A 72,089-nucleotide genomic window follows, 5' to 3' on the forward strand; every position below is an offset into this window, starting at 1 on the left:
AAGGGTGAGCCAGGTGCTGAGCAGCAAGAGATGTGTGAGCAAGCACAGGGTCTGGCCACTGTGCACAGCCAGGTGTATGGGCTGCCAGGTGTGTGGGCTGCACTAGGGAGGGCAGCTCCAGGTGCCAGCTCAGGCACCAGCTCCATATAAGGCTGTGGCTGTTACTGCAAGTGCTTCTACTGCAGGCACCAGACAATGCAGTGGCACCCAGAAGCTTGGAGACAATAGGAACTGCAGAGTCCCAAAAAGGGTGTCACAGCCCTCACTTGGGGAGCTCCTAGGTCTGTGTTCCCTAAAGGGTTGCAGCTCTTCTCTCCTTCTAGACGCCTGCAATAATGGTGAGTGGGGGGCATGTTTCAGCCCTGTTTGTGTTACAGCTCTCAGACCTCAGCAGGTCTGAGTTCTTGTCCCAAGTCCAGAAAGAATGAGGTACAGAGACAACTGGAGGGTGAGCAAGGCAGAGAGGAGCTTCACTGAGCAGCAGAACAGCTCTCAGGAGACCTGAAGTGGGTAGCTCCTTTCTGTAGGCAGGTGGTCCTGAGGAGTGCCCAGCTCTCAGGGGAGAGGAGACCCGGAGTGAGAATCTCCTATTCGCAGGCAGATCATCCTGACATCTCTCTGTGAGTCTAGCTGAGTCTGGGATTTTTATGGGTTTCAGAAGGGAGGAAGTACAGGTTGACTGTTCCACGGGTGGCCATTAGCGGGCCTGGAAAAAACACCGAAAGTTCTCACTCCAGTTGTGGACTCCACTGGGAACTGACAGACCCCAGGCCTCAGGCAGTCCCTGGCTTAAAAGTGGGGCTTCACTGATACGCCCCTTTCCACCCAGGAGCCTGTCTGCCTCCTACTGCCATCAACATGTTACCCACCGCAGCGCCCTGGCTGTTCATGCCACCGGAGGCCCGCAGGCCCCTTTCAGCCTTCCTCCCTGTGCTTGTTGCCACCCAGACTCTGAGGGGGCAGAGGCGGCGGGGGCTGGCATGTCAGGGCTGCCCTGAGTGTATGCACACCCGGCCAGGTTGCAACAGTGCCCGGGCTCCCAAAACGTTGCTCCGTCCATCCAGAAGCAGGCACCAGGAGTGGGGAGAAGCCAGGCATCTGAGCCAGCCATTTCTGAGCCTGTGGAGGAAGGGGGACTTCCCAGGGCCGCAAGAGCACAGGGATGCCTGAGTTGGTAGCCGCAGCTGGGCAGCTGCAGCTGCGCAGGAGGGTGGGACTCCCGCCCCGTCAACTCAGAACAGGGATCCGGCCTGTTCCCGGCTCCAGCCACATCTCCCTGGCTGCAGCTGGTGTCTTCACAGTGGCCGCTCCAGACAGACCACCATTGCCATCAGTTTCTCATGGCCTCCAGGCTCTGATGAAGCTTGGGACTCTCATAACCCACCTTGCTGCAGTCTGTAAGCGGCTCCTCAGTAACAGGGCACCCTTTCATGGCAGTCATCCGCCCTTATGACGTTGGTGCCCTTTTTGCGTGTGGGACCAGGATCCTGTGGAGCTGGCTCTCAGCTTACTCCTCCTTGTGCTATGTAAGTGATCCAACTGTCTGACTCTAAAAGTGACTCGTATTTTTCATTGTTGAATCAGACAGACCTTGTCTGGGTTTTGTTTTATGTTTTATATGTGGGCTTTATACTCTGAAGTCACTTTATATTTTATTTTCTCATTAACAAATATTTCTATTATATTTCCTGTAGACCAAGGACTTTACACAGTATTAATTCACTTAACACTTGGAATAACCCTATAAAGTCAGTGCTACTATCACCCCCACTTTAAAAATGAGGAAGCGGAGCACAGAGTGGTTAAGAAACTTGTTCAAGATTACACAGCCAGTGGCAAAGTCAGATGGGTTGCTTTGTAGTCAAGGCTCTTAACCACTGTGTTTTGCTGCCTTATGTTAACAGAGTCTACACTTAGGGCACTTTTCTCAAACAACACACATCAGAAGCACCTAGATTACCCATTTGAAATGCAGTTCCTGGGTTCCATCCAGACCTATCCTGTGAGAATCCTTGGTAGTGGGTCCAGAAATTTCCAGATACCTAGAGATAGAAACATCATTCTGCCACAATGAAGCAACTGGAGGATGGTCAGACAGGAGAAGACCAGGTCCCTGCAGACCCGAGGAGCCACCATTTATGCAATTTTAAAACCTTGACTCTTGTCTTTGGAGAAAAATTCAATCCTATTTGGTTAAGCCACTGCAGCTGGGTTTTACATGAAGCTGACTCTATTCCTAACAGATGCAGAGGATCTCTTTAAATATGAGTAATATATTTGCTGATAATAATTTGATTTTCTGAAGCAGCACTGAACAGAAATATAATGTAGTCCACATATGTAATTTAACATTTTCTAATAGCTACATTTTAAAATGGCAAAGAGGTAAAATTATTTTAATATATTGCATTTAACCCAATATACTGAAAGCATTGTTTCAACATGACACTAAAAATCATCAGTGGTATTTTTACATTCATTTTTTTTTTAAACTAGGTCTTCATAGTTCAGTGTGCATTGCTATGCCTTTTATTTATGGCACATCTTAATTCAGACTGGCCACATTTCAAGAGCCCCAGAGCCCCACATGGCAGCTAGCAGCTGCTGTATTGGACAGTGCAGTCCTACAGCCCCTCATCTGTGACCTGTTTTGTGCTCTGGTTCTCAAACTCAACTGCACTGGAATCATCAGGGGAGCTTAAAGGAATGCTACCTGGGTCCCATCTCAGATATTGACACATAGGAGGTCTGAGTACTACTGGGGAATTAGGACTTCTAAAAGCTCTCTAGGTGATTCTAGTTTAAGAATTATTGTTCTAGCACCTTTATTTCTTGAGCCTCATTATCAGTCTGGGAACAGTTGGATGGTGTTTTTTCAGGAGCTGCTCTTTCCAAATCAGAACTGGCAGGCTTGCACAGGGTCTAAACTCTGTCTCCATCTCTGCCTCCACCTCTCTCTCACATACACATGTATAGACACACATACACCACCAAAGCCCTAGAAGCGTAGTCCGTGTCACTCTATGTACCAGGTCAATGTAGCTGTGGTCCCAGGCTGACCAGATCATACCAAAACATCCAAAAGATGAACTCTCTTCATTCTCAAAGACTGAAGTTATCACAAAATCCTGGGACCGTGAATAAGCACGTGAAGATAGATATAATCCTCTGATTGTGGGCTGGAAAGAGTAAAACAAGCCCCTGTGGAGGTCAGAAAAGCCCAGATTCATGTGATACCTATGAGCAAGAGCCAGCCCAGCAGTCCGTAGGACCGATATCCACGAGAGAGCTGGCTGTGGACTAGGACTCTAGAAGCCAGGTACATTTCTCTGTAAAGTCCCTTTCAAATTAACCAGTAACTCCAAGTGATACTGTAATTTTTACTTTTATTTTTTGAGACAAGGTCTTGCTCTGTTGCCTAGGCTGCTGTGCAGTGGAGCAATCACAGCTCACTGCAGCCTCAACCTCCTGGGCTCCAGCTATCCTCCCACCTCAGCCCACTGAGTAGCTGGGACTACAAGTGCATGCCAACATGCCTGGCTAATTTTTAATTTTTTTTGTAGAGACAGGGTTTCTCTTTGTTGCCCAAGCTGGTCTTAAACTCCTAGCCTCAAGCAGTCCTTCTGCCTCAGCCTCCCAAGGTGCTGGGATTACAGGCATGAGCCACTGTGCCCAGCTCAGTTGGTACTATTATTGATACCCTGTGTCAGACATTGCTTCTTTAAAGAACAAATCAGCTGTTAAATACAAAACAAAACAAACTTTATTTTGGAAATAAGGTCTTAGAAGCAAATTACTCAAGTCAGATTCACTCTCCAACCCAACAGTTTTGTTTTGTTTTTATTTTTGTTTTTTTTTTGAGACCGAGTCTTGCTCTGTTGCCCAGACTGCAGTGCAGTGCAGGATCTCAGCTCACTGCAACCTTGCCTCCTGGGTTCAAGTGATTCTCCTGCCTCAGCTTCCTGAGTAGCTGGGACTGCAGGCGTGCCACCACGCCCGGCTAATTTTTGTATTTTTAGTAGAGATGGGTTTTCACCATGTTGGCCGGGATAGTCTCGATCTCTTGACCTCGTGATCTGCCTGCCTCAGTCTTCCAAAGTACTGGGATTAAAGGCATGAGCCACCGCGCCCAGCCCAACCCAATGGTTTTTTGAGTACCTATTCTGTCATTATGTTTGGTTTTTACAAAGGAAGAAAGGTAGACTTCTTGTTAGGAAGCCCAGGTACCAGATGGGGATTCAAGGTTTATTCACAAATGTTTGCTAAGTGTCTGTCCTGTGCCAGGTTCTATGCTGAGTGCTGAGAACAGAGTGATAAAGAGGACATAGTTCCTGCCCTTCTGAAGCTTAAATTATCTCTACTGGGTATAGCACTTGGCTGGAGTGTCTCTCCAGAATGCTTGCCCCGGGTAGAGGGGTATACTGCTTGCTAATATCCTCTTGTATATACAGATTCTAGCCGAGGACAGTTTTTTGTCATTACGAGTTCCTGCTGGAGGTCAGTCAGGTAATTGCTGCTGGTAGAAGTAATCTCTGCTAGCAATGATCAACAATGAAAATGTTGATTAAATGATGGGTCCTCTACCTTCTTAATCTGAAAAGTTATCTTTCTTTAATAGCATCAGTAAAGGGATAAAGAGTTATTGTGTGCCTCCAGTTAGAATGCCTAAGGACTTAAGCGATCTTTAGTGAGATTCCTGAAACTAACAAGAAAACATTAAAGGAAATAAAAAAGAGGGACACCATAAAAACTTACCGGCTTATACTCTCCAAAATTGTCAAGGCCATGAAGACAAAACCAAGAAATGGTTTCAGATTAAAGGAGACTAAAGACTAGAGACTTAACAACTAAATTCAACTAGAGATTCTGGATTGGACCAGGACCGAGACAAAATAATTTTCTTTTGCTACAAAGGACATTAATGATACAACTGATAGATTCGAGTAAGTTCTATATAGTATCATAGCAGTGTAAATTTTCTGATTTTGATAATTATATAATTTTATATGAGACTATTTTGTATGTCCTTAAGAAATAAACAACTAAGTATATGGAAGTAAAGTAGCATCATATCTGCAACTTTCAATTAATTCAGAAAAATTTTTTTTTCCGAGAAAAAAATGAATGGAAAAATGTTGACATTTAAGAAGTCTAGGTAAAAAGAGTACATAAAACTTTGTTGTACCCGGTCACTTTTCTGTAAGTTTAAAATTTTAAAAAATATGGCAGAATACTTAATGTTCATTACTCCTATAGTTAAAAACATGCACAAAAAAAAAAAAAAAAAAAAAAAAAGGCCTTTAATCCCAGCTACTTGGGAGGCTGAGGTAATTCTTCATGGTTAGTGTTTTGCTTTAAAGGCCCTTGAAAGAAAACAAACAAATCAAGCAGGGGGTGGGAATATGTTTTCTTAGTTTGAGCTGGGTTTTAGTTTTAAATTAAATTACCTGCCAGACTGTTTAATTACCTAGGGACATTACAGTTTTCAGTGTCCTATTTTTAAAAATTTGGTTTCTATTCTTTCATCTTCTTAATATTCATCAGCACATTTGTTTAGTTTCAGATGGCTCTGTAGCTCATTTTGGTACGCCAATGCTTCAGTTCCTTGTTTGCAGACCCACCTTGTCATTTCTTTCACTGTGAGCTGACTGTCTTATATGTGGGGATAAAAGTGTCTAGTCACAAAGCAGTAATCCAAACCCCTAACTGTACCCATTAAAGTTCCTCTCCTCCCTTTTGTGGTCCAGGGGATAAAGGATTTGTGGTCAGATTCATCTCTACATCTTCAAGTAGTCCACTCCTCTCTCACCCCATGGCTTCACTGGTTCCATTGGGGTTGCAGTAAGGTGGGGGCAGAAAAGGTCTCCTTTGTTTGGAACTGAAGAAAACTGGGCATTGGTCTCTTTTGACCCTGACAGGCATTTAAGCCACCTTTCAAATTAGTCCCCTACAGATTCTTTGGAGACCTGTTGCTGATTCTCTCCTGAGAGCCATCTCCACCAACTGCTGGTTGACTGGTTTCTGCCAGTCCATCCACATAGACTGCTTCAAAAGCCCAGCTCTTCTCAAGATAGCTATAGGCTGTCTTGATCCTGGCCTGCTGGGAACATGTCCACATTCTTGGTCTCCACAAATCTTGAGGGAATAGGCTATTTCTAATGGCAGTCACTTTTCCCTACTGTGCCATGAGCACAACTGGCTAGCTAGTATCTCCTGACATGACACTTCCCCAGAGCCTGGCATCACCCGCTGGGCCACATGGGTTACATTCCAGAAGAGTTTGTGAATTGCTCCCAATGGAGCACCCCCCTCCCCTCCTCTACTGGGGGGCAGATGATGGGGAGAAATGCCTGGCACTTGAAAGCTTTCTCCAAAGAAAATCTCTCATTTCCAATTATCTAGGTTCTTCAACTTTAACCCTTTATATAAAGATGCTGTAACAAGGGACCAAGGTCTCCAACGACTTTCTGGACTCCTCTGTTGCAAATCCTGAGAAAGAAAAAAAAAAAGCTAACAACTATATTTGATATATACTGTTTACATAAATAAAGATCATAAATAAATTCTGTACTTCCAATTCTGTTGTCAGTAGACTTTTCCTACAAAAAACCAATTCAGTTAAATACAGAACCTTTGAAGAATCCCAAAGGAACATGAGCAAAAGTACTGAAAATCTTAAGATTTGGCCATATGTTGGGTGTAATAGGGGAGCCTCACTGATATGGATGGAATCAGTATGGACTGAATGCAACTCATTTCCTCTAAAGCAACGGTCACCAACATTTTTGACACCAGAGACCAGTTTGGTGGAAGACAATTTTTCCATGGACAGGGGTGGGGTTTGTTTCAGGATGATTCAAGCACATTACATTTATTGCGCACTTTTCTATTATTACGTTGAAATATGTAATGAAATAATTATACAACTTAATAACTATCCACTTAAGTGGGAGCCCTGAGCTTGTTTTCCTGCAACTAGAGTCTTCTCATCTGGGGGTGATGGGAGTGACAGAGACACATCAGGTATTAGATTCTTATAAGGAGTGTGCAACCTAGATCCCTCACATGCACAGTTCACAACAGGGTTCACGCTCCTATGAAAATCTAACGTCGCTGCTGATCTGACAGGAGGTGGAGCTCAGGCAGTAATGCGAGTGATGGGCACTGGCTGTAAATACAGAGGAAGCTTTACTTGCTCACCCTCTGCTCATGGTACTATCTTTCATTAGTCATGTTTGTCTTAGCCGTCTTTTCAATTTGTGTCAATTTTTAGTCAAACTTGTAGTTCTCACTCAAGAGTTTACATACTTCTTTTCTAGTTAGTGCTTTGTGTCCATTTTAAGAGAGCTTTCCTTACACTTAATGGTCAGCAAGTTATTCACTCTATGGTTTGCTTTCACCTCAAGTTGACTTCAATATATAGCCTAAGAAAAATACAAATGGCATTCACTAAAAAAGTTGTATATATGTGTGTGCAACCTTTCCCTCAACAGAGTAAAAGTTCTGTTCCCAAACCAAACCAGTTATCAATGTGAAAATTTTCTTTTCATAAGTAACCTCTATAATTTTTTATTTGGTGGGGGGAACATGATCTACTAAGCAGATTCAAACTTTTTGTTTTACAAGTTTTTTTGGGGGGGAGGCCAAGTGAGGTGACTCACCCCTGTAATCCCAGCTCCTTGGGAGGCTGAGGTTCAAGATTAGCCTGGGCAACATAGTGAGACCTCTCTTAGGAAAAAAAAACCTTTTTGGGGGGCTTAAAATGTAATCTTGCATTTTCCCCGTCTGTGTTCTTCCCCTACAGACATGATCTGTATGGAAAACTGTGCATCATTAATAACCGTGGGAGTTTTGGCTAAGAAAATGGGTATTCCTGGGCTCCAACCTAAAAAAAAAAAATCACAATTCTTTAAACTGAGTGCTGAAAATAGGCATTTAAAACAAGGTCCATGGCCAGACGCGGTGGTTCACGCCTGTAATCCCAGGACTCTGGGAGGCTAAGGTGGGCGGATCATGAGGTCAGGAGTTCAAGACCAGCCTGGCCAACATAGTGAAACCCCGTCTGTACTAAAAATACAAAAATTAGCCAGGCATGGTGGCATGCATCTGTAGTCTCAGCTACTCAGGAGGCTGAGACAGGAGATTCGCTTGAACCTGGGAGGCAGAGGTTGTAGCGAGCAGAGATAGAGCCACTGCACTCCAGCCTGGGTGACAGCAAGATTCTGTCTCAAAAAAAAAAAAAAGCTAGAATCAATCAAGGAGATTGTGACTGCTACACGTCACATAAAATTAATGTAGTTTCACATTTTATAAAGAATCCAAGTCTATTTTCCAAGTGCCCAGTCTCAGCCACTACTTTAATACTGCACATATTTCATATTATTTCCTATAAATGACAGAATACAATTTTGCCAAATTTACTTCTTGATCTTTCCCTAGAGGAATGTGTAAGACCATCACTTGAGCATACAGCAGCAGATAGTTTTCAAAGTTTCACCCTCCGTTTAAAGTCTGACTACAAATAATCTAAGATAGCAGCTTCCAAATTGGCCTTAACTCATTTTAAAATATCCATCGAGCCATGACAAGACTGGTGACTATTTTGCAGGAAATACAAACAAATTGAGCCCCTAAAATTAAGCCACTGGACATATATTCTTACTCCCCTCAACCCCTATTCTGACTTTTAGAGCATGAACAGCTATTAACTGGAAAAACATTTATTATTCAAATTCCAAGGCTAAAAAAATCTCAGGTTGGAAATTTTCCTTCATCTATTGGGAATACTATGTATAAAATATTAAATAGTTAATACTAGTGAAGTGTTCTCATTATTCCAGAATCAACTTCTTTTAGATGACTGATGTATATTAAGTAGGCAAATGTGCAGAGTTTCAGGTTTTATTTACTTGAATGAGATCGTATCTCTTCAGTCTAATTTCCCTTAGCTATAAAGTATCATTAAATATATATATATATGAGAGACTATCTTACCTCCTTGGCTTGGGGGTCAGGAGAAATCAGTAAGTGAAGTAAAAGAGCTGTGAGGGAAGAGGGGAAGAGGATTGTTGCCCTTGATGTAGAAGGTATCTTTTCTCCTGGAAATAAAGACCCCAAGGTCTCCATTGCACTTTTATTTGAATGTAATATTTGGGACAATTATCCAAAAGGGCCAATATTTCCCAATTTAATCTGAGGTCATAATAAAACAAGCAACAAAACACGTTTGGGATTTCAGTTTCTCACCCTTATCATCAAGACTCACTGCCTCCCATCATCAATATTTATTGAGCATTTACAGTGTACTAGGCACAATAGAACATACAGAAAACATTGTCCCTGCTCTTGAGGAGCTTACATTCTAAAAGAAAAAATACACCTCTTTTAAAATGGCATTTTTGTTTGGTGTTTTCTGCAAAGTACTGAGGAAATATTTTGTAAAGTGAGCTTTGGGTATAACTTAGCCCCATCATTATTTAGAGAATAGAGGAAGAGAAAAAGGAAGGATTTTAAAGGCAGACAATGATATTCAGGATAGGTAGGGTTTTAAAGGGAGATAAACACAATCTCATCAACTAAGGAGAGATTTGCTGCAGTAAATAGGATGAGGGAAATAGTTTGTGGGATGCAAGCAAAGGAAGCAGGGTATCTTAGACATTGAGTGGAGCCAGAAAGATCATGCGGCCTTTTTCCAAGTACACGGCCACCAAGTAGGAATGGTTGGTGTCAAGACAGAAGGCTAAAAAAGGAAGGTAATCTTGTGACAAATAGAATAAAGGATCAAAGTCGAAGGCAGGCTATAAGAGTATCAAGAAATTCTTAAAAACCAAAAAGTGATTTGGAAGCACAAAACTTATAGTTAATGCTACCCGATGTCATGATGGGCCAAGAACATTGTGGCTTCCTAAGTTAGAAAATGCCATATACCAAAATCTTAAATGGAACGTATTACTTTTTTTTTTTTCCAATCAATCTCCCCCTCTCCCGGAAAAAATAGGAACTCATTTTTTTCAGGGTGGGGAGGAAGAGAGGGGATCATGGGACACAGTTGGAAACAGTAGTTATAGTAGTAGCATTTTTGTTGTTGTTTTGATAAACTTTGTTTAAACTTGGTAAAAGCCCGTTAGCTGCCAAAGGGAATAAGGAATAAATTTCAAAAAATGTACAATTTCCTTTAGAGAAGTTTCAGAACCAAAAGACTAATTTACATGAAAATCTGTAGAGAAAGTAGTTGAAAAGTCCATTCATAAAACTTTTATTCCACTTACATGAATTTAATACACATGTTCTTAACAATTATGCTTGGATTGTTCATGAAAATTTCATAAGACATTAAACAAAGCTAGCCATCATCTCAAGTTATTTCCCTGTTAACTATTTTTACAGCACATGCATGTTAGGCAAGTATCAAAAAAAAAAAAAAATCACAAAAGCAAAAAACCTAAAAAAAAGTTAAATACATGGGTTTTTGTTTTACTGCTGTGCTTGATATACACAAAGTAATGAATACCAAGCAATTCATTTTTACTGCATCTTTACTTTTACATTTGTTCTTAGGTTGCCTAAAACATTTAAATACAAATAAAATGAGTGTAGCAAAAATAATGAAAGCTAACAGCAGGTAACTTTACAAATAATGGAATGTGAACCGTTTCTGCCCTTATCCAGAGTAAAATGGGTCACAACTTTGTCTAAAGGAACACTTCTGCAGCTGTAGTCAAAGGTGTGAACATTGAGATTGAGTATTCCACAGATAGACATGGTTTAACATGTGGTATCCATGGGATATTTGTTTCTACCACAGCCTTCTAAGTGCTCCAAACCTTAAAGTACCCACAATTACTACACCTGTGACTGGAACCAATGATCCCTTTTATCCCCTACCAGGACAAACCAATATGTAGGCAGTTTTCTTTGCTTAGACATGGAAGCAGTTTTAACACTGGCCCTTGTGAAGCCACAATGTACCAAAAGTACTATGCCAAACATTTATAACTTGTATAAAAATTCCACATCCCCATATTGGCCACCTCAAGATGAGAACAGATTAATTCCCTAAATGTTAACTGGCTCTACTCCCCTAATATTAAACATAAAAACCACATGGGAAATATAGAAATTCAAATAGAAGTAACATAAACCTGTCATAAATCGTAAACAAAAAACTATTTGTGGGACAGCATGGATGACAAATGGTCTACTGTGTAAATTTTAGAATGAGGCAGACAAAAGTTGGAAGGCTGGTTAATTTTCCCCTCCTTCTCCTGCTTCAGCTTCATCTCCTTGGGTATCCGATGTCCACAACTGGTAAAAGAAGCAAAGATTTTTCAGCATGTTTCAGTGGGGTGGGGTAGGGGACAGTTTTCATACATGTGCCAAGATACCAGAATGTTTTAGTTGGAAAGCATTCTTAAAAAGACAGCAGCATCACTTAGCTTCAAGATACAAAAACATCTCAATACACAAATTTACTTTCTCTGTAACCACTGTATAAGCAGGGTAAGTACACCAGAGTTGCCTTCAAGTAATGATCAGATACAGGAAACTTTTGGTTATCCTTAGAAGGTGAGGAGAAAGTAGAAGAAATCATAAAATATTTTTTAAAAACTAAGCATCAATAGGTATCAGAACCTAAAGAGCCCCAATACAAGAGACGGACGTCCAAGGTAAGTGCAGCTATACCAGAAGCATCTAATTTGGCCCATGCTGAAGGAGCTAGGGTTGACTACCCTCCCCTGGTAGATCTTAGACTGACTCTCACTCCAAACAGAATCCTATACTCCATGAAATTCAAGGCCAAGTCTCAGATCTGATCTAAACTACCAATCAGCTTTTCTCAGCTTAGAAAAACACCTCTGTATATTTATTAGGTTGGTACAAAAGTAGCTGCAGCTCTTGCCATTACTTTAAATGGAAAAACCTGCAATTACTTTTGCACTAACTTAATATATAGACAAAAACCAGAACCAAATCTTTTAAGAGGTAAAAACGAAAGTTGTCCCATAGGTGGTAGGGTTATGGACTCTACTTATTCCAACTGCTCCAATGTTAAAAATTTTTAAGTCTTGGCCAGATGCGGTGACTCACACCTGTAATCCCAGCACTTTGGGAGGCTGAGGCAGGCACATCACCTGAGGTAGGTAGATCACCTGAGTGAGACCAGCCTGACCAACATGGAGAAACCCTGTGTCTACTAAAAAAACACAAAATTAGCTGGGCATGTTGGCACATGCCTGTAATCTCAGCTACTCAGGAGGCTGAAGCAGGAGAATCTCTTGAGCCCAGGAGGCGGAGGTCATGGTGAGCCAAGATCGCGCCATTGCACTCCAGCCTGGGCAACAAGAGCAAACTTCTGTCTCAAAAAAAAAAAAAAAAAAAGCCTTAACCACTCTGTAGTGATTTTTCAGAGGCAATTAAAAAGAATTCAAGACAAACTTAATTTTTTTTTTTGAGGTGGAGTTTCACTGTTGTTACCCAGACTGGAGTGCAATGGCGCGATCTTGGCTCACCGCAACCTCCGCCTCCTGGGTTCAAGCAATTCTCCTGCCTCAGCCTCTCGAGTAGCTGGGATTACAGGCATGCACCACCATGCCCAGTTAATTTTTGTATTTTTAGTAGAGACGGTGGTTTCACCTTGTTGACCAGGATGGTCTCAATCTCTTAACCTAGTAATCCACCCACCTCGGCCTCCCAAAGTGCTGGGATTATAGGCGTGAGCCACCGCGCCCGGCGTGACAACCTTAAATTTAGTATGATTCACACTAAAACTAATTAAAATCCACCTAATTATCATTTTTCTGTTCCTCAAATTATCCATTAGCTTCATTTATCTGCTACGCAAATGTATCTCTGGCCTGGAGACTAGTTCCAAAGTCATACAGCTAACCAAATGACCTCTTGGAAACTGTGTGTTCCTGTTAAACAAGGGGTTTTATAAATGCAAGATGAAACTGTTTCTAATGTCTCCTTCCTATTCTAACTTTCAAGGATTCTTGAATTTTCTGTATAAATGCAAAAATTTGATACAAAATATTTCTCTATTTCTAGAGTAATGTGTTGACAGTCTTGGTCAACCAAATTCAAACTGAAATATTAGTTTTGGGATAATTTCTTTTCTTGACAGATAAATAATCCAATCAACCTATAATGGTGACAGCTGACACTAACAAGGCTCAGAGAAGACACAGAAGTAGTGACAGAGTTAAAATGGAAACAAGATATGCTCTTCATGCTATACTGATAGCAAAATTCAGTTGGAAGCACATAGTAGTAGATCATGGCCTCTCACAAAGTGATGCAAACAAAACACAGTAACAAGGTCTCAGGTTAACACTTTAAAAATGTCATCACTTCAAACTAAAAAAGAAAAATCCTTAATACTAAAATTAGTTAACAATTAAAGTGCTGCTTACGTTTTATATAAAGATTCTTTCATTCTTTACTATAGCTTATTATCTTGACTCAAGTACCAGAAAAGTTTATAGATAGCCCCAAATTGTGCTAATAAATAATTTTAGGTTTAAACAAGCATACACTATTATTCAAAAAACTCTTCAAGCTTTTCAGCACTAGAATATAGAACTGGTTTATAGAAAATGGCAGTGGACTAGAATAAAGTTGGAAGAGAAACATATAAATTAAGGTTACACATTCCCCAAGAGAAATGGCCCTGAAAGTGTAACAAAAAACAGTAATACTAGATTATGATCTGCAATTCCTACCTCTTTACCTGACACACAGCAAATGCTTGATAATTTTTTCATCTAAGCCTCAAAATTTCAAATCTAATTATCTATCTGAAGGAGAAGAATGAGAAGACCTAAGGAACTACTGAGACATATAAATAAATTGCGTTGTGGACTGAATTTGAATTTCAATTCAAAAAAAAAAGAGAGAGAATTAGAATTCAGGTATTCTTTACATATTTAAACATTATTAGGGAATTCTTGTTGATGTTTTTGGGTGTGATGGTGATACTGTGTTTCTTTTTATATACATGTGCAGTATCCCAAGGACAATCATGACCCTTCATGTTAAGTCATTTTAAATCAGAAAGTAGGCAAAACAGACTTCCACTTGGATTCTGTAGATACCCAAAATTTTACAACTCAAGTTTATCTTTACAAGTATGGAGGCAACCTGATGGGCAAGAAAATAATTTTTAAAGGGATTAAAACAAACTTTGATACTAAAATTCAAATTTTAACAAGACAGGTAAACTCATCAATGTGTGTTTTTTTCAGTTCTTGGTCTAATATTTCAGATTCTGTAGTTTTCCTTCATATGGTTTTAACAGTAGCTAAGACATATTTATGTGAGCCTATGAATTATGTTGAGAAAAAATTTTAAAAAGATGTATTTAATTTTAAAAATATATATTCCTCAGAGTAAAACATAACCTCTTCAACCACATTCATCACTAATGATGCTGTTATGTACTTACTGTTAAGTTGTCTCTCAGTAATTGCATTATTAGTGTGCTGTCTTTGTATGACTCTTCACTTAATGTATCAAGTTCAGCAATGGCTTCATCAAAAGCCTATGATTTAAAAAATAGTACATTATATTTCAGTGCTCAAATAATAAAGACTGCTAAATTTCTACATAACAGGTAAAATACATACTGTCTTTGCAAGAGAGCAGGCTTTCTCTGGGGAGTTCAGAATCTCATAATAGAACACAGAGAAGTTAAGGGCCAGACCCAGTCTGATAGGATGTGTTGGTTGCATTTCCTTTTTGCTGATTTCAAAAGCTTCTTGGTATGCTTGTTGTGACTGATCCACAATCCCTGGATAAGACATACCAAAACATACTGAGACAAAGTATGTATTATATCTTCACCCTTCAAACCAAACCTTTAATATCTCATGTATCCTCTGAAATACTAACCTGTAACAGCTTAATATCTGTTAATTTAACAAGACCCTTAATTTTTCTTTTAAAGGGAGGTTTCTCCTGGTACACATTAGCCATTGCTCAATGTCAAGATACAACTTTATAATCTCATTGTTATATTTTTAAAAATTAACTAGTTTACACTTCTCCTCAGTTACACTGTGACCGCTATTTCTTCTTTCTTGAGATAGGGTCTCTGTCACTCAGGCTGGAGTGCAGTGGCACAATCAGGACTCAATGCAGCCTTGACCTCCCAGACCCAAGCGATCCTCCCACCTCAGCCTCCAGATTAGCTGGGACCAAAGGCTTGCACCACCATGCCCAGCTAATTTTCAAAACTTTTTTTGTAGAGTGAGATGTTGCTCAGATTGGTCATTATTTCTTAAAATCTTGAGAAAACATCCCTGTACACAAAATTGGCTTTTCAAAAAGCAAATATTTTAGAATACCAGTATTAGGCAGTAGATATATATTCTTAGAACACAAAAAAAGAGCACTGCTACTTTTTATTCAACACTCTAAGCAATTAAAAACAACAAGAAATTATTTACCCTTGAGAGACTCTTCCTCACTTTTATACAAGTTCAACCAACAGGTTTAAAAACAGCATACCTTTCTTGTCATCACCAGCGGCAACCTCAGCCAAATAACGGTAGTAATCTCCTTTCATTTTCAAATAGAAGACTTTGCTCTCTGCTTGTGAAGCATTGGGGATCAAGAACTTTTCCAAGAGAGACTTAGGAAGAAAAGAAACAGATACCGTAAGAATAAAATATTTATAAAACTGAAAGAACTTGCATTTCTTAAAGGACATACTACAGCCTAATTTATAAAACGGTCAATAATACAACTGTGAACGTAGTGGGCACATGAATTTGTGTTTTAAAGCAGAATGCTTCAGGCAGCAATACTTTTAAGTTTGAAGTTAATGTTGAGTTTATTATTTGAGGACAGGACAATTGAGTATCAGTCCCTGACAATGCTATCTATCTACATACTGACTTCCATGAATGTGAAGCGTGATCATTCATATTTTAGGAACATTTTCTAATGAGCTGGCAAGCTTTCCATCTGAAGTTTCATGTGGTCATGACATGAAAACAGAAAGAACCTAAGTGATGAACTTTTTGGGACTCTGGAGAAATGACTAAAGCAGAAACCAATAATGTAACAAACACTAAAGGAGTCTATGCCAGACAAAGAGGAACAAAATAAACTTCATTTACAAGAACACAATTCAATCAAGCAAACCTCAACAGATTAAAAAAAAAACTGTTCAAAAGTTTTATTTTTCCTAACTAAATTAAGACAGTGGTAGAAGTGAGACTTCCAGATCTTAAAGAGCAGACCTTTAATCTCGTTGAAGTCATTTTCAGCTAGTAAGATACATGATTACAGATCATCCCAGACAACAGATAAAATTAAAACATCCTATAAAATTCTGTCTAAAACTATTACTACAATCTGAGTCATCAGGATTTTAAAAATTACACTGTTTAAATGATTTTAAAGCAAAAAAAAATTAGATCACTGTGTTGGGGATGGGAAGAAATCTCAATAAATGTGTAATTTTTTTTCTGTTAAGGGAGAGAAAAATAATTCCAATAGAATTAGGTAAATGTTAAACCAAAAAACTGCCAACCACCCATTCTCACTACCCCACTTTCTTTAAAGTTCAAGTACAATCTGGGACTCAAGGTGAAGTCAATTTTCAACTGGGCTAAATTCCAAATAAATCCATTCTTACAAGAAAAAAGCTATCAGTTTATATAGCACCTACTTATATGCAAAATGTAATTTGAAAACTACTTTTAAACAGTAATTTTACCCATTATGTTCCAATGGTGGGTAAGTGAAGAGTTTTAACCCAACTTCTTCCCCCTAATTTTTTTTTTTTTTTTTACAACTCGAGCTACAGACAATCCAGATGAAATGGCAGTAGGGCCAAATTGCACTGTGCTGTAAGAGGTTAAAGGTGAGAAAAGTCAACCTGAAATGATGTTTCCTGTTACTATTAACTGGTATTCAAAAATACTGGCCTAAGGCCAGGCGTAGTGGCTCATGCCTATAATTCCAACACTTTGGGAGGCTTAGGCAGCAGGATCACTTGAGGTGAGGAGTTTGAGACTGGCCTTGTCAACATGGTAAAACCCTGTTGTTACTAAAAATACAAGAATTAGCAAGGCATGGTGGTGCATGCCTGTAATCCCAGCTACTTGGGAGGCTGAGGCAGGAGAATCACTTGAGCCCAGAAGGCAGAGGTTGCAGTGAGCCGAGGCTGCACCACTGCACTCCAGCCTGGATGACACAGCAAAACTCTTGTCTCAAAATAAATAAATAAATAAAACTACTGGCCTGAAATCAGAAGAGCATTTTGGTTAGGATAGCAAACTCTGTATTATACACCACATTCATACTTTCATGTTGAGAGTTCTCTAAGCTGCAAAAGTGTTTGTTGTCCCTTGAACACAATGCTTTTTAACCTCTATGGTTGCTCTGTGGAGATCTGCCTCATACAGTAGAAGATAGTTGCACTTAAAATAGTTAACTGAGTTTTTCTACTTAAAAACAATGGTCTTAAGAAACAAATAACCAGGGTTTTTTTTTAAAAGTTTCACATTGTTATACAAAATGTATTATTCATTCAACTATGGGAGATGATACAAGCATAGTGGCTTTGGGATGAGTCTGGGTTTGAATTACAGCACTATACACTGTGTGACCTACTTAATCTCAATGATTCAGTTATCTCACCTGTAAGGCAGATACCTCTAAGACTGTTGAGAAAAATACAGGTAAGCACTTAGGAGTAAGCACAATATGCTGGTGCTTCATAATCTAGCTGTAGAGACAAGACTATAATTCATTCCATTACAGTACACTTTAAAACAAGTATTGCAGGGCACGGAGGCTCACTCCTATAATCCCAACACTTTGGGAGGCAGAGGCAGGAAGATCACTTCTTGAGACCAGGAGTTTGAGACCAGCCCAGTGAATATGAGATCCCGCCTCTCAAAAAAAATTAAAAGTTAGTGAAGTGTGGTGGCATGCACCTACTGTCCCAGCTACTTGGGAGGCTGAGATGGGAGGATCATTTGAGTCCAGGAGTTTGAGGCTGCTGTGAGCCATAGCTGAATTGTACCACTGTACTCTAGGATGGGTGCTAGTGAAACTGTCTCAAAAAAAAAAAAAAAAAGAGTAACACTGCCTGATAATCACATCCTTCATTTTCAATAACTTTAACCCACTCTACGTATGTAGAAATGAAGGCCATAAACACATGCAATTACTTAAGAATGAACCAATCACAAGATGCAGAATTTTAAAGCTATACTAAAAACTGAAGTTTTTTAGGAAAGGTGTTGATAAATGCTACTAAAATTAGTAATCTATCTTTTGTAGGTAGTAACTTTGGAATCCCTACGTTTTATTTTACAATGGGGTAATATGCTGAACTAAGTAGTTCCTTGGGAATTAAAATGGCAGTTAAGCACTTCTTTCCCCAAAGATAAACACTGAATTAACCATAAAACAACAACTTTAAAGCTATTTGTTAGAACCCACAAATAACAGGAAGGCTGGGTAAACAGCAGTCAGGCTGCTTATTGGCCTAATGATAGACCAAAAGAACCAAATAAGTGGCAAATGTTTCTGGTGAGATGCTGACTGCAAGAGGTGAGAAAGGAATAAATGGCGTACTTCTTATTAAATCATCCGATGACATAAGCTAATTAAGATTTAAAAAGGCTAACACTATAGTTCTCAAAAAAGCTAACTGTGAAAGAACAGAAATGTGGCAGACGTTCTTCAAAGACAGCCTCCACCAATTCCCTGCCATCCTTGTTAATGTAATGTGTGTCATTCCTCCTCCTGTTAAGAGGTGGATTTAGTTCCTTTCTCCTTGAGTCCAGGCTGGTTTTGTTGACTTGCTTTGACCAGCAGAATGCAGAAGAGATGGCTATTCCAGTTCTGGGCCTAACCCTTTAAATGAAGCTCTAGAGGCTTCTCCTCTTGTTCTCTTGGAGCTATGAGCCAGTGTGCAAGAAGTTAAAACTACCCTGCTGAAGAGAAAGGCCAAGCCAGCCCCAACCCAATAGACATATAAGTGAAGCCATCCTGCGTATTTCAGCCCCGGATGAACTTCCAGCTGAATGCTGAGCCAACACCATGTGAAAAACGCTCCATTCAGGGTCCAACCAGGCCACAGAACCACAAGAATAAATCATTGCTTTAAGTCATTAAATGTTGAATGGTTTGTTATATGGCAAATGATACCTGAAACAAGGATACTATAATTTTAATAATCATAATAACATTATTTCAAAAGTAAACACAGATGACATTTTTGACTGAGATTGTTTTCTACAGATTATGTAATTTGATCTTTTCCTAACCCTATCTATGAGGTATAAATTACAATTATCCCCATTTTATAGAAGACAATGAGGGCCCAACTGAAATGTGTTCAAAATCACTGCCAAGTTTGTGAAGGTGCAACTTCAACTAGGCAATCTAACTTGTACTCCTGTTTCCAGTGAGATGTTGACCGTGAGAGTTGAGAAAGGCATAAATGGTGTACTTGTATTAAATCAACCAAAGACTTAAGCTGATTAAGATTTAGAAAACAAAAACCAAGACAGACTGGATTAAAGATTAAATTTAAAAGGGCTAACACTATAGCTCAAAAAAGCTAACTATAAAAGAACGTTTTCCTGGCCTCAATGGGGTGATAGGACTACTAAAAAGGATGTGATTCCACAATCAGGAATCAAAGTTATGGCGAGTATACTAGAAACTGTCAGCATAATGGAAAGAAGAGGACATGAATGGCTTCAAGAGACAAGACCAATTAAATTTAGCAAGAGGAAGACTTCTGTCCAATATGAGAAAACTTATGAGTGGTCCAATCTGGAATAGGTAACCTACTCAGACAGTGAGTTCCCTTTTTTCATAAAGGCATAACAAGAAACTAAAGAGATAACTCAGTTATTTTTTAGAGGGGATTCATAAATCAGATGTCATGTTTCTTTAAAAAAAATTTTAATTGACATACTGTGAGGGTACATGTGATTTTGATACATGAATATAATATATAATGATCAAATCAGAGTAACTGAAATATCCATCACCTTAAACATTGTTTTGTGTTTTTTTTTTTTTTGAGACGGAGTCTCACTCTGTCACCCAGGCTGGGGTACAGTGGTGCAATGTCAGCTCACTGCAACCTCTGCCTCCCGAATAGCTGGGATTACAGGCGTGTGTCACCACACCTGGCTAACTTTTGTATATTTAGTAGCGACGGGGTTTCACCATGTTAGCCAGGCTGGTTTTGAACTCCTGACCTCAGGTGACACACCTGCCTCAGCCTCCCAAAGTGCTGGGATTACAGGCATAAGCCACTGCACCCAGTCTCAAACACTGATCTTCTGTGTTGGGAGCATTAAAATTTTTCTAGCTACTTTGGTAAAATTAAGAAATATTAGCTATAATTTCCCTACTGTGCTATCAAATACTAGAATTTACTTCTACTATCTAACTGGATTTTTGTACATATGGTCTTTTTCAATTCTAAGGGAAGATACAGAGTTCACAGAATTAAGTTAAAGGTAACATAAAAGAGGCAATTAAGTATGTTGACTTCTACAACTGACCAAAAAATAATAAATGCAAGTTTTCCGGATTTGGAAGTTAGAAGATACACCAGGCGTGGTGGCTCATGCCTGTAATCCCAACACTATGGGAGTCCGGAGGAGGGCGGATCACAAAGTCAAGAGTTCAAGGCCAGCCTGGTCAACATGGTGAAACTCCATCTCTACAAGAAATACAAAAATTAGACAAGTGTGGTGGTGGGCACCTATAACACCAGCTACTGGGAGGTTGAGGCAGAGAAGTGCTTGAACGCAGGAGGCGGAGGTTGCAGTGAGCCAAAATCGCACCACTGCACTCCAACCTAGGTGACAGAATGAGACTCTGTCTCAAAAAAAAAAGAAAAAAAAAAAAAAAAAAAACCAATGTAGCAAGAATAGAAAAAATGAACAAAAGAACAAAAGAAAAAGGAAGCAGCACATACCAGAAAGCAGCAGTAACAGCAAAGCAGGGAAAAACATGGAGGTGAGCCAGGTAGAGAATGGGAGGGAGGAAAGGGCTGATAGCTATTTTCAAAATATGAAATAACTTCAGATAATATCCTGCTCAACACAGAAATCAACCTCCTAAATTTCATACACCTACAATAGTACAATGAAAGCAATGATGAAATATTTTAAGAGTCTGAAGTAAAAAGGGGAGGTAGTGGGCACACCATAATACAAGGCAGTATACTAAGTGTCACAATATCAACTGTAAAACAAGGACTAAGCTGACTGAAGGTATTCAACTTGTAAAATTTTTCAATTAGCGTAGTACATTAAGTTTTTAAACCAAATCCAAAGGATTTTCAGGTCAAACAAAACTCAGTAACATCGTACACTCAAGCAAGAAACCAAGGCTAAATGTTAATCTGTTGAATCTTTCTGAAATATAATCTCATTTCAAAATCCACAGTATTTCCTCTGTTTACTTCAAAATGTGTATGGTTTTACTTTTCCCCCTCCCATTAACTTTTTAAAAATTTTTATTTAGAGATGGGGTCTCGTTCTGTCACACTGGCTGGAATGCAGCGGCCCAATCATAGCTTGCCTGGCTCCCATTAACTTTTTTCTTTTCTTTCTTAAGACAGTTTCGCTCTTATTACCCAGGCTGGAGTGCAATGGTGCAATCTTGGCTCACTGCAACCTCTGCCTCCCAGGTTCAAGCGATTCTCCTGTCTCAGCTTCCTAAGTAGCTGGGATTACAGGTGCCCACCACTACACTCAGCTCATTTTTGGTACTTTTACCAAAAATACCAAAGAGTAAAGATGGAGTTTCACCATGTTGGCCAGGTTGGTCTTCAACTCTTGACCTCAGGTGATCCATCTGCCTCAGCCTCCCAAACCATTAACTTTTAAATATGTTTTTTTCATAACAGCCACTGTCTTTTAAAGATATCATGGCCAACATTTTAAAAAATATCCGATTAATTTGCTGAATTAAGAGTTAATGCATTCATACAGCAGTCACCCTAATATTAAGTGGGATAAAAAGTTATTTACTCAGCAGCGAGATGCCACAAGAAGCCGGTATCTCATACTCCTTGGTAAATGGCTCCTAATCCAGAGTTAAATATGTGATATGGGCTCTGAAGAGAGGACACTAATCCCTAACCTAATCAACAAGTAAATTACATGAAATTTGAGATTTTAGAGATAAAAGAGATTTTTCTCTCTACTGCACTGTGATATAATTAATTAACCTCTTAGATTGTGAAAACACTTCCAAGAGATGGGGTTCAAACAGCATTCTTCCTCCCAAGCCAGTCCGCTTACCCAGGCAGAATGTATTAACAAATTTCTAACAGACGCCTTAATCTAAAGAAAGTCTACATTCACACTGATGTTTTGTCTTTAAAATTAAGAAGTCTATAAAAATTAAGAAACCACATAAATTGATAGGTCGTCCAGTTCTGATCCCTTCTTGGGATAGACTCAACCTGTTCCAATTAATACAAATTTTTAAAAACACTCACTCCTGACTGTGGTCAAATATTTTTAATGAAAAGTTAATAAACTGAGAATCCATCTCTATTCTAGAGATATGCCTTTCTCATTGGTCTTTCAGTATGATTACCCTGAACCACCAAAACTCCTGCCTGAGCTGGTGGCAAGACTTTAAATTGGGCATTCAACACTTCTTAGAATAAGAGCTTGGTGTAATGCAAATCGTAAAAACTCTAAAACCAGGCGGACTTGGAATTCCACCTTAACCCATTAATTTTGAGAATTTACACAATAGCTAATTTTTATTTTCTCATCTATATGAAAATCTGTATCAAAAGGCTGTTATGAAGTCTAAATGAGCATATAAACAGGAAGGCACCAATCACAGCTACCAACCCAGAGTATGCACTCTACTCAATGGTTGCTCAGTTACATGTAAAAAGTATAGAGAGTCTGACATTCAAAAAACTGCTTTAGTGCTCCTGTACTCTTACATACATCATTTTGGCTTTGGTAATCTAAAATTTGTATACGTAGGAAAAATGGTGAAATAAGATGCAAAAAAACTTTCATTTAAAAACACAGGATTAAGATACATCAAAGCACAAAAGATAAAAAAAATGTTCTTTAGTACTTATTTTCTTTTTTTAAACAAGAGACGTGTTATGAGCACAAACTATGGAGACAGACTGCTTAATGTCTAAATTCAAACTCTGTCACCCTGACAAAGCTCTGAAATCTTCCTGGGCCTCAGGATTCTCATCTGTAAAAGCTGGACATTAGTAGCAGACATAATACACAAGGTTGTTTTAAGGATTAAATGAATTAATATATAGTAAGCATTTAACAGAGTCTGGGACATAGTAAGCAACCAAGAAGTGCTGCCATCCTTTTGGAAGGTAAAAGCCTAATGTGAAAGACATTAGACTTTAAGTACTGTTTGCACTGCAGTAATTGATCTTAACCCACCCAGAAACCACCTTAGTTCTGAACTCCCTCTTATATGATCTAATTTCCTTATATTTAAATATTACCTTAAATTATGTCTCTAAAAACAGGCACATTTTCTAGAAAAAAAAAAACAACCCTAAATGGTAGCAATAATTTATGGCCTAAAAATTTGTCTCAAGACCCCTTTATAGTCATAAAAAAGTGGAAAACTAATATCATGGTGGTGAATAATTATTTTCCAAAGTTCTCAATTTTGCTCCAAAGCTTCAATTTTCTTTGTCAAAAATACCATTTTCCCTTAAAATGAGAGGCTCGATTCATTTAAGATGTCAAATACCTAATGAGTAGTCACAGCTTATCAGTCTGCAGTTCTTTGAAGACAAAAGTGTTGATGAAAAAAAGAAAAGCAACTAGCTTATTTCACAATGCAAATAACTGCAAGTGCTTTTCTCAGAGATAACCATTGTACTTCCCATTTTGCCTCACAGAAGGATGTCTATTTAATGGCTATTAATAAAATAATGTTTCAGATTCAAGGACATTAAGAAAAACCAGTCTTTTTTCTTTTTAAAAGAAACAGTGAGTGCATAATGGTGAAGAAATACAATAACCACTAGTACAATATAGTACCACTGCCTTGATTAGTGGTAGTAGTTTGAGCTATTCTTGCTTTTGCACCAGTGCTAAATGTCAACACAGTAGTAAGAATCAATAATAACAGTATTTGTCATGAAAATAGTTGTGACCTGGCTGGACGCGGTGGCTCAAGCCTGTAATCCCAGAACTTTGGGAGGCTGAGGTGGGTGGAACACGAGGTCAGGAGCTTAAGACCAGCCTGGCCAAGATGGTGAAACCCCATCTCTACTAAAAATACAAAAATTAGCTGGGTGTGGTGGTGTGCACTTGTAATTTCTGCTACTAGGGAGGCTGAGGCAGGAGAATCTCTTGAACCTGGGAGGCACAGAGGTCGCAGTGAGCCAAGACCATGCCACTGCACTCCAGCCTGGGAGACAAGCAAGACTCCATCTCAAAAGAAAAAAAAAAAAAAAAGTTGTGACCTAAAAGACACCTCCCCAATGGATTCCCAATGGTCAGCATATCACTTTAAGAACTGTTAATTTAAAGTAACCTCTGCTATGTTGTACACCTTACATACATTTGTTTTTTGCCAACCATGTCTCAATAAAGCTGGAAAAATAAAAAGAATCTGTGCTAAATACCTTTCCATTTCTAGCTCTAATGCTATGTTCTCCCTAAAGCGAATTCTTTAAAGCGATTTAGCTTCATCTACATTGTCTGTACAGCTAGTGTGTAGCATAGAGCTTTTTACTTTAAGGAGTGAAAAAAGGTAAATATCCTAATTTCTGTTAATAAGGGACTAACAGACAGGTGTGGTAGCTTATACCTTTAATCACAATCACTTTGGAAAGCTGAGCTGGGAGGACTGCTGGAGGCCAGGAGTTAGTGACCAGCCTAAGCAATATAGCAAGATCTCATGTCTCTACTAAAAATAATTTAAAAATTTAGCCTAGTGTGGTAGTAGGGTAGATTTTTACGCTTATAGTCCTAGCTACTCCAAAGGCTGAGGTGGGAGGATCACTTGAGCCCAGAACGTCAAGGCTGCAGTGAGTGTACCACTGCACTCCAACCTGGGTGACAGACGGAGACCCTATCTTTAAAAAAGAAAAAGAAAAAAATAGTCTAAGTTGTTAAATACCCAAATAATAGAATACTATACAGACATTAAGAATGAGGAGGTACTGGCAGGTTGCAATGGTTCATGCCTGTGATCCCAACACTTTGGGAGGCCAAGGTGGGTGGATTACTTGAGGTCAGGAGTTCAAGACCAGCCTGACCAATGTGGTCAAACTCCATCTCTACTAAAAATACAAAAATTAGCTGTGTGTGGTAACAGGCACCTATAATCCCCACTACTTGGGAGGGTGAGGCAGGAGAATCGCTTGAACCCAGGAGGTGGAGGTTGCAGTGGCCTGAAATCGCACCATTTGCACTCCAGCCTGGGTGACAGAGCAAGACCCCACCTCAAAAAAAAAAAAGTGAGGCAGTACCTGCCAAAGTGAAGCGTAAGATATACATCAAAGTATGTATGTGAGTCCAATTTACAAAATTGAGTATATGATCCTTATTCTTTGAGGATATAATTGTTTGCTTTGTGCATAAATTCCCGGGATACACAAAAGACTTAACAGAGATTACTTCTGAGAAGGCAGGATGAGGTCCCAGCAGCTTTATTTTTTCCCTCTACGTGCTATGCTCTGCAACACCTACATTCTTATTCAGAGCAAGTACAATTAAAAATAAAGATTACTAGCCTGGCCAACGTGATGACATCCCATCTCTACTAGGAAAAAAAAAAAATACAAAAATCAGTTGGGCATGGCAGCACACAGCTAAGTCCAGCTATTCAGGAAGCTGAGGCAGAAAAACTATTTGAATGAACCCGGGAGGCAGAGGTTGCAGTGAGCCAAGATTGCGCCACTGCACTCCAGCGAGTGAGACTCCATCTCTAAATAAATAAATAAACAATTAAGGTTTTACACCTTTAACTTTTCACACACATATATATTCTTAACCGACTTATATAGGCTCTATTAAAGGCATGTTCTACACATTTTAAGCACTCAAAAATATTAAATTTCCGACTGAATAATATGCGTAACTTTAATAGCTTCATTTAAATAAAACAAATTCTAAAATGGTCTTGGAGGATATTTTACTAGCTCAACATCCTAAAAACTATTTTTCAGGGCCAGGCGCAGTGGCGCACGCCTGTAATCCCAGCACTTTGGGAGGCTGAGGTGGGCGGATCATGAAGTCAGGAGACCGAGACCATCCTAGCCAACACGGTGAAACCCCGTCTCTACTAAAAATACAAAAAAAAAAAAAAAAAAAATTAGCTGGGTGTGGTGGTGCACACCTGTGGTCCCAGCTACTTGGGATGCTGAGGCAGGAGAACTGCTTGAACCCAGGAGGCAGAGATTGCAGTGAGTTGAGATCGTACCACCACACTACAGCCTGGGTGACGGTGTGAGACTCCATCTCAAAAAACAAACAAACAAGCAAAACTATTTTTCAGAAAGTCTTCATCATCAAAAGTGTATCACCTTACTTACCAAAAAACCTGACAGAAATTATTGAGGTTGACACTATGTTCAATAATGAATATTCTGCTGTAAGAGACAAAACAATGTTCTACTTCTCTAAAAACCTAAGAAATTGCTCATTTAGTGTAACAAGTGAGTGCTGAATTAAACATACATATTTAGAAACAGGAGCAAAGGGGCAGGCTAAGTACCTCCAAATATGGATAAGCTCCAGGTTTCTATGTAATGAACACAGAGGAACCTAAGAAATACCCTGCGGAGAGAGCTGGAAGAGTGTGAGGTTGTAAGGCAGAGTAAACTTTGTTTAGAAGTCAAGAATCCTAGATTATGGTACTAATTCTGCTAACTAAGAGACATGACAGGCATTTCAAATACAAAATTATGACCAGCTTCCTCTTCACCCCAATCTTGTGTTTCACTATAGCATTAATTTAAAAATCTCCCTTCCAATGCCAGGAAATCTCCTCTAATATAATCAGTTTCCCACCCCACCACTAACTATCCCTTTATATTTCTTTAAATTCAAGATTTTTTTTTTCTTAAAAGGGAATCAGAGGATTTATAGACTAAAGGTCCTTAGACCAAACCCCAAAATTATGAGCAAGAACTCAATCATTAAGTATTTGCCCATTTACCTCAGCCTTGAAGAATGGCCACCCTGCCACTGTACACTCAAACCACTGCACTGTGTGCTTCGATTTGGGCTTGCCAACTAGAACAAGAAGGCAACTAATGAAAATAAATTTGAAAGGAAAATTACAAATTACAGAGCTGGGAACATTTTTCCCTTTTGAAGAAGCAACCTATTCAGTATGAACGGACATAGCTGTTTAAATTCAACATAATGCACCATCTAAATATACTTGGTTAAGTAACAGGACAACACCATGTGCCTCCTAATATAATACACTGAGGAGGACACCGTATCACTTCTAGGAGTTCTCACCAAAAACTCACAATCTAACTGTAATCATGAAGAGTCACCAGACAGGCCAGGCACAGTGGCTCACGCCTTGGGAGGCCAAGGCAGGCAGACCACTTGAGGTCAGGAGTTTGAGATCAGCCTGGCCAACATGGTGAAACCCCGTCTCTACTAAAAATACAAAAATTAGCCAGGTATGGTGGCAGCACCTGTAATCCCAGCTACTCAGGAGGCTGAGGAAGGAGAATCACTTGAACCTGGGAGTTAGAGATTGCAAAGTGAGCTGGGATCATGCCACTACAGTCCAGCCTGGGGGACAGAGTGAGACTTCATTTAAAAAAAAACCAAAAAAACAAAAAAAAACAGACAAATGGAAGCTAAGACACATTCTACAAAATAACCAGCCAGTACTCTTGAAAAAGTGCCAAAATCGAGACCCGCACGCCGTGCACCCAGAGCTCTCAGCACCACTCCCAGCCACGGCCTCCCGCGCGCCTCGCTTAACTCCAACATGGCAAAAATCTCCAGCCCTACAGAGACTGAGCGGTGCATCGAGTCCCTGATTGCTATTTTCCATAAGTATGCTGGAAAGGATGGTTATAACTACTCTCTCTCCAAGATGGAGTACCTAAGCTTCATGAATACAGAACTGGCTGCTTTCACAAAGAACCAGAAGGACCCCAGTGTCCTTGACCGCATGATGAAGAAACTGGACACCAACAGTGATGGGCAGCTAGATTTCTCAGAATTTCTTAATGTGATTGGTGGCCTAGCTATGGCTTGCCACGACGCCTTCCTCAAGGCTGTCCCTTCCCAGAAGCAGACCTGAGGACCCCTTAGGCCTGGCCTTCAAATCCACCCCATTTCCTTCCAGCCTTTCTGTCATCATCTCCGCAGCCCACACATTATCCCCTGAGCCCAGCACACCAACCACCTCATGCAGGCCCCACCTGCAGATAGTTAATAAAACAATGTCACTTTTTTAAAACATGAAAAAAAAGAAAAAGTGCCAAAATCATTAAAGGCAAAGACTAAAAAAACCTGATCCAGGTTAAGGGAGAGTAAGGAGACATGTAAGCAAAACGAAAAGTGTTATTCTGGATGGATTCTAGAACAGAAATAGGATATTACAGTAAAACAATTTGTTAAATTCAATTAAGATTTATAGGTTATATAATAGTTTATCATTTATTTTTATCGATTTCTTGATTTTAATAATTATACTGTGGTTATAACATTAACATTTGGACAAAATATATGAAAAACTCTTCATACTGTTTTCCAACTTCTTTCTAAATCTGAAATTATTTCAAAATGAAAAGTTAATAAATTTTAAAGAAGTCCCTTTTAATTGTCTTTATTTCTGAAAGATACCCTTTCACGTACCCTTTATTTCTGAAAGATACCCTTTCATGTACCCTTCTTACACTCATTTTTTTTTCAATTTTCCTTATGTGGCTGGTATTACTTTTTTATTTAGGAGAGAAATGGCACAAAAACAATGATACATTTGTAAACAAATATGAATGGTAGAGAGAAAGTTTTCATCTTGTCTTGAGAGTATTTCACCAACTGGTCATAATATTAAATTTAATTTGTGCAAAGATAATTAGACATTGAGTGTCATTAGCAAATAGCAAATACCCCCAGAATATTAAAGCAAAAGAAATCAACCTCTAATCAGACATTTATGAATTGAAATTTGTGAACACAGTTGGGCTAACTTTGATGTGATCTCACCAAATATGTGAGTGGGAGAAAGATCAAGCCTCTATAACCCATTCCTCTGTTTTAGATTGTACTGCCACGGTTCTCATCCACTACAACAAACAGAGAGATTGGGACAGAGATATGCCTGCTTTCATACAAAGCATACACAACACCAGAAGTTAAAAGGTTGAAGTAGCAAGTAATTGAGGCACAAGAGCCCTCAAAAGTGATTCTCATTAAGTACAGGACTCTAAAACATAGTCTAAAACAAAAACCACTGTTTTTAATGAAATTAAGTTATTTATTTTGTTATTCTGATGACTCCTCATGCCCCACCCCCACAAACCAAGTATCTTGATAGCAGAGTAAATGTCATGTTTCAATCTACAATAAGGTGATACTACATTAAGGAACTACAAATAACTAATGCTTACTGTCTGACCTCATGTAAACAGCTGAACCTCTGAGGTGTAGGCTCTTGATCTGTTAAAATAAAAAGGTCAGACTAGATGTCCCTTCAACCCTAAAATTCAATGACTCCATGAAATTTTTGTATAAACACATTTCTATAACTTATATAAAACTCTCAGCTTGTGTTATTCAACTTAAAATCTCACAAAAATATCCTACAAATGTCATTTTAATAACATCATTAATAGGAAATTTAATTCCAACTCTCCAGCATAATGTAGTTCAAATTTCTAGTCTTGTACAATTCTCTTGTGCCGAGATAATTTTCCTATAATTGTTATTCTGTACAAACACTGGGCCTTTTATAATTCCTAGATCTCTTAAAATTTTAAAAAGAAAGCATGCCAAGAAGCCATTAATCTGTCACACATTAGGGGCCCATATTTGGAAATTAGTCTTTTACTCCCCCTTGTGGCCAGAGTGGCTTCCATTCTTCTCTGATTTGCAACTTCCTCACTTACTTTCAATCAACCAATTAGAAAAGTGCTACACCAAAAATGCTAATAATCAGGTGGTGTCAAGAACTAATTTATTAAGTATTTGCAGACATTTTGACTTTAAATTCTTTTCTATGTAATGTGGCCTAAGAGAGTAAGATTTTGAGCTATGAACAGATGTTCTATGTATAAGGTCATATATAAAAAGGAACAGAGTTGCTTGTGCCCAATCACTTAACTGAATGCATTTTTCCATTAATAATAGATGGCAAATCTGCATTTTTTAATCAAAAAGAAATCTGACAAAGTATATTATCCCTGATGTTTAAGAACTGTTAAAGCCAGCCTGAAGTTTTATTATTAAATTTAATTCCTGTTAAGAGTAGCTGCTCCCTGATTTTTACCCCAAAAGATGTCTGCACTAAACAATTGCTGATAGAAATCCCCAGACTGTTCTAAAATGCTCTGTTTTTTGAAAAATCAATCTGGTGAAAGGGCTAGCAAGAAGCAGGAATAAAAACTGCTACATTAAATCAGATTCAGAGAAGTGTCTCCCTCCAGATCATGAATGCCAGCAAAATAATCCTAGAAGGAATCAGTTTTAAGAACATCTGAAAACAAATTTGAAATGTTACTCCTAAAGATCAAAAGTGAAATATTAACAAGTATCAAAAAGAACTTAATGAGCATTTTTTATTATTATTATTATTGTACTTCTAGGGTACATGTGCAGATCATGCAGGATTGTTGCATAGGTACATACATGGCAAGGTGGTTTGCTGCCTCCATCCCCCCGACCCCCGCTACCACCCCGTCACCTATATCTTGCATTTCTCCCCATGTCATCCCTTCCCAAGCTCCCCATCCCCCTAATGAGCAGTTTTAAGTGTAAACTCTTCTCCTCTCCCCTAGGATCCTGGCCTGGGCTGAAGTATCCCACAAACCAAGGTCCAATTTACCAGTATTTCCATCACAATGCTTTTTGTTGGTGGTGGTGTTTAAAACGCCTCATTTTTCATAGGACTTTTTAGCTTGTATGTATGTGCACTCTATGTATTATGGATAAACTCCGTAAGGGGACTATATTTTATCAACCCCTTTTTAAAAAACGTTAAAGACCAGCTTTTCCACGTTCAATGAATTTGCAGTACTCTTACCTCTTTATTATACGTGCACATGCCTATTTCCCTCTCCAGACTGAACAGCAGGGACTTTTACATTTATTTTTGTAATGCACAGGGCTTATAAAATAGCAAGTCATCAAACATTAAATATAAAAAATTTCAGCTTTTTAAAGTTCTCTTAAATTTAAATCCAAACTTTATAAATCAAACCACAATAAAGTGACGTCAGAGGTACAAAAGGTAAGCAGTGTATTTGCTATTTAAGACCACCACGGGGTGTATTAATTAAACAATTTCCCCAAAACATCCTAGAGGTAGATAGTATTACTCCCATTTTGAAGATGTGGAAACAGAGTCACAGAGAAATTCAGTATAACTTGCCCCAAATCACACAATGAATCCAAAATTCAAAAAGTCTGCATGGCCCGTGATAAGTTCTATCACCTCTCTTAAAGTAGGCAGTACACACTTTAGCATCCTTTACTTTTAAAGTCATTACTCTTAGAAAAAGCAGATTACTTGCTATATCTTATTTCCAAACATCTTCCAAATAGTGCTAAAGGACTCATCAAATTGTTGAACTGAGAACTTGCTTGTTCTAGGTCAGAACTACAGCTTGCCTATAATACTACCCTCAACTGTCAATTCCACAGAATCACATTTTAAATAGGTATTTTGCATAATATTTTCATCAAGTGTCTCTTGGTTGAACGTGGTCCAAGTATGTCATTCTCAACTCTGGACAATGTTTATTACGTTTTAAGGAACAAGAAAATTATGAGCTGAATGCTCAGTCTTGGATCAACAATAGGTCTTTTTGAGAAAAGTATTTGTAATTAATCACTTAGATGAGAAACATTCTGCTCACCACTGGGTTTCTTGGTAATAACACTAATTTTTAAAAACTCTAGATCTCAAAAATTGTTTGCAAGTTAGAAATTAAGTGCCACTGAAAAAACGTTTCGGGGCCAGGCATGGTGGGTCATGCCTATAAACCCAGCATTTTGAGAGGCCGAGGTGGGTGGATCACCTGAGGTCAGGAGTTCAAGATCAGCCTGGCCAACATGGCGAAACCCCATCTCCACTAAAAATAGAAAAATTAGCTGGGCATGGTGGCGGCCCCGGTAGTCCCAGCCACTTGGGAGATTGGGGAGGGAGAATCACTTATACCTGGGACGTGGAGGTTGCAGTGAGGTGAGATCTTGCCACTGGACAACAGGGAGAGACTCCTGTCTCAGAAAAAAAACAAAAAAACAATGACGACAAAAAACAAAAAATGTTTCTAACTTCCCAACTCATTAGATGACCCAAATAAAATACGAATACAACAAAAATTGGGGATTCCCTGCAAATTTAATGCAATAATCTTTCTTAGATTTTAAAGTTCAACACATGCATACAGGCCAACTCATTAAGGAAATCTTTATATTGGTCTGCTTAACTTTATGGATTAGTACTTGGCTGAAACTATCCTTATATTCTTTTACCTATTACCACTGTAAGCACATTTTTCATTTGTGAGAGAAAGGAAGGCTCACAACAAATTCTGTCAATAGAAATCCACAAGAGCTTACATGATGAAACTCTTTAAATAACCTATCCAATAAAAATAAAAGGGCGGGTGTTACACAAAATGATCCGACTGATATCAAGTCAGCTATATTCATCCACATTGCTTTGGTGCCTAAAAATCCACATTATTGGAAAATAAAAAGAATGGCAATAAAAAAAAAATTAGTGAAATCTGCCAATATGTAAAACTCTATCCTACACTACCCTACTACTTCCATCTCATTATACCTTACCAGAAAACATGAAACTAAATCAATGACAACTGCTAATGCACAGTAACTTTTACCGATACAAGTTTTTCATAATTATAGGAATTAGTGACTAGAGAACAAGGAAATTACCTGTTACATAGAAATACACATAATAAAAAAGATAGAACTGCTGATATGGTGGCCAAGCACACCATTCTTCCCACACCAAAATTTAAATTTGTGCCATCTAAATATATCAAAGCATATATTCCTTCAGTGTACTTTACAAATAAACATTTTCAAAGAGAATGAAAGAATAGAGCCAATCCTCTGATGTTGGAAGACAGATAATCAAGATGAAAATAGGTTCTAACTCAGAGAAATGAAGCAGAAACCCTCAGGCCATAAAGATGATAATTAGCAATGGTATTTATCAAGGACAGTGAGAAGACCAAACTAAAGCTAAAAGTCTCTTGCAGGGAATTTTGGCAAGGATCAAGCAAATAGATGGAATAAAATCAGCGTTTTAGAAAGATTAGAATAAGAAATATATGCAACATAGTCCAAGTGAATGACCACAAGCAGCAGTAAAAAGATGTTTATAATTCAGCTTTTGTTCATTAAAAGTACATGAAGTTATCCTTATAGTATCATTTTCTTATTTGGCAATGTGCACTTTTCTGAGTGTAATCCTGGGAACTATACAATTCAGCATCAATGTAAAAGATTGGGAACCAATGATCTGGGAAATATCAACAGCTTGTAATCTGAAAATAAAGTCAAAGATGAGCCGAACAAATGTCATGTGATTAAGTCTAGAAAAATGCTAAAATTGGACAGTTATAAAGGACAGGCAGTTTCAAAAGGAAGAGGAACTCTGGCTTTGAGTATACTGAAACTAACAGCAGTTCTAAGTCCCCTAAAACTTTGAGTAGTGTTTATTCTCAATGTAAAACTGTCAGAGTAAAGCAAAAGCTATGGAAACTAGGATGAAATCACAATACGGAACCCAGGAATTCTACCAAAAAAAATTCTAAGAGGATTATTAGAATTTCAATAAACAACATGCTAAGTTTTAAAACTTACTTGATATCAGGACATCCGTCATTTTTGCTTAAAAATTCTCTCTCTCACACACACTTCAATATAAATATGCCAAGAGTAACTTACTTTGGAATAAAAAATTTGTGAAATTAATCCAAATAATCCAATGACATTTAATTCAGTATAAAGGCAGACCTAGTTTCCCTTCCTATCAAACAGCAAATGCCTCTACCTTGCCATTTCCCTGCCTTTATTTTCACAATTTCCACTTCATATACCTCAGACTTTTTATATTTGTACAAAATACGTCACTGGGTGTGGCACTTCACGTTAAAAAAAATACTGAACTTTATTACCAAAGACACTGTCCAATTTTTTCCTTCCTGAGACCACAATGGGAATTCTTTATACTTTGAAACATACCAAAACCACAAAGACATTTAAATATACAGTATATCTTAATAAAATGGTAATAATAGATATAACACTATAGAATTCTTTGGAGAAGTCCTTATTCCAATGAGCTGCCTAGTGATTTTCATCTTAAAAACTAACTCTACAGAGCAGTTTTTAAAGCCCAAGGCATGTAATAATACATTCAAACTAAGAGAGACCCAAAAGCTGTTTGCTTTCTTATTTAATGGTAGTTCTGTGGGCTGGAGATACAAATCAGTGCCCCATAACCACACCTTAAAATTGCGCTGAGCAAATTAAAATGTAGAGCAGCAATAAAATAGAACTCAAATTAACAGAATCACTATTAAGATTACTCAACTGCAGTTGCCAACTGTTAGGTTAGACACACAATTTTACACTGCTTCCTCTCCTAGACCTCCAATAAAGTCATTCTTTGCGTATAGCAGATTTTAAATTTTAAAAATCTTTGAAAATCTGATGGCTGACATGGACCTTCCGCCCAGAAAAATATACAATTTTAAAGACTTCTTAATCTTTTTTTTAACAGTTTATTATAATTTATTTTATACAACAATTTAGGAAGTTTGCAGCTATCAGCAGTTCTAGTGCAATTTCAGGTACAATTGGGAATTCGAGAATCTCGGCGGAGCTGTTAGTGTAGTGAACCTTGTACATAAAATACATGCATACTTTTGACAGCACATGTGAAGGTATCTCTCTGAAACTGACCTCTGGTTTCATTCTCAGCAAATTGACCTGGGCCACTCAACATGGCTTTTACCATGCCTGATGTTAATGCATGTTCTCTTTTTACAATAAATTCATGGCCATCAGATGCTATCAATTTAACATACGGCATCAGGGCCTTCACAGCCCCACCATAGATAGGTTTTCTCCTCTCCATCCATTTTGTTCTTATGAAATTCTACTTTGCTTCCCCAGGAACTTTAGTAGTTTCCTGGAGCTCCATTTCCGCCCAGCCCGAGACTCACTCATCACCCCCACAGCCAACATAGCCGGGTCCTCCCGAACTGCCACAGCTCCTATTCCAGGGCTGACCTCCCACCCCCAGCTGCCTGCTCCTGTGGGTTCTGGGGCAGTCGGAAGAAACCAATCTTCTAAATCCTATTCATGGACTGTGAGTTAAGAGACCCCTGCACTACTATTACAGGCAGGCTCACACTTAAACAGAACAGAAAAGCTGAGATAAACAGGACACAGAGGTAGTCAAGGTGCTTTACCTGACTCTCATTCCCTACAACCCTGTGAGATGAGTATTCCTATTTAATTGAGCTCAGTTTTCTCAGAGGAACTAAGTGATTTCCTCAGGCCATGCATCTATTAAATGGTAAAACTAGTTTGACTCAAAATCTTGAGCTCTATTATTCACCTCGACATACTTCTTTTGAGTTTAAAATAGGCCTCCGAGACTGTATTTCCTTGGTGTTCATTTCATCATGTGTAAGTTAAAAACTACTCAATTTTTGGCTGCCATCTTTCAGGTTTAAAGAGGTACCAGTGTTGAGTCCCTCCCCAACTACCAAGAGAACTTTTGTCTAAGCAACTGGCAGGAAAGGCAGATTGCATTAGTTCACATTGCAGTTTCAAATTAACACATGGAAGAGAAGAACCCCAAGTTCTTTTACATAATGAAAAGTCCACATTGTGAAGAACATGCCAGTGACCACTTCCCATGGTAATACTCTACTAACTCATGTAAAAAGCAACACGGTCCCAGCTCTTTGCTTATTAAATGATTAAACAATTAATAAATACAGGTAACCAGAATGGGTTACCAAAGAGCTCTTCAGAAAAACTCAGAAGCTCTTCAGAAAAATTCAGAACTTTGGAGATTAGTTGTTTTTTGTAGGAAGAAAGAGTGTATTTTCATAGCTATTATAAAATAGGTGCTCAATATAAAAAAGCTGGTTATCACTAATGTCACCAGCCAATACCATTAATTCTGCAAAGGAATAACCTGCTTATTTTTCTCAAATTAAAATATATATATATATATCAAAGCTCAGAAAACGCTGAAGTAATAAAAAATTATATTAATTTTTTTATCATGTAAGATCTTAAAAATATAATTGAAACATTTTTACTAATCATTAAGTACAATGGTTTGAAAATCTTCTCTAGTAGAAACATCAGTTCTGCTACATTTTATTCTTCCACTTCACTAGAAAGGGGAAAAGGAATTTTATGCAAGATGCTGCCAGAGTCAACGTGACCTCTTTGAAAAGGATGGTAGGAAAAAGAAGCCTACTATCTGTAAATATCAAATTTTCCCAAGCAGAAAAAGAAAAAGCCAGGGAAATTTTGTAGTGCTGCTGACCTAATTCTATTCTTTTTCTCAAAAGAAGCCTTTATGCTTAACAAATATTTGAGCATCTACTACACGTTATGAGTATGCAAAGATCACTAATATTCTTAACAAAAGACTAAGGCTGGAAGCAAATGCTTGCTTAGAATTCTCTTCGAAGTCATTTGTGTAGTAAAGGAATTAAACTGTCATTCATCCAAACTTTCAAAGTGTAAATGCCATTTAACCTTTTAGAGAAGCCAGTGCTATTCTGGAGGGTAACAACATGAGTAGGAACCAGAATCAACCTCCTTAATAATCCTAACAAAAAGCAGCTATTAATATTAAGAGATTATCTTGTCATTCTCACCTACTCGTTCTACGCAAAAAAATTTTCTTGATAAGGAAACCAAAGGGAAGCATAGTTAAAACTGCTACAAGTTGGACCGAGTGCGATAGCTCACACCTGTAATCCCAGCACTTTGGGAGGCCAAGGTGGGTGGATCACCTGAGGTCAGGAGTTCGAGACCAGCCTGGCTGACATAGTGAAACCCGTCTCTACTAAAAATACAAAAAATTAGCTGGGCATGGTTGCGTGTGTCTCCTGAGGCAGGAGAATTGTTTGAACTGGAACCTGCGAGGCAGAGGTTGCAGTGAGCCAAGATCGTGCCATTGCACTCCAGTCTGGGCAACAAGTGCAAAACTGTCTCAAAAAAAAAAACAAAAACAAAAAAACCTGCAGTAAGTCTTTTCCTAGGAAAAGACAATGACAGGAACTTTTATACTTTGCATATGGAAAGCATGCACATACCTACCTGGTATTGCAAATAAGCATGTTAGTAAAAAGTAAATGTTACATTCCTTTTAGTTCCTAAAATTGACTTTTGTCTTAAGGGAAATTTTAACTTGTAACACATCCTTTGAAGCCAAAATAAAAACTTTTTGATCAGGTGTAATTGGGGAAAACACACCAGACTGAACAAAAACTGAGTTATACGTACACAGATACTAGTTAGTAAGGAGAGCAGGAAAAAACCCAATACATTTTTTATTATAGAAAAAAATCATATTTTCAAATTTTAAATATTCTTATTACCTGAGCAAAATCTCAAGATAGGCATTTGTTACCTGGCCTCAATAAAAGCATGATATTCCATTTTTCAACTTAGAGATAAATGGCTATCATTGTAAAGGTTTCAATAAGCAAAAAACAAAAAGATACCCCCAAGACAGATATCTCATGAGTTTGTGACTGGGAACTCAAATAAGCACTTAAAAAAAAAATCACTATTCTTTAAAAAGACAGTGTGAAGTAAACACCATTTGAGAAAAATACAGTTTAGGAACTAATGCTATTCCATTAGTAAATACAAGTGTAAAGAAATGATCGTATCATCACAACTTTAACAAAAACCTCAAACCCACAACCACATCAGATTACTCATTAACAGTAATTCTTCCATAAACAAGGTTCATATAGTAAGTAACACACCTGGATTTCCATACTGAGTCCCAGATTCAGTAACCTGTCCAGAAAAATCGAAATGTTGTCCCTCTTTGTGTATCAGAGCCGTGCCATACTGGTAAGGGTAACCACTTAGAAAAACCACTTTAAATATTATTCCAAAAACTGCCAGCTTGGTTGGATTTTCTACTAGTTTATCCTCAAATTTAAACTATTCTTGATCAAAAAGCGTTGTTTTTGTATGACAGATTAAAATTAACCAAAATTTAGTTTAATTCTTTTAAGTACAATGCTTCAACACAGTTAAGTACTGAATACTTAAAATACTTGATTGAAACTGGAAAGTCAAGCTTTGAGTTACCCATAACCTTTCACCATGGTTGTTGAGTATTCAAAATTTACTTTCAACAATTCAATGCAGGAAGAGGCTTCATAGTTGTGAGGTCAGTTTTCTGCATGGCTGACTCATTACATTAACATTATAGCGGCTAATCCAAAGAGTACTATTTCTACAATGAGTATCCTATTACATCTCTCTTACATAAAATATGCAAAATCCCTTTATCCATAGATGTACATTTAAGATAATCAGCTACAGAGCTACTACAAATATTCTACCAAAAACAATAATACTATTAGTGTATCTTTTCAATTAATATAAAATATAATACTAAAGTCTATTATTTTTAACAAAACAACTGTTTCATAATCATTGTTGCAATTGTTCTACATAAACATATCTATAATCGTATTAACATCTTTTTAGTCATGACACCATAAAGACTTCTAAATTTGGAACACACAATGTTAGAAGGAAGAGAAAAACCAAAGAAAAAGTTGAGAGTAATGTAACTGATACTCATAGGAACCCTACAGTATAATGAAGTCAGACTGAATGTGTAATTCTCACCAGTACATCATTGCAGATATCTCTTAGCTCCGTCTCAATTTTCTCTCTGTATTCTCGAGCCATCTGCTGTTTTTTCTCAGCACCTTCCGTCTTTTGTTCAATACTTGAGACGACCCTCCAAGATGACCTACGGGCTCCTACAACATTTTTATAAGCAACTGAGAGAAGATTCCTCTCCTCATTGGATAATTCAGCTCCTTGCTCAGTTACAGACTTCATGCAGGCTGCCATGTCATCATATCGCTCAGCCTGCTCGGCCAGTTTGGCCTTCTGAACCAGCTCATTTTTATCCATGACTGAATGTTCTGCAGGGGGGGAAAAAAGGAGTATTTTAAATTTTTCCCATCAAAATAAACAGAGTCAAAATTATACCTGTGGTAAGTGAGCCTTATTAAAACCTGAAACATAATTGCCTGTGGAAGATTGTTCACACGATTAAAATGCAGCATCACAAAAGGATAGTCAGAAAAGGGGAAAAAATTTTAGCATACTCAGCATCAGAAGTAAACTTACAGCCATTAACAACATCAGTGTAGCAAAACTAAAATTTCATTATCTCATTTCAATTCAGAAGATCCACATTTCACATAAGGTCAAAAGCACTTCCAAAAGCTGCCTTAAAAACTACTCCCCTAATCTTACTTGACCAAAGTCTCAACTCAATTCCAATACCACTAAGTGATACAAAATAAAGCAGCTTTTCTTCCTTTAGTAAATGCAACTGCTTACAGAACATCTGGATTTCTGTCATACTTCCAGAATCGTAATTCATGTCAGTTTAATGTATTTCATGTCTTTTTACTTTCATAATAAGGAGTGATTAAATTTTAGTTTTACCCTCACTCCAAATCTACTAGGTCTCTGCAACATTTGCCAGCCGATCATAGCATAACAATTTGGGGGAGGCATAGCCAAACTGCTTGTTCTCAGATATTTTTAGTGTAAAGCCAGCACAAAAGACCAACATCTAACTGACCCTAATGCCTCAACTCTTTATCGTGTTGCATGTCCACAGGCTTTAAAAATACCCACGAGTCATGGCCCTTCAACTCTTACTGTGAGTACTAAAATACATCACATTGGAAGAACTTAATTTACAAGTGTTTCCAATGTCATGGCTCCAGTTGCAATGTATTAAGTGCCGCATTTTGCTTCTAGCCGTCACCGTCACAATAATTGGATGCTATCACTCAAGCTGTCCTTTACCGTGACTACCCACCTAATTCTCTTTCCCTCGCATTTTATAGTTTCCTAGACCTTTTCAATTTACCTCAGCTACATTTTTCTGGAAAGACATCCTTTTCGAAGTTGCTAAACAGCACAAAGATACTAATCCACAGAATAAACGACTTTAGAGGAAAATATACACATGAATGAAGTGTATATTTTAAATTAGAAGGTGAACAGAAGAGCCATTATCACCCACCCACCTTGGGAGCTGACTCCCGAATATTAATTATCTTTTACCTTCCCAGGGAAATCCCACAATACTTTTTTAACCAAATGAGAGAACATGTCCTCACATTTTAAGCAAGTAACTAGCTAATTTGGATGCAAGGTACTGGCTCACACATAAACTATTTAACCTTTATGACGACATGCTTTTCCTCAGGTCTCTATATATTATTAATTTTTCCCTTAGGAACTGAGAAACGCTCTCTGGTTAATTCTGCTTCCAACGAAAAATGATTCAAAACCAGTACAAAGGATTCTCTCCCCCACCACTTGTGTACAAGAGGAAGTGGATAAGGTTTCTCACACAGTAACGATTGCTCCAAGGCCTCGCCTCTACACTGCGGGCAGGACTCACCGCACCCATTTAACCCTTACCTGACTTGAGATGTCGGTTAGGGTGAAACGAAAACGAGCAGACCCGGACTTTAAAGTGCAAATCCTCGGGTCCGCGTATCCGCAACCACCCCACTCCAGGCTCCGCCCAAGCCCGAGCCTCCGCTCAAGTCCCCGACTCTCCTCCTTTGTCATGGCGGATCTGTGTCAGGGAGCCCAACCTACTGCTGAGTGTTAATTCCCCCCCAACCGGAGCCAGGGGGAGGAGCAGCCCGCGCCCCCGCCCCCGCTCAAGTCGTAGGGGGAGCGAAGCCGCCCGACCCCGGGGCAGAGACGCCAGAGACGCCCGCAGAAGCGGAACCACTACCATCCCCGCCGCGGACACACCCCGCTCTCCCACCCAGCGCTTTCCCCGCCACCGATCAGCGCCGGTGCCCGCGTACACCATCTCTAAGGGCCCGACAGCTGCAGGTGGGGGAGGGGACGAGAGCCACACCCAGCAGAGCAGGCCACCAGCGACAGCTCTGCTCAGGCTCACCCGCCCCCAAAGCAGGATGTGCGTCCCCAAAGCGGCAGAGGGACCCTCCAGTTCTAGTCGCTCCGGCACGAGTGCCTATCGCGGGATCCCCACCCCGCTCTCTACCCCAACCTGGGCTCACAGCCCCAGTCCGCGCCTTCCCTGACGGTTCATAAGAAGCAAAGAAAGTCGGCCCCATCCCCCACCCCCGCCAAGAAAATTCAAGCCCTTCCCCCCACCGCAGAGCCCAGGAAATTCAGCTCTAGGTCCCAGGCGAGCCCCACCCCAAAACCTCACCCCGCAGTGGGCTCCCCTCCCGCCGGCGAGCGGCCTCGCCCGGGTCTACTGGCGGGCGCCGCCGGGCCGGGCCTGGGCTCCGATCCGCTCTCGGCCAGGCCCTTCCCTCCCGCCTGTGTCCCCGAGGCCCCCCGCCCCTCCCCGCCGCGCTGCCGCCTCCCGGGGTGGGGGAGGGCCGGGTCCCGCCACCGCTGCGCCCAGCGCGGAGGCTGCGCGAGGGGGAGGGAGAGCGGGGGAGGGAGAGCGGGGGAGGGGAAGGAAGGGGCGGCCGAGGGAGAGGGGAGGAGGCGGCCTCACCTGCGCCACTGCGATGCCCGCCGCCGCCGTCGCCGAGTCATTATCTCGAGCGGAAGCGAGAAGGGCAGCGAGGGAGGGAGTAGGAGCCCGCAGAAACAAGGGTGGGGACGAATCGCGGCCGGCGGCGCCCCGGCCATGCCTCGTCCACCTTCGGGAGCAGGCGACGGGGGATCCCCGGGGATCTCGCGTGTGGGCGCTCTCCCCACCCTCGGGAGCGGGACAGGGGAGCGAGCACCGATCGGGGCTGGGGCGTCGATGCGGAAACAAGGAGCGGGAGGCGGCCGCTAGCCGCCCGCCCGAGCCCAGCGGAAGAGGAGCCGCCGCCCGTGTCTGCTGAGGAGACTCCGCCTCAGCCCGGCGCCGCCACCGTGGGGCGAGCGGGGATGAGGGAACAGGATGAGGACGGCTCCCACGCGTTCGGAAGGCTGGCCTGGGACAGGAGGAGCGGGGAGCGGCGGCGGCCGGGTTCCTCACCTGTGTCCGGAGCGGGTGGTGGCGGCGGACGGACAGGGGCTCAGCAGTCTCTGGGCGGCGGCGGCAGCGGCGGCGAGGCTGAGACTCTGTCCCTGGATCTCGCTGCTCACAGGCTACAGCCGCTCCGCAGACACGGGGTTTCCTCCAATCACCAGCCCCGGCAGCAGGGGCACCACACGCACGATGACGTCAAACGCTGCTATGGCAACCGTTGATTAGTGCCCACAGCGATCGGGGCCCCGCGCAACCGCCGCTCCCCGGCGCGCGTCCTGCCCGCCCGCGCTGGAGGGCGAGCGGAGGAGCGCGCGTCCTCGCCCGCTACCGCCACTCCCCCACCCGGCTCGGCTCCCAGCTCCTCTACGCTTGTCCGGAGTGCACCTAGACGGGAAGCTGCTTTTTTTCTTTTCCTCCCCAACGCAAATCCCCCCACTCCTCGCCTTCCCCTTAGGTCCCCGACGCCCTCTCCCCTGCAGCCTCCACCGGCCCACTCTACCTCTAAGCCTGCGGGAAGGCAGCTGTCTCCCTACCCCTACCCCCACCTTAGCTTTTGCTCAGCCGATCTGCGCTTGCGCCAGTCACTCCTCTGGAAGGGGCTCCCGTTCAGCAACATCCGGGACTTTTCACATCCCCCAACCCCCTCCCCGAGGCCCGGCCCGCCCTGCCCTCCGTGCTTCGCGGTGGTCACTGTCCCAGGGCCGTCCCGGGGCAGGATGACGAGGGTGGGTCGGCGGCTGCGGCTTTGTGATCAGGACTTGCAGGGTGGGGACCCTGGGGCGAGGGCAGGGCGCGTCGCAAGGCAAGGGAGGGTTGTGTGTGGTGCGCTCTCCTCACCCGGCGGGGTCGACCAGGGGGCGCGGCCGCTCCCGGCTTTCCTTCCGCCGTCTCGGCTTTACCTGCTGGCTCGGGGGAAGCAGGACCTTTTATGGCTCGGAAACGGGAGTGAGGCATCCAGCCCCAGGAGTGTGGCTGAGTGATGGGGAGGTGTTCCAATCGGGAGCTCGGGGTCTGCGCTCGGTGACAGCGCGAGGGGACAATGGGTGGGCACCGAGATGGCGAGGTGGGCCGGGCCGGGCGGAGCCGGCGGGAGGTCAGGCCTGGAAGGAGGCGCGGCAGCTTTAGGGAAGCCAGAGTTCGGAGGGGAAAGGACAGCCTTCTTCGGCGGGCGGCTGGAGCTGGTCCTGGCAGACCTGACCCGGAGACAGGCGGTCAGGCGTGACCGCACGGGCCCGTTTTTCGTAGGCTAGGTTTTCCTACCCAAATAAAGCTTTCACGTGAAGACCTCACACTGCAGTGATTTAAGACATGACGATCATTACCTTTTTGTCTTCCAAAAGCAAGGTTTGAGGGACGTCGTAGTCCCCAGGGCCCCAGCTGGCGGTGGGAGTGGGCCACAGGCCAGGTGAAGAGCGGGGACGGAGCCCGGAAGAGGGGGAAGGAGAAGGGCGGAAATTACAGGTGCCTGAACCGGTAGGGCCTCCGCCCAGTTGACTTAAGGAAGTTCAGAAACATTGACAGTGTGATCTCTGCCCCTTCCCTCTTTAAACGTGTTCGGGCTAAGAAAAGCACTAGTGCTGGATGACCTGCAAAACCACTTGCAACAGTCATGGAAAGTGTATGGTTAGCAAAGAGAGAGCTTGGAACTCTTCATTTTACCCTTGTGTAAACTCCCCATTGATGCTTCCAGCGTATCTTTATTGAGCTGACCAAAGAGCCTCCGTTCAGCCTCAAGTTCTCTACATAATTTAGTTTCTCGGTAGTAGACACGAAGTGTGAGCCCTCACTCTTCCATTTCACTCTTTCCTACATAATACAGTGGACCACAAGGCTGGTGTACAAATTACTTTTTGCTTGACATGACAAATAGCATTTAGCTAGGATAGACCAGAAAGAGAGTTTCCAGTGACCGGTTCAATTTCAGTGGGTTTTGTGTTGTTTTTCACGAGTTCCCAAATCAGTGCAGACTCATGGTAGGTTAACTGGATGAACAAATTGGACTTTTATTTCTGAGATGTTGGAGTCAACTAGCTTTGACTCCCAAGTAAATTCTTTTAGGGCTTGACTCACTTAAAATGACTAATATTTCAAAAGCTATTTTTTTTTTACAGTTGTTTCCAGTTTTGTTGTAGGCACCAGCAATTTGACAAAGGATACTAAGTTAATTGTTTTCTAAAATGGAAATTCATGTTTCCTTAATGTCTCAAATATATGTCTATGTAGAGTATATGCCTTTTGTTTTAGAGAAGTTGAGGGGTTTCTCTGTATAAATAAATTGTGGATTTACTTTGGGAAACAGCTAAGTTAGGCTTTTGCCTCATGCTTTAATAGCAAGGCCTTTTTTTTTTTTTTTTTTTTTTTTTTTTTGAGACAGTCTCACTCTGTTGCCCAAACTGGAATGCAGTGGCCTCATCTTGGCTCACTGCAACCTCCACCTCCCCAGTTCAAGTGATTCTTCTGTCTCAGCCCTGCAAGTAGCTGGGATTACAGGCGTCCACCACTACGCCCAAATAATTTTTTGTATTTTTAGTAGAGACAGGGTTTCACTATGTTGGCCAGGCTAGTCTCGAACTCTTGATCTCGTGAGCCACCTGCCTCAGCCTCCCAAAGTTGTGGGATTATAGGTGTGAGCCACTGCGCCCGGCCGGCAAGCCATTTTTTAGTGCAGCAATAGGTGCTGTTAGGTTTTACATACTTAAGTCAACGTGTCCGCACAATAAAGATATAACAGCCGGGCGCGGTGGCTCACGCCTGTAATCCCAGCACTTTGGGAGGCCGAGGCGGGTGGATCACGAGGTCAAGAGATTGAGATCATCCTGGTCAACATGGTGAAACCCCGTCTCTACTAAAAATACAAAAAATTAGCTGGGCATAGTGGCGCGTGCCTGTAATCCCAGCTACTCGGGAGGCTGAGGCAGGAAAATTGCCTGAACCCAGGAGGCGGAGGTTGCGGTGAGCCGAGATCGCGCCATTGCACTCCAGCCTGGGTAACAAGAGCGAAACTCCGTCTCAAAAAAAAAAAAAAAAAAAAAAAAAAGATATAACAAAGCTGCAAGAAAGGAACGGGATGTTATGAAAGCCCTGAAGAAAAGGTATTTTGAGAAATAAGGAATAACCTATGACACACAGAGCTGAATAAATAGAACCTATGAACTCTGGGAAAGTTGCCGGAGATTTTCACTAACACCCTGACCTGTTTTATTTTCTTCGATGCACAACTCTTACCTCAGTCAACTTGGTTAACCTCTCTGTGCTTTTATAGCCATGGCAATAAAATACTGGCAATAAAATCACTTACCTCATTAGGTGATGCTGAGGAATAAACGAATATACACATATGTATATTTCTTACACAGAGTAACCTAGCTACTATTATTCATTTGTAAATGGATATATCTGACTGATATTTCTAGTGTTCAAAGAATTGTAAAGATGAAATGAAACCATTCTTTTTGATTTTTAGGAAACTTCAGTACCAGAAAGAAACCATATTTTTAAAGTATCTTCTAAAAGTAGAAATGCCTATTTGTGCTTCTTAGTACTAATGAGACAGGAGTGATGAGAGTGAACATTGATTCCTCTATAGGGGACTGTGATGATCTCTTCAGAGCTATACATCAATGTATAATGCTATACATTAAAATGAGAAAGAGGCCAGGCACAGTGGTTAACTCTTGTAATCCCAGCACTTTGGGAGGCTGAGGCAGGCAGACGGCTTGAGCCCAGGAGTTCGAGACCAACCTGGGCAACATGGCAAAACCCCTTCTCTACAAAAAACACAAAAAGTAGCTGCTCATGGTGGCATGTGTCTGCAGTCCCAGCTACTGGGCAAGCTGAGGTGGGATGATGATTTGAGCGGACTGTATTGATGATATGGCAGTTATATGATATTTTAAATATAATCACAATTTAGTCAGGGTATGATTTCATTTCAATATTGTGTTTTATTTGGAGAAATGCAGCATAGTGCAGAAGCTTTTGCAGCAGAACAGAGACTAAATCTTGGTTTGTCATTCAGAAGAACTGCGTGACCTTAGGTTTCTGAATTGGACATACTAATTTCCAATCCTATTAGGTTGTTGCAGTGATTTCATGAGAAAGTAAGGAAAGGGCTACCGACATGTAGTGCACCAGATCATGCGTATCTGTTGTTGAAATAATCTGCAATTACTGGCAGAGACAAGCTAGCTATTCACCAAACCCATTTTTCTCCTCTTGTTGCCACAGTTGGACTCCATTGCCCATTCTCCTTTGCAGTTACATGTGGCCATGTTACTGAGTGCTAGCTAATGGGATATGACGGCAGTCATGTGCTCCACTTGCAGGCCTGGTCCATCAAACCTCCCTGTTTGAATGTTCATTCCATCCCTGTTTTGCTGGATGAATGGAGAGGATTCCCAGACCCTAGAGGAGGGTGAGATCTTAAAATGAAGACATCCTGGGTCCCTGGAAACCTATGAAAGCCTGCCTCAATCATCTTGGAGTCTGAGGGATAACTTCTATTTTTAGGCCACTGCAATTGACATTTTTTCTGTTAAAACAGCTAGCACTGTAATATCTGTGAAAGTCACTGGCAAATCTAAAATATGGGAAAGATTTTTTTTAAAGGAAAAAATAAAAGGGGAGGAAAAATGAGAGTAAGAAGAGGGTAACTGATCTTTCAATAAAAGACAGTTGAAAGAAATACAGGCCAAGTGCAGTGGCTCATGCTTGTAATCCCAGGTCTCTGGGAGGCTGAGGCAGATGTATTGCTTGAGCCCATGAGTTGGAGACCAGCCTGGGCAACATGGTGAAACCCCATCAATACAGAAAATAGAGAATTAACTGTGTGTGTGTGTGCGCCTGTAATACCAGCTACTTGGGCGGCTGAGGCAGGAGGATTGATCACTTGAGCCTGGGAGGTCGAGGCTGTAGTGAGCTGTGATAGCATCACTGCACTCCAGCCTGGGTGACAGAGTGACATCTGGTCTCAGAAAAAGAAAAGAACAATATAAATATTCTCAACTATTCTGTTGACTTCTAGAATGATCTTAGAAAAGTAACATTTCCTCACTTAATTTTTTTTTTTAATTTGAGACGGAGTCTTGCTCTGTCTCCTAGGCTAACGTACAGTGCCATGATCTCGGCTCACTGCAACCTCCGCCTCCTGGGTTCAAGCAATTCTCCTGGGTCAGCCTCCCAGGTAGTTGGGATTACAGGAGCCCGCCACCGCACCCGGCTAATTTTTGTATTTTTAGTAGAGACAGAGTTTCACCATGTTGACCAGGCTGGTCTTGAACTCCTGACCTTGTTCCACCCTCCTCAGCCTCCCAAAGTGCTAGGATTACAGGCATGAGCCACTGCGCCTGGCCAATTCTTAATCTATTTAATAGTGTTACTATACTTTTTATTTGATATCATCTTCTATGTTAGCCTTATTTTTCTTAAAAAAAAAAAAGTGTTTTAAACCCATACCTATTAACTTTATTCCTACATCGCAGACTCTAGCCCTCTGTTCTATGGTACTTTCGCGACAGACTGCTTTTAAAAAACAGGAAAGCCACGCTGTGGGAGGATCGCTTGAGCCCAGAAGTTCTGGACTATAGCGTGCTATACTATCTGGGTGTCTGCACTATGTTTAGCATTAACATGATGACCTCCTGGGAGCAGGAGACCACCAGGTTGCCTAAGGAGGAGTGAACTTGTGCAGGTCAGAAATGGAACAGATCCAAGCTCCTATGCTAATCAGTAGTGGCATCGTGCCCATGAATAGCCACTGCACTCCAACCTGGGCAACATAGTGAGACCTTGTCTCTTTAGAAAAAAGAAAAAAGAAAGCTATGGTAACTGTGAGATCTCATTTCATACATGTCATGAAGCATTTAATGTGGACCCACTGGTCAGAGATTATGCTAGTTGTTGGTGATAAGGTTGGATAAGTCATGGACCTTCCCTAAAGGAGCTCGTAGTTTAGGGACAGGGAAACACTAAATTCAGCTACAGTACAGCACAGTGAGGTAAGGGATAATGGAAGTGAGCAAATTATACTTTAAGAAATCTGAGCTCTGAGTACAAACTGTCCATGGAGAGGTTGAAGTTTCCCTACAAAAACTCATTCATCTTACAAATTACTGATTTGTAATATTGACTGTGATGTGTTATCACCACAATCAATTTTACTGTCCTCATTGCATTTAAAATTTTGCAGTTAAATTTTTAGTTTCCTTACATCCTTACCATATAGGTTACTCTTTGATGGATACTGCATGTCTTCCACCTTAAGATCACAAACAGACATTTTCTGAAGTTTTCCTATTTTCCTATAATCATTTTCAAATACCTGCTTTTCCTTAGACTCTTCAGATAGTGTTCTATTTCCTTGTACTCCAGAATTTTTAGTAGCTGTTATGTTGTGGCAGTGATTGTTTTTCTGTTATATGTCAATAAGGGAACTTTCTTCCAGTCTCAGAGTTGGCCAACCAACAGATAAAATTTCCTCTGCTTCTCTTTACTGTTCTCTTGAAAACTGATCTAAAGTTGTAGGAGGGTGCAAGTACATACTTTCTGGCCCCAATTCTGGAATCCAGCTGACGTTTACATGTATCACCTCTTGAGTGGACACCATGACAAGATCGTCCCCTGACCCAATTGTCTAGTTGTCTGCAGTTAGGGGAATTTATGTTGTCAAGAATCAGAGGCTATCTGTGGTTCTTTAATCAGCTGTAATTATAAATGGAAAAACTACAAACTTGAACACTGTCGGCTGTCAACGTGTTTCCACATGCTCCCTTATCAGCAGCTCTTTATTCTAGAAGACTATCCATCACAGTTTTTTTCCTTTTCTTTCTTTCTTTGAGACAGAGTCTCACTCTGTCATCCAGGCTGGAGTATAGCGGCACTATCACTCACTGCTCACTGTGCTCACAGCGGTCTTGATCTCATGGGCTCAAGTGATCCTCCTGTCTCCTGTCTCCTGGATAGCTGGGACTACAGGCACACACTACCATGCCTGGCGCTAATTTTTTAATTGTTTTTTAGAGATGGAGGTCTTGCTGTGTTGCCCAGACTGGTCTCAAACTCTTGGGATCAAGTGATCCTTCCGCCTCTCAAAGTGCTGGGATTACAGCTGCGAGCCACTATGCCCAGCACATCACAGTTTTTAACCAGCCACTTACCAGTCCTTTATATTTCTGTTGTGCCTTCTCTGGGATTTGTAAATTCTGATTCAATAATAATTTGAAAACTTAAATTCTTTCCTATCGACTTTGCTTTCCTTTTTCAGAAGATAAAGTATTCATGGTAGAGTTTCTGGGTTTGGCCTCCTCTACACTGTAGTCAGTGGAAATTCCAGTCTTATTTTTCTTTTTTCATTTTTTGAGATGGAGTTTCGATCTTGTTGCCCAGACTGGAGTACAATGGCATGATCTCAGCTCACTGCAACCTCTCCCTCCCAGGTTCAAGTTATTCTCCTACCTCAGCTTCCTGAGTAGCTGGGATTACAGTCATGCACCACCATGCCTGGCTAATTTTTTTGTATTTTTAGTAGAGATGGGGTTTTTTCATGTTCGTCATGCTGGTCCCGAATTCCCAACGTCAGGTGATCGGCCCAAAGTGCTGGGATTACAAGCCTGAGCCACTGTGCCTGCCCCTCCACTCTTATTTTTCAAAACCTCATGATATTTTAATGGGAAGATGGGAAAGGTTGTAGCAAGAACCTTAGTTTGACACCTTTTTAACATCTTAACCCTTAAGTCTTCAGTCAATTATATTTTGTACTATATTATATTTTTACATTTTGTAGGCAAAAGTAAATAATTTGGTGTTAAGCATTAGGAATAGCTTTTGGAAATTACTGTTGAGATTAGTGGTACAGAAATAAAAGTGCTAGATTTTTTGTTTGTTTTTTGTTTTTGAGACAGAGTCTTGCTCTGTCGCCTAGGCTGGAGTGCAGTGGTGCACTGCAACCTCTGCCTCCTGGGTTCAAGCAATTCTCCTGCCTCAGCCTCCCGAGTAGCTGGGATTACAGGTGTGCGCCATGACACCCAGCTAATTTTTGTATTTTTAGTAGAGATGGGGTTTCGCTATTTTGGGCAGGCTGGTCTTGAACTCTTGACCTCAGGTGATCTGCCTGTCTCAGCCTCCCAAAGTGCTGGGATTACAGACGTGAGCCACCGTGCCCGGCAGTGCTGGTTAATATACTTACCAGAAATTCTGTTTCAATTCAGAAATCACTGCTGTGGAGAGGTACTCATACATTTTAAGAAAAATAAGGTTGAGACAGGTGGATCACGAGGTCAGGAGTTCAAGACCAGCCTGGCCAACATGATGAAACCCCATCTCTACTAAAAATACAAAGATTAACCATGTGTGGTGGCAGGTGCCTGTAATCCCAACTACTCGAGAGACTGAAGCAGGAGAATCACTTGAACCCAGGAGGCGGAGTTTGCAGTGAGTGCAGTGAGCCGAGACTGTGCCATTGCACTGCAGCCTGGGCAACAGAGCAAGACTCTATCTCATAAATAAATAAGAAAAGGTACAGGTATTATGTGTCTGTTCAACCAGTGAAGCTTGCCACCACGTGACAACGCCCTGAGGCAGGTAGAGGCGGGGCAGCTCACAGTTTCAAAAGTGCGCTTATTTACAGTTCAAAAGTAATGAGTCCACAATTCAAAAAGCCATCACTGCTGGAAAAGGTCAGAAGAATTTGTCCCTTTCTAGCCTATTTTCAGTCTTGAGTACTCAAGAATAAGCACAGTGAACAGTGGAATTCATTAAGGGTTTAAAATACAGTAAGGATAGGTCGGGCACGGTGGCTCACACCTGTAATCGCAGCACTTTGGGAGGCCGAGGTGCGCAGAAGGTCAAGAGATGGAGACCATCCTGACCAACATGGTGAAAACCCATCTCCACTAAAAATACAAAAATTAGCTGGTCATGGTGGCGTGACGCCTGTGGTCCCAGCTACTGGGGAAGCTGAGGCAGGAAAATTGCTTGAACCCGGGAGGCCACGGTTGCAGAGAGCTGAGATCGAGCCACTGCACTGCAGCCTGGCGACAGAGTGAGACTCCGTTTCAAACAACAACAACAAAAACAGTAAGGATGCATATATATCAGAAGAAAAAAATTGTTCCCCACCCTCCAACCCACAGCAAAACAGGCATCTGGAAAAGGAATAAGGGCAATGTGAATTTTTGACAGTTTTCTTGGGGCCTGATACATAATTTTTCCTGGACCTAAGAGCAGAATTTCTGTATTCTAGCTTCCTTGGTTCTTATTTGGGACAATTGCTTTCAACTTGAAACTGTTAGTGTTTTTTGTTTGTTTGTTTTTTAAATCAATATGGAGTTACCCAGCCTGGTCTGGAACTACTGGCCTCAAGTGATTCTTTACTCTTGGCCTCCCGTAGTGCTGGGATTACAGGCATGAGCCACGTTCCCTGGCCTAAAACTGTTTTTTAGAAGGACTCACCACACTTTCTTAGCCATGAAATCCTCAGGAATCCCTGAAATATTTTAATATTCCAGTGACTGATAAGAAACATAACCCAAACTCACTCTGTAAGAAATGAGGTGGTTATTCTGGCTGAATCAGATCCATGTTTTTGGCATGATTAATTTTCACAGTTAATGCCTCACTTATTTGTTAAACATGGATTTTTTTCAGTCAGGCTAATACATTTGGTAGATTTCAGGCTTGGAAAATTAAAAACTGAATAAATAAAAACCATAAGCTCATCCTAATTGATAACTAACAGGAGAAGAACAGGATACATGTGTTGAACTTTCTTTAAACAAAGCACTATTTGTCAAAAGCTCTAAGCAACCTACAAGGTGAGGTCCCCTTTCTTTTGTGACTTTCCTGTCACAGCAGTAGCACCTAGCAATAGCTTATGCATGTAAGCAGCATACATAAGTTAAAATATATCAGTAGGCAGCATCTGTAGATATGAGAAAGTAGGGAATGGACATAGTGTGAAGGTCAAGCTTTAGAAAGAACAGTTAACCCCGAGCTGCTGACAAAGAAGGTTTGATTGTTTTATTACAGTTATTTGAGAGTCAGAGGTCAGGGAGAAGTAGCTGTTGGACTTGACCTGAGAATAAATGGAATACCAAATCCAGGGAAAGCACCTAATAATACCTACTGGAAAGAAGCAGAATAGCGAGCACATTTCATGATGAGGTCTTGGTTATGACCTTCTGTTCTTTGCTGAAACATCTCATGGGGCTTTCTAGAAGAACCAATAAATAATATCAGGACCTGGGGATGCAGGAATGTGAGTAAAATGTTTGATGACACCTTGGAATATTATGTCTTTTAAAAAAACAACACCATCGTTGGATTTGGGTTCAAACCACATACATTGTTTCATTCACATGGTCTTTGAATAGATGCTTATTGAATAGCTGCTTAAATGCCAGATATTACAGGTACTGAGTTTGAAAAGATGGAAGCAAAAGAAGAGACTTCTGGGCTAACTTAGAGTCACATTTGGGGTGAGGGGACAAGTATACAGTCATCCCTCAGTATCCATGGGTATTAGTTTCAGGGCTCTTCTGGGATACTAAATTCCATGAATACTTACATCCCCTGTGTAAAATGGTGTAGTATTTGTAAATAACCTATTCATATCTTCCCATATATTTTAAATCATCTCCATATTATTGATAGTAATGAATACAATATAAATACTATGTAAACAGTTGTTATACTGTATTGTTTAGGGAATAAGGACAAGAAAGAAGTCTGTCCATATTCAGTACAGATGCAATTTTGTTTCTGAATATTTTTGATTCTTTTTTTTTTTTTTTTTTTTGAGACAGAGTTTCGCTCTTGTTACCCAGGCTGGAGTGCAATGGTGCGATCTTGGCTCACCGCAACCTCTGCCTCCTGGGTTCAGGCAATTCTCCTGCCTCAGCCTCCTGAGTAGCTGGGATTACAGGCGTGCGCCACCATTCCCAGCTAATTTTTTTTTTTGTATTTTTAGTAGAGATGGGGTTTCACCATATTTTTGATTCTTGATTGGTTGAATCTGTGGATACAGAACTGGTAGATATAGAAGGCCAACTTTATTAGCCACCTCTTTATACGTTAATTGGTAAAGATTGGTTGAATGGAAGAATAATCAGTAAGTAAACTGATTTTTTTTTAAAGAAGAAAACAGCATTTTGGAAATTATTAATACTGCTACATATGAAAAGAACATGAATAAATGAAATTCACGAATAAACACATTCTAAATATTTAAACCCAGAAATCTCCAAGTATTTAAACTCAAGAAGTATTTATTTCTCTCAAAAAAAAAAATGTTTAAGACTATTTAAGTCCAGTAGTAAGAAGAGAGAAAGAGTTTGATCTGTAACTGACTGTGAACAATCAATTGAGATAAATCACTAACTTCAGAGCAGCCAAGGAAATATTTCTTATTAAGAAAAACTAAATAAATTTTTTTTCCTTTTTTTTTTTCTTTTTTCAGTTAGGGTCTCACTTTGTTGCCCAGGCTGGAGTGCAGTGGCACGATCACTGCTCACTGCAACCTCAACCTCCTGAGCTCAGGTGATCCTCCCACCTCAGCCTATCAGGTAGCTGGGACTGCATGCATGTGCCAGTATATTTTCTTTATGTTCATTTCTCTACAGAGGACCCTGGATAGATTTGCTTAGGAATGAAATAAGATAAGGTATAAAAGGAGACTTGCATAATCAATTATTTTATACTGAAAATAAGTGAGACATTATTTTCTTTTGAAGTATTTACATGATTCAGGGCACAGACTCAAGACATACATTTTAAAAGGGTTGTTAAAATTTAAATATTGACCAGACATGGTGGTTCACGCCTGTAAACCCAACACTTTGGAGGGTGTGGCGGGATGACTGCTTGAGCCCAGGAGTTCAAGACCAGCCTGGGCAACATAGGGAGAACTCATCTCTACTAAAAATTAAAAAAATTAGCCAGGCATGGTGGCACATGCCTGTAGTCCTAGCTACTTGGTAGGCTGAATTGGGAGGAGTGCTTGAGCTCCGGAGATTAAGCCTGCAGTGACCTATGATCTCACCACTGTACTCCAGACTGGGTGACAGAGCAAGACCCTGTCTTAAAACAAAATAAAATAAAATTCAAATATCACTTTCAAGTGTATTTCTGAAAAAATCCAAATAACCAAAAGTTATATATAATAATAAAACCTAGTATTAATATCAAAATTTTATCTCTTGCTGCACAGATTGTTTTTACGGAAGTTTAAAATTATAGATCAATATAAGGGTTTTTTTTTCCCTTTCTCTTCTTTTTTCCACTATGAAGTGTCTGTAGCATGTGGTATTTTTTATTTCTATTGATAACGAAGGGTTTTTTTCCCTCCACAATGTCCTTGTCTTAATAATATGTCACCTAGTACAGTTTCTTGCAAAAATAAAGTATTTATGTTTATTACATGAATGATGAATCAATTAGTGAGCACTGAGTATTTTAGACTTTTTTAGAAAAGTCATATTTCTTATTCAGAGTTTACACTGAGAAACTTTGAAGAAGAAAATATAAATATGGCCTGTGGAAGAGTCTACAAGTTTTTTTTCCAATATATTTTCTTCTTATTATTAATAGAATTTCTGATACTCAGCTGGGCACATAGCTACCTAAAATGAAGACCATATTTCTCAGCCTCCTGCATGGCTAGGTGGCAATGCAATTAAGTGATGACCAAAGAGATGGTAAGGAGATGTTCCATGTGAAACTTCCAGGAAGTGTCCTTAAAGAGAAGTAAAGCACCCTGCTTTGTCCCTTCCCCTTCCTGCTGGCCAGAATGTGGACATGATAAAGAGCCTGGACAGCCAACCGGGGCCGAAGCAGCACAGGAAGGAGAGCAGAGCAGCAAAGTTGAAGAAGTCTGGGGCTCTCACCACTTGGAAATGCTGGCTTAGCCCTAAACGGTTGATCTCTGCATAGTTATTGTTAATGAATAGAACCTAACGTAGTTAAGCTCTAGCTTACTTGGGATTTCTGTCATTGGCAGTCAAACCTAATCTTAACCAATAGTGGCCAAAGTAGCTCTAAAATTGTTACTTAATTTGTATACTTTTGGGGGATTCTGTGACTCTAGGGCATCTCCTAAGTCATCTGGTATAACGCATCTTTTTTCAGTAGGCCAATGTATTAGTCCATTTTCACATTACTATAAGGAAATACCCCTGACCTGGTAATTTATAAAGGAAAGAGGTTTGATTGACTTATGGTTCCATATGGCTGGGGAGGCCTAAGGAAACTTACAATCATGGTGGAAGGGGAAGCAGGCACCTTCTTCACAAGGCAGCAGGAGATAAAGAAGTGCTGCTAAGGAGGGACTTCCAAACACTTATAAAACCATGAGATCTCATGAGAACTTCCTCACTATCATGGGAACAGCATGAGGGAAACCGCCACCATGATCCAATCGCCTCCCTCCCTGGACATGTGGGGATTACAATTCAAGATGAGATCTGGGTGGGAACACAGAGTAAAACCGTATCAGCATGCTACTGTTTTGCATGGCTAACTGCTAAAGTGATACGTCACCAAATTGTATCATAGTTATTGAGTACACCTATTATGTACAGTAATTCCCATGTCTTGTTTTCTGAATTTATTAAAATAAGAATTATGTTTATGCGAGTTGCTTTGTACTTTAGTTTTTTAAAAATTTATTCCATATATATATGTGTGTGTGTATATATATGTGTGTGTGTGTGTATATATACGTGTGCGTGTGAGTCTCGCTCTGTCACCCAGGCCTGGAGTGCAATGGTGTGCTCTCGGCTCACCGCAACCTCCACCTCCCGGGTTCAAGTGATCCTCCTGCTTCAGCCTCCTGAGTAGCTGGGATTACAGGCTTGCAGCACCATGCCCAGCTAATTCTTGTATTTTTAGTAGAGACGTGGTTTCACCATGTTTATCAGGCTGGTCTTGAACTCTTGACCTTGTGATCTGCCTGCCTATACCTCCCAAAGTGCTGGGATTACAGGTGTGAGCCACTGCACCCAGCCTATTCCTGATATTTATATTTCAGATCTACACCTGCAGATGCTTTGTACTTCGGAAAAATATGAAAATTATTTAATGAACGGTACATAAGGATTAAGGAACTTACATTTTGCTTTATGTATTAGATATGTTTAATTTTTTTTCTAATTGTATTTATTGAAACAGTTTATATATAAGAAAATTCACTAATTTTAAGTGTACAATATGAATTTTGACAAAACTCACTTATGTTACCTAGATGCCTAACTATCACCAGAATCATGATAGGAAACATCCCATCATTCCAAAAAAATTTCCTTATGGCCTTTTGCATTCAAATGCCTCTCCTTACCCCCAGTCACTGTCAATGACTGTTAATAGTTTTGCTTTTTCTATATAAATGGAATTTCATATAAATTAAATCATAAGGCCAGACACAGTGGCTCTAGCCTGTAATCTCAGGACATTGGGCGGCCAAGGTGGGTGGATCACCTGAGGTCGGGAGTTTGAGACCAGCCTGACCAGTACAATGAAACCCTGTCTCTACTAAAAATACAAAAATTAGCCGGGTGTTGTGGCACACGCCTGTAATCCCAGCTACTCTGGAGGCTGAGGCAGAAGAATCACTTGAATGTGGGCGGTGGAGGTTGCAGTGAGCCGAGATCGCCCCACTGCACTCCAGCCTGGGCAACAGAGCAAGACTCCCTCTCAAAAAAATAAAAAACAATTAAATCATACAGTATGTAGTATTCTGTATGATTTTTCAAAATCAAGTTTCTTATAAAGTTAAACATACAGTTACCATATAATCCCTCAATCTCACTCCTAGGTTTTTACCCAAGAGAAATAAAAACATGTGTCTACACAATAGCTGGCATGAATGTTCATAGCAGTTTTATTCATAATAACCCAAAGCTAGAAACAACCAGATGTTCAAGAATGGGTGAAGGTATAAACACATTGTAGTATAGCCATACAATGATATACTACAGTATGTCTCACTATTTTCACTTAGCACAATAATATAGAGAAATCCCACATACACTCTTCCCAGTTTACACCAATGGCAAGGTCTTGCAAAACTATAGTATAAAATCACAGTTAGTATATTGACATTGATACTAAGTCAATTGACCTTGACACTTAAGATACAAAATATTTCCATTATCATGGGGATTTCTCATATTGCCCTTTTAAAGCTACAGCCCTTCCTTCCCACCCCTATTCACTCTATAATCCCTGGTAACCACTAATCTGTTTTCCATTCCTATGATTTTGTCATTTTAAGACTGTTATATGGGGCTGGGCCCGGTGGCTCACACCTGTAATCCCAGCACTTTGGGAGGCCAAGGCGGCCGGATCACCTAAGGTCAGGAGTCTGAGACCAGCCTGGCCAACATGGTAAAACCCCGACTATTAAAAATAATAATAATAATAAATAATTTTTTTCTTTAAATGTTAAATGAATGGAATCACAGTATGTTGCCTTTTGGGATTGGCTTTTTTCACTCTGAGCAATTCTGCAGAGATTCATCCAGGTTTCTGCAAGTATCAGTAGTTGGTTCCTTTGTATTCTGAATAGTATTTCAGGGCATGGATATATCTAAGTCTATTTAACCATTCACCGGTTGAAGGACACTGGAGTCATTTCCAGGTATGGGCTATTACAAATAAAGCTGCTATAAACTTTTTTTTTTTTTTTTTGGTGTGTGAACATAGGTTTTGTGTGAACATAGGTTTTATTTCTTTGGGATAAATGTCCAAGAGTAAAATTGATGGGTTATATAGTAATTAGGTGTTTTGTTTGTTTATAGAGTTTTGCTCCTGTCACCCAGGCTGGAGTGCAATGGCTCGATCTTGGCTCACCACAACCTCTGCCTCATGGGTTCAAGCGATTCTCCTGCCTCAGCCTCCCAAGTAGCTGTAATTACACGCATGCGCCACCACGCCCAGCTAATTTTTGTATTTTTAATAGAGACAAGGTTTCACAATGTTGACCAGGCTAATATGGAACTTCTGGCCTCAAGTGATCCGCCTGCCTCAGCCTCCCAAATTGCTGGGATTACAGGGGTGAGCCATGGCGTCTGGCCTATGATACTTAGTTTTGTAAGAATTTGTCAAACTGTTTTCCAGAGTGGCTGTATCATTTTACATCCTCACCAGCAATGTATGAGCGATCCAGTTTCTCTGCATCCTCACCAGCGTTACATTTTGTCATTATTTTTATTTTAGCCAATCTGATAGTTGTGAAGTGATAGCTCATTGTGGTTTTAATTTGCATTTCCTGCTGGTTAACGATGTTAAATATCTTTTCAGTGCTTATTCACCATCTGCTAATCTTGCCTGGTGAAATGTCTGTTTGCATCTTTTTGTCCATTTTTCTAACTGCATTTTTTTTAAAGTGTTGAGTTTTGAGAATCCTTTGTATATTATAGATACTAAATCTTTGTCAGATATATATTTTGCAAATATTTTATTCCAGCCTCTAGCTTGTCATTTTATCATCTTCACAGGGTCTTGAACACAGCAAAAGTTTTTAATTTTGATTAAATCCAATTTGTCAGTCTTCCATTTTGTGAATTGCGCTTTTGGTATCAAGTCTAAGAACTCTTTGTCTGCCCCTACATCCTAAAGATTTTTCTCTCATGTGTCTTTTAAGTTTTGTAGTTTTACATTTAAGTTTGCGATTCATTTTGAGTAAATTTTTATGTAAGGTGTGAGACTTAGGTCAGGGTTCATTTTTGTTTTCTTTTTCTTTCTTCTTTTTTTTTTGCTTATAGGCATCCAATTGCTCTAGCACCATTTGTTGAAAAAGCAATCCTTCCTTTATTGAATTGCCTTTGCACCTTTGTCAGAAGTAAGTGGGGCAAGGTGAGCAAGGTGGGGCTCGTCTAAGTCCCAGCTACTCAAGAGGCTGAGATGGGAGGAGTTTGCTTGAGCCCAGGAGTTTGAGGATGTATTTTGCTATTATTCTGACTGTGAATAGCCATTGTACTCTAGCCTGGGCAATATAGCAAGATCCTATTGCTAAAAAGAAAATAAACTAAAAAATTAAGACCAAAAAAACTCTGAAAAGGCTCTGGTTGAAATTAAAAAAAAAATCAATGGGACATATTAGTGTTGGTCTATTTAATTAATTCTTTTTTGTTACTGTAGTATTCCATTGTATGGCTATACCACAATGTGTTTATACCTTCACCCATTCTTGAACATCTGGTTGTTTCTAGCTTTGGGTTATTATGAATAAAACTGCTGTGAACATTCATGCCAACTATTGTGTAGACACGTGTTTTTATTTCTCTTGGGTAAAAACCTAGGAGAGAGATTGAGGGATTATATGGATTATATGGTAACTTTATAAGAAACCTGATAAGAAACTGCCAAACTGGTTGTTTTGCATTCTTATCAGCAGTAACTAAGGGTTGCAGTTTTTCTACAACTTTGTCAACACTTTTTATTGGCAGACTCATTCTAGCCACTAGTGGGTGTGTCCTATTATCTCATTTTGATTTTAAAATGCATTTTCCTAATGACTAATGATATATTGGGCATTTCTTCATGTTCTTACTTGCCATTTGCATATCTTCTCATCTTTTCCTCATTTTTCATTGGGTTCTTTTTCTCATTAGTTGTGTGTTTTTAAAATACCAAGTAAGTATTTTGAGGGAGCTTATCTCAAAGGAAACCTGAAGTGGTTTTTCCCAGCCTCAAGGAATCTTAGGTCTTTAAGAAAATAAAAGTTGCTCCTCATTTTTAAAAAAGAGGGAGAGAGAATAACTCTCCTAATTTATTTGGTGTATCTATTTAAATGTCCGTGTACAGCACTAAGTTGTTTAAAGAAGATATATGACAAAGTAGCTAAAAAAACGTAGGTGGACATGGCAGCTCACACCTGTAATCCCAGCACTTTGGGAAGTTGAGGTGGATGGATTGCTTGAACCCAGGAGTTTAAGACCAGCCTTGGCAACATGGTGAGACCCCACCTCAAAAATAAATAAATAAAGCAAAATTATTGTTATTCATCATTTGGTGAATTAAAATGAACGCAATATTTTGAGGATTCATTTTGCTGATCCAATGTGAATGACAACTCTTTCAAGCCAGCATGTTACCATTTTATTGAATAACTCTTCTTAGTAACTTTTCTGACCTCTCTCAAAGGTAATAATTCATTTCTCTACCTTTGAAAGCCTTTGTGTATCTTGTGGTATGCCTCCTCTAGAAATGGCGGGAAGTGCCACAAATCCAGAGAGATAGTAGCCCTAGAGAGGGATGGAGAGCCATGGAGTCCTCCACTTGCGTGTCATTCAATCAAGTAGGTGCCTAAGGACCAGGCTCTCCAAGTCACTCCAAGACCCATGTAGCCAACCGATGAGTACAAGTTAATCGTGCTGTGAAAGGTGTTAAAATCCTACTGAAACAGAAGGTAGTTCCTCTTCTCTCACCATTGTAAATCAACCATTAAAGCACATTTTGGCTGTGTGTGGTGGCTTATATCCATAATCCCAGAACTTTGGGAGGCCAAGGCAGGAGGATCACTTGAGCTCAGGAGTTTGAGACCAGCCCAGGAAAGAGAGCAAGTCTCTTTCTCTACAAAATATTTAAAAATTAGCTGTGCATGGTGGTGTACACCTGTAGTCCCAGATACTCGGGAGGCTTAAGTGTGAGGATCACATGAGCCCATGAGTTAGAGGATGCAGTGAGCCATAATTGTGCCACTGCACTCCAGCCTGGGCAACAGAGTGAGACCAAAACATCAGTTTTATTTATAGCTTAATGTGACTGAATCACAACTCTTTTTTTTTTTTTTTTTTTTTTTTTTTTTTTGAGATGGAGTCTCACTCTGTCACTAGACTGGAGTGCAGTGGTATGATCTTGGCTCATTCAACCTCTGTGTCCTGAGTTCAAGTGATTCTCCTGCTTCAATCTCCCGAGTAGCTGGGACTACAGGTGCGTGCCATCACACCCAGCTTATTTTTGTATTTTCAGTAGAGATGGGGTTTCACCATGTTGTCCAGGATGGTCACAATCCCTTGACCTTGTGATCCACCCACCTTGGCCTCTGAAAGCCTTGGGATTACAGGCATGAACCACCATGCCCCGCCTCTATCACAACTCTTTAGAGGCAGTATGGCATAATGATCAGGGACTGGGTTTTAGAGTCATTTGCAACCTCTCTGACCTGATCCTCAGTTTCTACATCTATAAGATAGAGATTATGATACTAGATATACTGTGAAAATTAGGACTAGGTAAACAAAGTGCCTGGTATTATGTTTGGCTCAATAATAATAACTAGTATTCTCATGTTTCGGTCTTCCTAGTCGACAACTTAACCACTTAAAAATTAGAAATTGTGATAAGACTTTTTTTTCTTTTTGAGACAGAGTTTCGCTCTTGTTGCCCAGGCTGGAGTGGAATGGCATGATCTTGGCTCACCGCAACCTCTGCATCCTGGGTTCAAGCAATTCTCCTGCCTCAGCCTCCTGAGTAGTTGGGATTACAGGAGCATGCCACCACACCCAGCTAATTTTGTATTTTTAGTGGAGATGGGGTTTTACCATATTGACCAGGCTAGTCTTGAACTCCCGACTTCAGGTGATCCACCTGCCTCAGCCTCCCAAACTGCTGGGATTACAGGCGTAAGCCACCACGCACCAGCCAGAAATTGTGATAAGATTTTAACTTAAAAGTTGTATTTTGTTATAGATCATTTTCTGTAATTGGACATTTACTATGTGCCAGCTATAACTGGAAATTTACTCGTGCCAAGTGCTTTACATATGAAATCTCACAAGGTAGGTATGTTCCCTTATTCTTATTTTACAGACAACAGAGACACACAAGGGTGAAGTAACTTGCTCGGTTTTCTCAGGATTCGTCAGGAAGAGGCAGAGTTTGAATTCAAACTGAAGCCAGACTCTGACCCTGGCATTTTAGCCACTATGGTCTCCTGCTTCCCACTTTTGTTTTTATTTGCATTCTAAGTTTCACCTAATCTAAAACTCATGTTACTTTAAATCTAGCCTCATCTATGTTTGCATGTATCATTGCAGATATTATTCGTCTACATTACTGGAATTGTTATGTGGATAAACTTGAACAATACGTGATCTGTTTAACACATCCTAGTTTTCTCCCCTACAAGATCTAAGATCTAGAAACTGACTTTGTCAAATTCCATCCCATTTCATTCTATTCATTTTAATTTACAAATATCAAAAAAATTCCCAAGGATGGTGTATTAGCCATGGTCAAAGAAAAAAAAAATTCCCAAGGATCAGTGTAGAGAATGAATATTTGTATTGGTTGCTGTAACTCTGATTTTTAATTAACATAATAAAAAGAAATGAACAGGCCGGGCGCGGTGGCTCAAGCCTGTAATCCCAGCACTTTGGGAGGCCGAGGCGGGTGGATCACGAGGTCAAGAGATCCAGACCATCCTGGTCAACATTGTGAAACCCCGTCTCTACTAATACAAAAAAATTAGCTGGGCATGGTGGCGCGTGCCTGTAATCCCAGCTACTCAGGAGGCTGAGGCAGGAGAATTGCCTGAACCTGGGAGGCGGAGGTTGCGGTGAGCCGAGATCGCGCCATTGCACTCCAGCCTGGGTAACGAGAGCGAAACTCCGTCTCAAAAAAAAAAAAAAAAAGAAATGAACAAGTTTGAATATTATCCTTATAACTTTTTCTTTTCTTTTGTTCACCTTTAAGCCCTTTACAATTTTAATTTCCAAATTACAATTTTGATTACTGTTTCAAAAATTAAAATCTCCTACAACACAACCTCTAACGATTCCCATTTTCCTTTTTAACCTGGCCTCGCCCCAGGCAAGAGCCCAAGGAAATAAGTGATTCTTATTTCCATGACCTGAAGGTCAAAGAACTCTAGTCATTCCAAACCTGTAGCAAAAGGGAGCAGATTACCCGAACAAGAGCCCTCCTGCTTCTAAATCACACGCATACGTGTTTAGCTCAATTCTAGTTTTTAGGTATGTTTAAAAGAATTCACACATTGAGAAAGTACATAGACATTTGATATTGGTAAAGTATTGAGATAATATTATAAACAGTTTTATTTATTTATTTTTTTGAGATGGAGTTTTGCTTTTGTTGCCCAGGCTGGAGTGCAATGGCATGATCTCGGCTCACCACAACCTCCAACTCCCAGGTTTAAGTGATTCTCCTGCCTCAGCCTCCTGAGTAGCTGGGATTACAGGCATGCGCCACCATGCTCAGCTAATTTTGTATTTTTAGTAGAGATGGGGTTTCTCCATGATGATCAGGCTGATCTTGAACTCCCAACCTCAGGTGATCCGCCTGCCTTGGCCTCCCAAAGTGCTGGGATTACAGGCATGAGCCACTGCACCTGGCCTAAGAGTTTTATATGTAATATGACTTTAAATCAGCTCTGCTTGTGACAGGGTCTTTCAAACTAGATTGTGAACTATTAAAATCAAAGACAGTTTTCTTCTTTGTGTTACCCACAGCAAGCAAAGAGTGTGGAATTCTCCATAGAATCGTAGAACCTGGGCTTTACCAGTCATGTGCTCCCATTGGGCATTTCAAATAGCCCAGTGACAAGAGTTCCCAATGTAGGCAGCAACTGTTTCTGTTGAATACTTCTAATTGTTTTAAAAAAAGAATGTGCATCTGCATTGGGTTTAATAAAAAAAAAAATGAAAGAAAGGACAGAAGAAAGAAAATAAAAATATTACAAATTTGAACCCAAATCTGGTAATTTGCACACATTTTTCATTGTAGTCAAATGATGGTTAGTCAAGTTCTGAACACATCACTTGTGTTTCCCTTCAGACCTCTCCTCTCCATGTGAAAAGTCAGGGCACTTTCCATTGTTCCTCAAGGACAGAGGAGTATGTCAGCATCAGTGGGATGGGTGCAGGGTCTTGGGACACTTTTTCAAACTACACAACTCTCTCAAATAGTGGAAGCTGACATACCCTCAGGGTTAGGGCAAGGGAGCCCCAGTTACAGGTCAGGTTCTCCCAGAAGCAGGTGCTAAGAAGGAGTTGGAACAACAAAAGGTTTATTAAGTCCTTTTAAGGGAAAGGGAAGGAGACGAATAGGGCAAGTTGGAGCCATCAGACGTGCTGCAGACCTGACAGAGTCTGCCAGCCCCATGAGGAGCCTCAGTGCAGAGACTGCCTGTTTCAGGAGTCTGGCACCCAGCAAAAATGGCTAGACCTTTGCACCATCCTGTTCAGTCATTGGCTGGGGTCCTCCCAGGAAGAGCAAACTCTTGGCCTGAAACCTGATGCAGATTCCCAAGGAGCCGACAGCTGGAGGCTGTTGGGAAACCACAATCCCTGTAGCTGGCCAGCAAGTCATTTCTTTTATTTATTTATTTATTTATTTATTTATTTATTATTTATTTATTTATTTATTTTAGAGATGGGTTTCCACCATGTTGGCCAGGATAGTCTCAATCTCCTGACCACCTGCCTTGGCCTCCCAAAGTACTGGGATTACAGGTGTGAGCCACTGCGCCCTGCCGAGTCATTTCTTTCTTTTTTGGTAGAGATGAGATCTCACCATGTTGCCCAAGCTGGTCTCAAATTCCTGGCTTCAAGCAATCCTCCGACCTCGACCTCCTAAATGCTGGGATTACAGGTGTGAGCCACTGCACCTGGCGGCGAGTTATTTCTCGAAGAGGGCTCTGAGCACCACACATGTCTGTATTAACCTAAGAGGGCAGGAAGGGAGGACTGAGAGATATTTCAAAGAAGCCTTGACAAGTGTTGGTGATTGGTCAGATATTTAGAGAGAGAGGTCAAAGATAACCCTGATAACTAGGATAGCATTGCCTGCAGCAAGTGTGGTTTGGCTGGGATATAACCTCTTCCCACCATGCCTACAGCTGCCTTTTATTGAATAGGTTGCATAAGTTGCCATGGCTTGTGCCATCTGCGTTGAGTGACCAACCACACTCCTTACCTGCAGTTGATCTTGCTGGCCAGGGGACTGATCTGCAGGCAAAGGCAGCCATATGCAAGCTGGAGGTGGCTTGATGTGAAACTCTCCCATTTTGAATGGGGACAAACCAACTCAATACTGTTTTTGGAAGACTCAAGTGGTAAGCGAACAAGGAGAGATGGAAGCACGTACCCAGGGCGTGTCCTAAAGAACACTAAGCTGTTGTTCTTTCTCTTCTGCTGCACTGAGCTGTCTAGACCGTAGTGAGGCCTAGAAGCCCTGTTATTGCTTAAAGAGACAATATATCCTTTGCTGCCTGATATATCCTTGCAGTAAACCCCAGTAATCATAGGTGATCTGGCCATGTTGTTTCCTTAAGGAGAATTTGAAAGTGATAATGCTGATGATTATTGTTTCTTTGTATATTAAGTGGATAAAAGATTAGGATTGACCCTGAACTTCTAAGAACTGTCCCTTGAATCTCAGTTTTGGTAACTTGTATAAATCTTGAACATGTAGGCTTTCCTCTGCACCTCTGTGATTCTTTTTCCCATGGCAGGAGCTGTCACATCTCACTCTCTTTTTTTTTTTTTTTTTTTTTTTTGAGATGGAGACTGGTTCTTGTTGCCCAGGCTGGAGTGCAATGAATGGCACAATCTTGGCTCACTGCAACCTCTGCCTTCTGGGTTCAAGTGCTTCTCCTGCCTCAGCTTCCTGAGTAGCTAAGATTACAGGCACCTCCCACCATGCCTGGCTAATTTTTGTATCTTTAGTAAAGATGGGGTTTTACTATGTTGGCCAGGCTGGTCTCGAACTCCTGACATCAGGTGATTCGCTTGCCTCGGCCTCCCAAAGTGCCAGTGTAAGCCACTGCGCCCAACCACATCTCTCACTGTTGAATGCCAGGCTGATCTGTCTGCTGCACTTCCATGGTCTTCCAAAAAACTATCAGGCTAACCAAAGTAGCCTGAAGTATCTACATAATGTTTTTCTGCATCATTTTACTCCCTTTGAACTCAGTTCCAAAAAGATGGAGTGATTCGTTAAGTGAATTTCTACTTTTGCTTTGCCATAAAGTAGTCCTACTATCTGTTCTTTCACTCATTCATTCATTTGCTCATCCAGTTTCCTCCCCATCTCCACTCCCATCTCTACTGCATGTATTCTGCCCAACACAGTTCAAATGTAGTGAGAAGGTGGGTGCATTTTAGGACCTTTGTGATTCAGCCTGCCCTTTACTGTTAATTATGACTTTGTATTTTTAATCATGTCACTCAAGAAACCAGATGTGACACTTGAATGTAGCTTGGATAGGATAAGGATAAGACAGGATAGAATAAGGGATAATTCCTTGCTTTGCAGAGGATTCTCTTTAATTTTTAATTTTTTAAAAAATAAAATGATTGGCCATGTCTGGTGGCTCATGTCTGTAATCCCAGCACTTTAAGAGGCAAAGGTGGGTGGATCGCTTGGGCCCAGGAGTTCAAGACCAGCCTGGGCAATGTGGTAAAACAACTTCTCTATGAAAAATTCAAAAAATTATCTGGTCGTAGTGGCCCAGGCCTGTAGTCCCAGCTACTGGGGGACACTGAGGTGAGAAGACCACCTGTGCCTGGGAGGTCGAGGCTGCAGTAAGCTATGATTGCACCACTGCCCTCCAGCCTGGATGATGGAGTGAGACCCTGTCTCAAATAAATAAATAAAATTAAAACCATTCATGACAGGGTCATCATAGAATATCTTCATAATGCATTTAAACTCTGATTTACAATACTTAAATTTATACTTTATTTTCTCAAAAAGTAGCTATCAAGTTAAGTAGACATATGTCCTGAAATAATTGTTATTCATAATTATAGATTACACATCATGATAGCTTCACTTTTTCATATCTATGCCTGAAAATACATGAAAAAAAAAGAAGAAATACTGAAGTACATTTTAAAAGAAGCCAAAAGACTCTCAAAATAAGGAATGATCATCAAAAGCAATCTGCCACTTTACTTTGCACAAACAGTAACAACAGAATTCAATTTTACACTAAGGGTAAATAAGATGTAGTGAAAATGCCTTGTGAAGTAATGGTGGAGCAGACATTATTTGTCCCCATTTGGGGGAAGGAAGGAATTGGCCATTTCTTTCCTTCTTTCTTTCTCTCTCTCTCTCTCTCTTTCTTTCTCTCTTTCTTCTTTCTAGACAGGGTCTCAATCTGTTCCTCTGGCTGAGTGTAGTGGCAAGATCATGGCTCACTGCAGCCTCAACCTCCCAGGCTCATGTGATCCTCCCACTTCAGCCTCCTGAGTAACTGGGACTACAGGTGCAAGTCACCATGCCCAGCTAACTTTTTATTTTTTGTAGAGATGGAGTCTCACTATAGTGTCCAGGTTTGTCTTAAACTCCTAGACCCAAGAAATTCTCCCACCTCAGCCTTCCAAAGTGCTGGGATTACAGGCATGAGCCACTGCACCTGGTCAGTTTTTAAATGCTTAAGTAGCTATTTTTTTTTTCACATAATTCAAAATTCAAAAGGTACAATACAATATGCAGTTAAAAGTCTCCCTCTCAGAAATAGACCCACATCAAAACAGTCAACTAATTTTTTTTTTTTTTGAGATGGAGTCTTGCTCTGTCACCCAGGCTGGAGTGCAGTGGTGCGATCTCGGCTCACTGTAACCTCTGCCTCCTGGGTTCAAGCAATTTTCCTGCCTCAGCCTCTTGAGTAGCTGGGATTACAGGTGCGCACCACCATGCAAGGCTAATTTTTGTATTTTTAGTAGAGACCGGGTTTGGCCATGTTGACCAGGCTGGTCTGGAACTCCTGATCTCAAGTGATCCACCTGCTTTGGCCTCCCAAACTGCTGGGATTATAGGTTTGAGCCTCTGCACTGGGCAAGTCAACTAATTTTTAACAAAGGAGCAAAAACAATATAGTGGAGAAAAAAAGAGAGAGTCTTTTCTTCCTTTCTTTTTTTTTTTTTTTTTGAAATGGAGTGTTGCTCTGTCGCCCAGACTGGAGTGCAGTGGTGCAATCTCGGCTCACTGCAACCTCTGCCTCCCCGATTCAAGTGATTCTCTTGCCTCAGCCTCTGGAATAACTGTGACTACAGGCACGCACCACCACACCAAGCTAATTTTTGTATTTTTAGTAGAGATGGAGTTTCACCATGTTGGCCAGGATGGTCTTGATCTCTTGACCTCATGATCCACCCGCCTCAGCCTCCCAAAGTGCTGGGATTACAGGCATGAGCCACCTCCCCCGGCCAAGTCTTTTCAATAAGGGTGTTGGAAGAACTGGGCATCCACGTGCAAAATAAAATAAAATAAAAAATCTAAATACAGACTTTATACCTTTTACAAAAATTAGCTCAAAGTGAATCACACTTCTAAATGTAAACCAAAAATGTATAAAACTCCTAGAAGATAACATAGGAGAAAATCTAAATGACCTTAGGTTTGGCAACGACCTTTTAGATATGACATCAAAGGCATGATCCATGAAGAAAAAATTGGTAAGTTGGAGGCTATTAAAAATTTCTGCTCTATGAAAAGCACTGTCAAGAGAATAAAAAGCCACAGACTGGGAAAAAGTTGTAAAAGCTATACCTGATGAAGAACTGTTATCCAAAAGGTACTCTTAAAGCTCAACAATAAATAAACCAACAACCTGATTATAAAAGGGATTAAAGACTTTAACAGAAACTTCGCCAAAGAAGATTTACAGATGGCAAATAAGCATTATGAAAAGACGCTCCACATCATTATGTTATCAGTGAAATGCCAGTTAAAATAACAGTGAAATCTTAACTATATACCTATTAGAATGGCCCAAGTCCAGAACCTTGACAAAACTAAAGGACCAAGATGTCCTTCGATAGATGAATTGATTGACAGATAAACTGTGGTCCATTGACACAGTGGAATATTATATAGTATTAAAGAGAAATGAGCCGGGAGTGGTGGCTCACGCCTGTAATCCCAGCACTTTGGGAGGCTGAGGCGGGCAGATCACAAGGTCAGGAGATCAAGACCATCCTGGCCAACAAGGTGAAATCCTGTCTCTACTAAAAATACAAAAATTAGCCAGGTGTGGTGGCAAGTGCCTGCAGTCCCAGCTACTCAGGAGGCTGAGGCAAGAGAATTGCTTGAACCCGGGAGGCGGAGGTTGCAGTGAACCAAGATCATGCCACTGCACTCCAGCCTGGGTGACAAGAGCGAAACTCCATCTCAAGAGAAAAAAAAGAGAAAAGAGCTATCAGCCATGAAGAGAAATGAAAGAAACTTAAATGTATATTTCTCTTTAAGGCAGACATTTCATTTTATTCTCCCCTGTATCCTTGCACCTGGGAATGGTGGCTAGTGCTAGGTAGGTGCTTAATAAATATTTGTCAAGCAGGGCATGCTGGCTCATGCCTATAATCTAAGCACTTTGGGAGGACAAGGTGGGAGAATTGCTGAAGCCCAGGAGCTCTATACCAGCCTGGGCAACATAGGGAGACATCTGTTTACAGGTTGTTGTGTAAATAAATGTCCAACTCTTTTGGGTAAATACCAAGGAGTGTGATTGCTGGATTGTATGATAAGAGTGTGTTTAGTGTTTAGCTGGACGTGGTGGCACGTGCCTGTAGTCCTTGGGACTTGGGAGGCTGGGGCTGGAGAATTATTTGAGCCCAAGAGGTTTCCTGAACAAAGTAGAAACCTTATGGCTGTCTTGAGAAAGCTTTCAGGCCAGAGGGAACAGGAAATGTAAAGGCATATTCTAGGAAGTGTTGTTTCTTTGACTGATCGACTGTCAGGGTAACTTCTGTTCCATTTTCAAAGAAAGACTCAAGGGAGAAATCACCTTCTTGGTGTTCTATTTAATAAGAGGTTAAACATGAGCTAGTCACGATGCCATCTTTTTTCATACCTAGCAACAATCTATATTAATTGGACCATTTACTTTTGAGAAATGATTATTTTGGCCAGGCGCAGTGGCTCACGTCTGTAATCCCAGCACTTTGGGAGGCTGAGGCGGGTGGATCATGAGGTCAAGAGATGGAGACCATCCTGGCCACCATGGTGAAACCCTGTCTCTACTAAAAAATACAAAAATTAGCTGGGCGTGGTGGCGCGCACCTGTAGTCCCAGCTACTCATGAGGCTGAGGCAGGAGAATTGCTTGAATCCTGGAGGCAGAGGTTACAATGAGCTGAGATTGCACCACTGTACTCCAGCCTGGTGCCTGGCAACAGAGCAAGACTTTGCCTCAAAAAAAAAAAGAAATGATTATTTTATGTACAAATATATTTTGCTTAACTAAGTACTTTTTTGAAAACATAATTTACGGCCAGGCATGGTAGCTCACACCTGTCATCCCAGCACTTTGGGAGGCTGAGGTGGGCGGATCACCTGAGGTCAGGAGCTCGAGACCAGCCTGACCAATATGGTGAAACCCTGTCTCTACTAAAAATATAAAAATTAGCCAGGCGTGGTGGCTTGCAACTATAATCTTAGCTACTGGGGTGGCTGAGGAAGGAGAATCGCTTGAACCCTGGAGGCGGAGGTTGCAGTGAGCCGAGATCATGCCACTGCACTCAAGCCTGGGTGACAGAGTGAGACTCCATCTCAAAAAAAATAAAAAGAAAAAAAGAAAAAATAATTTACATGTTGATTGGATTTTTGTAAACCAAATATTTTGAAAACATTGTATCATTTTATACCATCTCTGGACCCAGCCAGTACTGTGAGTACTTCCACTCTCTCTTCAATGATAACCTCAAAGCAGTGGTTCTGAAGTGGGGCAATACTGTAGCCCAGGTGATATTTGGCAATATTTGGTGACATTTTTGGTTGTGACAACTTTGATGGAGGAAGGAGCTGCTAGGCAGCTAGTGATTAGAGACCAGGAATGCTGCTAAAAATCTTCATACAACGAACGGGGCCACCCACGCTTCCAAACAAAATATTGTGTGACTTCAAAGAATAATAGTGCTGAGGTGGAGAAATATTGCTCTAGAATCTAACACTTCCAGAACAGAGGAAAGGACTGTGGCACATGCATCCTATCAGGTTAAAACAGAGGGTGGCAGCCAGGCGTGGTGACTCATGCCTGTGATCCCAGCAGGTTAGAAGGCTGAGGCAGGAGGATCGCTTGAGCCCAGGAGTCAAGACCACCCTGGGAAACATAGCAAGACCCCTTCTCTACAAATAATAAAAAATTAGCTGGGCATAATGGTGAGCACCTGTAGTCCCAGCTACTCAGAAGGCTGACACGGGAAGATCGCTTGAGCCCAGGAGTCTGAGGCTACAGTAAGCTATGATCATACACTGCACCAGTCCAGCCTGGTCAACAGAGCAAGACCCTGTCTCAAACAAACATACAAAGAAACAAACAAAAACGCCATGCATGGTGGCTCCCACCTGTAATCCAGCACTTTGGGAGGCTGAGGCAAGTGGATCATGAGGTCAGGAGTTTGAGACCAGCCTGGCCAACATGGTGAAACCCTGTCTCTACTACAGATACAAAAAATTAGCCAGGCACGGTGGCACATGCCTGTATTCCCAGCTACTCGGGAGGCTGAGGCAGAGAATTGCTTGAACCTGGGAGGTGGAAGTTGCAGTGAGCCAAGATCACACCACTGCACTCCAGTCTAGTGACAGAGTGAGACTCCATCTCAAAAAAAAAAAAGAGGATGTGAGGCCATGTCTTCTGTTTGCTTTTAG

The 72,089-nt window shown here is 40.7% G+C and overlaps 2 protein-coding genes and 1 pseudogene across 2 annotated transcripts; 1 reads left to right on the forward strand and 2 right to left on the reverse strand.

The window, feature by feature from the left end:
* Nucleotides 1-9,119: 9,119 nt before the first annotated feature.
* YWHAZ (tyrosine 3-monooxygenase/tryptophan 5-monooxygenase activation protein zeta) lies at nt 9,120-42,648 on the reverse strand. The gene is made up of 6 exons (XM_012455845.3): nt 42,487-42,648; nt 39,114-39,418; nt 15,508-15,631; nt 14,625-14,788; nt 14,444-14,539; nt 9,120-11,304 (listed from the first exon to the last, which is right to left on the reverse strand). Exons 2-6 carry the CDS (start codon nt 39,405-39,407, stop codon nt 11,245-11,247), a joined length of 738 nt encoding a protein of 245 aa, XP_012311268.1. The 5' UTR covers nt 39,408-39,418; nt 42,487-42,648; the 3' UTR covers nt 9,120-11,244.
* Nucleotides 27,946-28,296, forward strand: LOC135278043 (protein S100-A11-like). Its single transcript, XM_064384456.1, has one exon. The coding sequence runs from the start codon at nt 27,979-27,981 to the stop codon at nt 28,294-28,296; it is 318 nt and encodes a 105-aa protein (XP_064240526.1). The 5' UTR covers nt 27,946-27,978.
* Nucleotides 30,946-37,221, reverse strand: LOC105719670 (elongin-C-like; annotated as a pseudogene).
* Nucleotides 42,649-72,089: the final 29,441 nt, after the last annotated feature.

Source organism: Aotus nancymaae, unplaced genomic scaffold (assembly GCF_030222135.1).
Source record: "Aotus nancymaae isolate 86718 unplaced genomic scaffold, 86718_ANA_hifiasm-v0.15.2.pri h1tg000036l, whole genome shotgun sequence".
Classification (NCBI taxonomy): Eukaryota; Metazoa; Chordata; class Mammalia; order Primates; family Aotidae; genus Aotus; species Aotus nancymaae.

Excerpts from the sequence above, each read along its gene's own strand:
- LOC135278043 (XM_064384456.1), top strand. The coding sequence starts at position 27,979 with ATGGCAAAAATCTCCAGCCCTACAGAGACTGAGCGGTGCATCGAGTCC.
- YWHAZ (XM_012455845.3), bottom strand. The coding sequence starts at position 39,407 with ATGGATAAAAATGAGCTGGTTCAGAAGGCCAAACTGGCCGAGCAGGCT. Across the intron at positions 15,632-39,113 it reads ATATCTGCAATGATGTACTG|TCTCTCTTGGAAAAGTTCTT; the intron begins GTGAGAATTACA and ends TTTCTTCCTAAG. Across the intron at positions 11,305-14,443 it reads TACTGAGAGACAACTTAACA|TTGTGGACATCGGATACCCA; the intron begins GTAAGTACATAA and ends TTCTTTTACCAG.